At 40.3% G+C, this 72,089-nt stretch overlaps 2 protein-coding genes across 2 annotated transcripts in view; both read left to right on the top strand.

The window, feature by feature from the left end:
- DDX47 (DEAD-box helicase 47) overlaps positions 1-6,525 on the top strand; it is an 18,498-nt gene extending 11,973 nt beyond the window's left edge. The window contains exons 6-12 of the mRNA XM_075286340.1: positions 233-304; positions 1,300-1,416; positions 2,701-2,847; positions 3,267-3,404; positions 3,905-3,975; positions 5,039-5,168; positions 5,676-6,525. Of these exons, the coding sequence (XP_075142441.1) occupies positions 233-304; positions 1,300-1,416; positions 2,701-2,847; positions 3,267-3,404; positions 3,905-3,975; positions 5,039-5,168; positions 5,676-5,798 (798 nt within the window). The 3' untranslated portion in view covers positions 5,799-6,525. The remainder of the gene's footprint in view (positions 1-232; positions 305-1,299; positions 1,417-2,700; positions 2,848-3,266; positions 3,405-3,904; positions 3,976-5,038; positions 5,169-5,675) is intronic.
- A 28,660-nt stretch (positions 6,526-35,185) lies between these two features.
- On the top strand, positions 35,186-56,774 carry GPRC5D (G protein-coupled receptor class C group 5 member D). The gene is made up of 4 exons (XM_075287819.1): positions 35,186-35,238; positions 40,602-41,541; positions 51,054-51,118; positions 56,628-56,774. Exons 2-4 carry the CDS (start codon positions 40,635-40,637, stop codon positions 56,721-56,723), a joined length of 1,068 nt encoding a protein of 355 aa, XP_075143920.1. The 5' UTR covers positions 35,186-35,238; positions 40,602-40,634; the 3' UTR covers positions 56,724-56,774.
- The last annotated feature ends 15,315 nt before the right edge of the window (positions 56,775-72,089 follow it).

The raw sequence follows: 72,089 nt of genomic DNA, 5'->3' as shown, positions 1-72,089 counted from the left end.
TATACAGCTCCATAGAATAAAAATCTTATGGGCAGCAATGGAAATAATTTTGTTTTTAAACAGAAAAATAAGTTTGATATGCTGTAATTTTTCTGACCTGCAAAATATAGTTTAGTCTAAATCTAATGTCTCATATTAACCCGTTTTTAATTGTGCATTTTATTACTATAAGTCTTAAATATTAGCTCACCAAGAAAAATGTTTTTCTTTTTTTTTTTTTTTTTTCTCTTAGGTTGATAAAATCCTCAAAGTTATTCCTCGTGATCGTAAAACCTTTCTTTTCTCAGCCACGATGACAAAAAAGGTGAGTGATTATTATTTAGGTTATTGGGCTTTATGTACATTGTATTTGGGCCTCCATTTAACATGTTAGGTTTGTCGGACAAGAGCGTGTAATGTATATTGTAACTTATCCTAAAGTCTGGACCTTTTAAATAAAAATATATTGGAATATTTCAATTTTTGCATCTCAGAATATTTTTATGGGGTTGTCTGGGTTTTTCACAAATCTGGGCAAGAGTAAACTATGATATAAAATAAACTACCTACAGTTTACGAACCTGCTCAATCTCATTTTTGAGATCAATTTTACATTACATTCACACACAGTTACTTTCAACTCCAGCATTACTTTTTCTTTTCCGTGTGTATAACAAAAGCAATTTTCGCTTTCTTACTTTGGATGCCAATATCTGAAGTAAAGAGGGTTGAATAGGGGATTTATTCCAATTGCCGTTTTTCGAAGTCGAGAGAGAATTTTATGCCATCTCTGAATCAGTGCTGTAGGGTCATAGTTTTGAATTTTGGCAGCACAATGGCTCAGTGGATAGCACTACAGCCAGGGCAGCACGGTGGCTCAGTGGTTAGTACTGCAAGCCTTGTTGCGCTGGAGTGCTGTGTTTGAATCCTGCCAAGGACAATATCTGCAAGGAGTTTGTATGTTCTCCCTGTGTTTGCATGGATTTCCTCCCATACTCCAAAGACATACTGAATTGGGGGAAAAAGGGGAGGAAAAAAAAAGTTTGGGACTTAGTGGACATGTATTTTTTTTCCAACTTTTCTTAATTATGTACTTCTATTGGAAGACTGATATATGCTGTGCATAGCCATACAGCAGCATATGGCAGTCAAGGTCACTTTTGGCCTCCAATAGGGCGAGCGATGTATTGTGGTCTTATGCAGCAGGAGCGGGTTTACCTGAGCATTATCTCACAGTGCAAATCCGGTTGCAAACTTATTTTGTATTGTCCTTTTATTTGAAGACTGACTTTTACAAATTGTTTCTTCTTGTTTACTTAGGTGCAAAAACTGCAGCGTGCTGCTTTGAGAGACCCAGTGAAATGTGCAGTGTCCTCTAAGTATCAAACAGTAGAAAAACTGCAACAATATTATGTCTTTATCCCTTCCAAGTTCAAGGTATTGATTTATTAACCTTCATGAAGAAATTGCATACAGTGGTGTCTCAGATTAAAGGGGTATTCCCATAACTCTTGTTCTGCAGCCTGAAGGCTCTGTACTCTCTTCACTTCCTGGATTTCTCACACATTGGTGGGCGGGGTTTCACTTGCTGTGCTATCTGCTATGATCCACAGTATGAAGCTGATGTGGAAACTGATGTAGCAGAGCTAGATTTGAGTCAGCTTGCATTACATATAGAGGTAACGGACTCCTTACCTCAGCCCTTATCAGCCAAATTCAATTAAAACGGCTGATAAGTGGAAAAGCTGAAGATAGACAGTACAGTAATCCTGGAGCTCTCACCTCCCCCTCCCCTATATGAGGAGCTCCGTTGCTTGTCAGCCCCTCCCTCCCCCCTGAGAGCACTTGACAAATGAGCAGATAATCCCAAGGGCTAGTGTCATCAATGAAGTAAATAAATTAAGATAGTGGCCAAACAAAGCAGTTTTGATAAAGCAATGTATTTAGGAAAAGTCTTATATCCACATAAACTAGCAGTATAGATAGGATCCTTGTTGTGGGACAACCCCTTTAACAACTCTCAAAACTGCATTTGAAAATCACACATGGTTTTACTGCCACGTCACAGATGTGCAATGTGGTTTTTGCTCATTTGTGTTTTAGTTTTGTTTTACAGATGAAAAAATGTTCACTTGTAAAGCCTAAATGTACACACTAATTATTAATAATTAGTAATAATTAATAATTATTAATAATTCTTCTAAATAGCATCCATATATGGAAGTAAAGCTTGGAAAAAGTAAACGTCATTTAAAGGGATTCGAATATTGATTTCCAGCCTTACAATAGGCCATCAACATTAGATTTGAGGGGTCTGACACACAGGACCCCTGCACCTGAAGCCTGTCTGATTATTGGCCGAGCCAACTGTGGCACTGCCATGCTATCCCATATACTTCAATTACTGAGAACCACACTGTCTCAGTAGAAGTGATCTGCAGGGGGTCCTGGGTGTCAGACCCCAGCAGATCTAGTATTGATGGCCTATCCTTAGGAGCACAAATAAGGCTGTATTAAAAGCCTCATTGAAGATTTGGGCAACAACCACATGCCAAATAGCTAAGCAAGTAGCGCTCTTTTTTTAGTCCAGACACCATAACAAAAACCTGACTGGCCTGCCTTTTTAGTTAGTAGTCTTGTTCATGTTAGACATCACTTTATGGCTGTATTGTGATTCTATAACCATTGTTCTTTTTGTGATTTTTTTTTTTCTTTCTCTAGGATAGCTATCTTGTGTATATCTTGAATGAGTTAGCAGGGAATTCATTCATGATCTTCTGCAGCACATGTAACAATACACAACGTGTTGCTCTTTTACTGCGAAATCTTGGATTCACTGCTATTCCCCTCCATGGCCAAATGAGTCAGGTAAGATTTGAGATTATGAATTATCTTCCACATTACAAGAGTTTTTTTTATTTCTAGAGCTATGAGCTATGAGATATCTAGCAGTATCCTACTAGTCAAATGAAATCATATTGACGTTACATATATTCCCTCCCCCGGGGTATTCTGCTGCACTGTGACAGTGGGACAGTATTTGCTCTGCTGTAGGAAATCCTGGCATCCCTGACATCTGCATTTCCTTCAGCAGAGCGCAGCAGTGGTTTTCCCCTTGTCCAGTGGGTCCAGAGCTTGTCAATTGGTGTTGATACCACTCCTGGGGAAAACTGCTTTAAATCAAATCGAAGTAAAATTTTCTGTCACAATTGTCCAAGAGATTTCTTGTCCAAGAGTTGTGAAACCTAGCAGATGTAGAGTTTTTAATATTTTCTATTTACCTGCAGAATAAAAGGCTTGGTTCCCTTAATAAGTTTAAGGCAAAATCCCGCTCAATTCTCTTGGCCACTGATGTTGCAAGTCGAGGGCTTGACATTCCACATGTGGATGTTGTTATAAATTTCGACATTCCAACTCATTCTAAGGTGAGTATTTAATCAGTACATTAATGCAATATGAATGTGCTCTGATGCCTTTACCAATGGTTTATCTTAAGGGTATGTTCACATGGCGGAAAAGCTTTCCGCCGTATGACTTATCTGCATGGCTAGCCACAATGGGATGCCCGATGATTAGGCCCGAATGCTCTGTTATACAGTCTTGATCACTTTTCCCATGACATGACTGCTGAGACCAATCAGTGGCCTCTGATGTCTCTGACTGACACATGTAAGTGATGTCTCCAGTGAATACTAAAGCTAGTTATTAGTCTTTGCTGTCATGAGCTTCTCTGCTTCTGGCCTGTTAGGGAAAAGAGACAGGACTATGCACCAAAGATTAGATGGGTATGACTCCTACTTTACACCCACCCTTGCGTTTGCTATAATTTATAGGCAACCCCTTTTAGAAGTACAGTTATTGGTTTGGTAATTTAGGAGGTGTAGTGGAAATGCTTTTTATTTAGTTTCTATGTTCTCTCTTATAGGATTACATACATCGAGTGGGGAGAACAGCTCGTGCTGGAAGATCTGGAAAGGCAATTACTTTTGTAACACAGTAGGTTATGTTAAAACTGTATGGTTGCATGATTTGGGCACAGTTCTCTGTACACTAGCTCTTCTTTTTTTGCATGCTTTTCTTATTTATTTGCAATTGGGACTGGGGACTAGTTTAATTTTTTTTTTTCTGCCTTAAATATTAGTGTCTATGATGTCACTTAATTTGTTGCCTTTCCTGGACCTCTTTTGGTAGGTGCTAAGTATTGCATACCAGGAACACCCCACACTATTTTAGAGCTGACTGTACAATTGCTTCCTAGTCTATCCAACCTCTTGAATAGATGCTCTCGTAAAGTAATAATCAATGTTAATCACGTTACTGTTATTGGCTTTAATGCTGTTATTAACAAAAGTTGATCCTCTGTTTCTTTAACGTCACCTGTTTTGGACTGTACAGGGCAAAATTAGACTGTGTTTTAACTGTAGTAAACCCTTTTTATTGACTGCAAAGTAGCTTCTAGACATACATTTTACCTGTAGCCTGTTGTACCCTTGTAAAGCATGAGCACATAATGTCCACAAGGACCTCTCTATGTCCTGGTAGGAAATATGTACAGTAGTTGTCAACTTTAAAGTATGTTACCATAGCCTAATTTGGCAACACTTCAAAATCTGCACCTAATTCCATCCTGAATCATCCTCTCGTTATTTTCAATGGAATACAGATATTGAAGCACGAGACTAATAACATAAGCATCCTGCTCAGTCTGGCCGTGGATACGGCAGTAGCGGCATTGAGACGCTCTGCTGATCGGGCCCATTCATCTGAGCCTAATGGGTGAGGGAAAGCTATGGCAGAAATCTGAAGGGACGGATAGTGGAGAGGAATTTGAGGCAGAAGTCCACCTCAAATTCCTTATTCACTTTCTGCTGTAGAGAACTCCACTACTGTAAATTTTATGTTCTAAATGAAAGTTTATAATCACTTATTATTTGTGGATACTTGTGCAGCAAGTTAATCATCATACACTAGGAATACTCTTGGTAATTTGATTAACAAAGTTACTAATCAAGTATAACATGGTCATGTAAAGGTAATGTTTTGTGTCTGTGTTTTTAAGGTATGATGTGGAGCTATTTCAAAGAATAGAGCACCTGATTGGTAAAAAGCTTCCAGCCTTCCCAACACAAGAAGAGGAAGTCATGATGTTAAATGAGAGAGTAGCCGAGGCTCAGAGATTTGCTCGTATCGTAAGTTCTCTAATAAAATGTCTTCTATTCTGTCACTTTGGTTCTGAATGTATTGGTATTGGAAACTTTCTCATTAATGCAGGATTTGAGACTCGCTGAAATTAACATTTTAGGATGAGTTGTGAGGCAAAGTATGTAATTCTGGAGTTTTGCTTGGGATATGTTCCTATTTTCGTTTTTGAGCCTACACACTATAGTGATCGAAACCAGATGGATTTCATTAGATAGGGAGTCCCATTAATGCATTAACTGACATGACCGTTGTGTTTCACTGTGGAGTCACATTTGTTTAATTAATTTCATAGGTCGTTGTTAATAAACATTAAGTTTTAGGTGTCTTTTCATATGTATTTGTGGCTCTCAGCAGTCAGACTCCCATTGATCAGCTATTTCTGCTTTGTGGCTTTATCCCTTTAATGAATCTGCCCTATTATTCCTAAAATTACTTATAAAATCCGAACGCTAAGAAGGTCTCTGGGAAATAAATGAACTTTTTATCCTTTACAGGAGCTAAGAGAACACGGAGAAAAGAAAAAGCGACCTCGGGATGAGGAAACAGATGATGCTGAAGGTTCCTTAGGAGTGAGGAAAAAAGTTGCAGGGGGAAAGTTCAAGAAAAAAGTCCATTGAAATAAAACAAACAAGGCTTAAAGTTTTACATTAAGGAAATGTATTTTTTCTTTCTGGATGTAAATTGTTCAAACAGTTCCAGTATTTGACATTTGCTTAATATCAACCATGTGTTCTGATCTGTATAGATCACTCCCAGGACCAAACTCTAGTGAAACTGATTTACTATGTTTCATGACAAATTATTCAGGTCTGGGTGTTTTCTATTACGGAGTTCCACCTTGTTCTAGTTTACTACAGTAATCTGAATTATAATGAAAGTTTATTCATATTTATAACAACATTGCAGTGGTCTCATTTATTGCATATTATTTGAAGCCGGGTAGTAATAGGAGGTTATATTCTATTTTGATATTTAAAGCCATTTTACGATGTCGAAATAAGCTTCAAATGTGTGTGTAAATATCACCTCAAGAAGTTTTTAAAACCTAGAAAAAAAGTAATGTACAGTTTGCTTGTTTCTTTAACTGGTTAAGAACCAGGTCTAATAACAGCCTTATGGATCAGGCCTCATTTTTCAACAGACATATGTCACTTTATATGGCCATAACTTTGAGACGCTATAACTTACACAAGTGATTTTGAGATTTTTTTTTTTTCATGACACCTTGTAACTTGTTAGTGGTAAACATTGATCAAAATTTTTGTATTTATTTATTAAAAAAATTGGAAATTTGATGGGAATTCGGGGGGGAAAAAAAAATAGCAATTTTCAAAATGTGACATGCTCTGATTTTCAGGCAGATGGTCATACCACCCAAATACATTAATAAATATTATCTAACATATCTCTGCTTTATATTGGCATCATCTTTTAATTGTCCTTAAATTTATTTTGGATGTTAGAAGGCTTTGAAGTATAACAGTGATTTTCCAGCTTTATAAGAAAATTTCCAAAACTCATTTTTTAGGGACCACTTCAGTTTTGAAGAGGATTAGAAAGGCCCTATATATTAGAAATCCCCATAAATTACCACATTTTTAAAACTGCACCCCTCAAATAATTCAAAACCATATTTGGGAAGTTTAACCCTTTAAGCATTTCACAGTAATTAAAACAATATGGAGGTGAAGTTTAGATATTTTATTTTTATCCAGTAATGCATTAATTTATCCCTAAAATTAACACCTTCACAAAGGGTTAAAGGAGAAAATGCATCTCACAGTTTCCTATTTCTCCCGAGCACAGAAATACCCCATATGTGGGTGTAAACTGATTTTCGGGTACACGGAAGAGAAGGAATGACACTTGGCATTTGAAAAGCAGATTTTGCTGGAATAGTTTTCAGGCGCCATGTCTCATTTACAGAGCGCCTAGAGTACCAAAACAATGGAAACCCCCAAAAAGTGACCCCATTTTGGAAACTACACCCGTCACAGACTTTATCAAGGGGTATAGTGAGCATTTTAACCTCATAATGTGATTTAATCTAAAACTTCCTGGTTGACAAACATCACTTCACCAACACAGGAGCCTACTGACTGGAGTGGCACTAAGGGAATATTGTGAAGTTTATTTTGCGAGCCTGTAAGGTAGCCTAAAGAATAATTTGTAGCTTCATGGATCCAGACGTGGAATGTTCCCACCGGTTGCTAAAACCATAGAGCTGGAGGCAACCTATAAACATGAGATCAGACATCACTAGTTGCAATGCTTTCATGGGACTTTCTCTTTAAGTGTGTCACTCCTCAACTGTGACTATAAAAACCTGCTAAGATTTAGCCATAGTAATTATGATTGGGAAAACCTTTGTAAGCACTCGTAGCGATACTCCCATATTAAAGTGACCTATTGCTTGGTTATACCTTAACATTCTTGGAACACTGCTAATACTGAGAAGGAAGTTCCTTTTGTTTTTCACATCCGCCCAAAATGCAGGGAGCTGCAATACAACTCCATTAATATTAATGGTTGTTGGGAGGATTTCTGCGCAGGTAAAAAAAAACAAAACGCTGTTTGTATATTCTCATTTGGTCTTCTGTAGCCAAACACATATCCCATTTTCCAGTGAAGGCCAAATGGAGAAATTTGATTCCCTCCCATTCCAAGGAGCACTGGAGCAGGGATTTCATATATTGGTGTTACATACTGCAACCAACAAATTGATTCAACTCTTTGTTATACACCAATGTTATGTCACCTTGTACACCTCTTCAATATGGGTAGGAGTGTGAATTCAAATTGCCTTAGATCCTCAGCTGGTTGTGTTGTCTTCTTGGTATCCTTAATTCTGGGATGGTTAGTATCTCTTACTCTGGAAGTTTGTTCTTGAGACAGCATCTGGACACACCATGAGCACATTCTCATCTGGGATATCCTATTTCTTGCTGTCAAGATGATTGCTATTTATTAGTTGACAGTACAGGCCACCCTCAATTTCTCAATAAAACTGACTTGTGATTGATATCCTATGCTTCTAATACATTGTATATAAAAAAAAGGGTTGGCCATAGAACTTCCTAATGGTATGGGGGATCTGGTGTAATTCTACCTTGATACATTCTTTGAGATGCCTTGACTAGTTTAGTATTGTCTTCTTGAAGCATGTTTTATTGACTTAGCACTGATTATAAAACGCTGCAGTATTTTCCGTCGTGGGCAAATCGCTGCATTTACGCCATGTGGCGCCCCGGCCTTACGCTATTTTTCATCAGGCTGGAATTTTGAACAAAAGCTATGGGTGGATATGTAAAAGGAAACAAGTGTAAAGACTGTTCCTTCTCTTGTTTGGATCCAGTGCTTAGTATGACCATAAAGACTACATGTGTGATTTCAGAAGGGGGGGGGGGGGTCTCTTGACAGGTTTGGAAACCCCTGTTTTCCACATAGGTGCAGGTTTTCGAGGCGGGACACTTCAGATTATTATGACATATTCTATGGGTAAGCCATAAATGTTTTTTTGGGAATATCTATTTAAAAATGAGATAAGTAAGTAAACCAGTAAACCTAGCATTACTAGTTAGCAGTGCAAGTGTATATTATATTTTACTAGTTAATAACTGGTTGTGAAACATGCTGTATAAGTTTGTTATAATATATACATAGATTTATAATATTACCATATATTTATATAGCGCCAGCATATTCTGCAGCACTTTTTAAATCGGAGGGTACAGCAACAGACAATATCTGATATTACAAATAATAACACACACTTACACGTGTGTGTGTCCGTGTCCTTTGGTCACTGATGAATTGAAACTTGTCTCCTGCCTCACAGCACACTCTTAAATGTCATTAAGTATATTGCAACTTTCTTAAATAAACAGAACCAACAATTACTATGGATATGTTTGCTGAGCTTGTAACTCTTGCCTGGCAACTCACTAACCCCACCCTTATACTACAAGCAGAACAGGTATCTGTTTATGTTTCTGCTGTAAGACCTTATTGTCTTGAGAGAGATTTCTTTTAATTGGGTTCATTTTGCTGTCTAGAAATTCATGTACATAGTACGTAGTAACACTGTTACCAGGTTGTAGATCACTGAAACACCATCATGTCCTGAAATTTAGGGTACTACCGTATATACTCCAGTATAAGCCAAATTTTTCAGCACAGTTTTTGTGCTCAAAAAGCCCCCCTCGGCTTAAACTCAAGTCAAGCAAAAAATAAAAAAAAATTGGGGGGGGGGGGGGAGGTGGTCTATGACCAGCTGCAATAGTAATGTATAGAATCCCCCATAAAATAGTGAAAAAAAAGCTATGAAAAAAATAAAGTAAATAAAAGTTCTAAATCACTCCTTTCCATAGAATACATATAAAAGTAGAAAATGACTATGAAACACATACACATTAGGTATCCCTGTGTCTGAATGTGCCTGGTCTACTGAATATAGGGGATCTGCAGTGCTCCTGTTCCGTCAGGAAGAGGTTAATAGGAGCACTGCAGATACCCTATATTCAGCCAGACTGAATTCCAAGTGGGGGGAAAAAAAACAGTCCTCAAGCTCAGGGAAGGGGCAGACAGACAACCAAATCACCCCCTCCCCAGCATCCAGCAACTACTGCACCCAAAAACTCCGACCATTTTAATTTTGGAAATTTTCCTGTATCTGCTGCATTTCCCTCCCTACGCTTATACTCGAGTCAATAAGTTCCCTTTTTTTGTGGTAATATTAGGGGCCTCGGCTTATATTCGGGTCGGCTTCTACTCGAGTATATACGGTAAATCTTGCAATGTCCATCTCGCCCCTTTAAGGTTTAATAATAATTAAAATATCATAGATGACACTTAGACTCGCTTCCAATGGCTCTAGGTACAAGCACTTTTCATCATTGAAGCTCAGAACTGTACGCTGCTACTCATTATGCATACAGAATGAAGTGAGGTGTTCTGTCCTTGGCTACTAAGGCACAATGTGGATGTACTTAGAGCTGTTGGAGATAATTTGTGTACTCATCGCTCCTCAAGTTTAAAGGGGTTTTCCCATCTTTATCTCTTAACTTGCTTGCCCGCTATAAATTTGTTTCACTTACTGTATTCTTCAAGAAGTTGGTGGGTGGGTTTGACTTTTTGATGAACATCACACTATGAAGTACCTCAGTAGATATAGACATTGGTTTTACCATGAAATATTATTTAACAATTACTAGAAATCTAGTATACATGTAGATCCTACTAATATTATAAATGTGAAAGTTTGTGTGTTTGGATGTTTGTTCCGCAACGGGCAAACGGATTTCCCACATACCTAGAATGCCACCAGGAATAGTATATAGGTGCCTCACCATCCACATTTATTGTCCGGTTGGCCGAACGCAAGCACCAAATTCACGGTCGGTGTAGGCTCAAGGACCTGCGATGACGTCACAATGTCAGGCGTGGCACTCTCATTGGACCAGGCAACAGCGGGGGCGGAGCTATGCAGCCACAAGCCAGCCGCACAGCCACGGCAAAAAAAATGGCGTCATGCAAGCTGACAGCCGAGAGCTGCACCCCACACAAAGGCTCCGCCATTGCTGGAGCCTGGTACGCGGCGTAGACCGGTGAGTTGGTTGGGGGCCCTGGGGGTGCGAGGAGGTAGGGGCACTGTGCCAAAATCCCGCAGACTGCTAACAACTAATAGCAGAAGAGACTAGCCGGCGCGGTGTGACGTCACTGCTTGCCAGGTAACGCTCTGTGCACATTGCCGGGCGCTAGAGGAAACTTCACAAGAGTTAGACAGGAGTGAAGTTATTGGCACTACCGACGCCAAGAGGAGCGAGGACCCGGCGCCCCAATACCAGGGCAGATTCATAGACCGATCCCCTCATGTCCGCTCTGTGAGTACAGCACCACCTTGAGGTGGTGCAATGCTCTGTTGTACTGGGGTAGTCTCATATCCTATAGCTGCAATGTACAGGACATTACTACTTATACTGCCATAGAGGGATTGTAATCTGGAATGTATAATGTTCAATCATAGGGGCGTTACAAGTAACATGGGGCCCCATAAAAAGTGCAATGTCTCAGTATATCACAGGAATAAAGTACAATGATGTCAGTATAGTGGGGTAATGTGTAGGACAGATTACAGCTCAGGTTTAATAATATGTATAATGCACACAGTGATGTCACAGTACATGTATAATGCACACGGTGATGTCACAGTACATGTATAATGCACACGGTGATGTCACAGTACAGGGATAATGCACACAGTGATGTCATGATACATGTATTATGAAAACAGTGATGTCACAATCCTACTAATATTATAAATGTGACAGTTTGTGTGTTTGGATTTTTGTGGATTTGTATGTTTGGATGATTGTTCCTCAATCACGCCAAAAGGGGCGAACGGATTTACCTGAAATTTCACACATACATACCTTGGGTCCCGGATTGAAAGTTAGGCTACTTGGTATCCCCGTAGACAACCGAGATTCACATCCGCGAACAGTGATTGTCACTTCAGCATTCGCTGAAGGACCTGAGATGATGTCATCCCAGACCCTTCAGCTGTTCACACCGTTGGCTGGCGCTTCTCTGTGTGGGCGGAGCTATCGGGCGCCCAGCAAGCAGACCAACATGACGTCGCTGTGCGCTCCGGAGTGGTCGGAACAAGCGCCTGCTATGTGGGGCAGCAAGACGTGCATCCGCAGCCCTGCCTGTGTTCGCCTGGCGTGGGATCAAAGTATTCTGCCGCGGCCACGGATAGGCTCGCCTGCGCCGCTGTCTAGAAAGCCTGCTGTCCCGCAGCACCTGCGGCCTACAGAGTCTGCAGGTCAGTCGGGGATATGCAGCCTATGTCTGCAGTCGCACACTGTCATTCGGCAGCAGGACAGTGCATGTGACAGCAGAGGAGTTAGGGTATTTGGTGGAGGGGGGCCTGCAAACCAGGGGGGGAGTTGAGGGTGCCCCACAGGTGGGGTCTGTAGAAAAACGGGGGGTGGGGAGGTTGACCCAGGGTGCCGCGGGGGAAGGGGGTCGGGGAGAGGATGGGGGCGCAAGGGGTGCCGCGGAGTCATGGGAGAGAGAAGGCGGGCAGGAGGGTGCATCAGCGTCGGAGACGAGGGAGCCTGCGGGGACAAGCGGGGAGCAAATGGGACAGGGGCGCACATGAGTGGACGTGACGGCACACGGCGGGTCATAATCAATGGTGAATGCCTAAATATCAGCAGCTCAGCGCCAATTCCAACCCGCAGATGAAGTCACGGGCAGATGCTAGTAATAATAATAAATGTATATTACATTTCACAAGATTGGAGATAACAATTATACATGCTACCAGGACTGACAATGGATTTGCAGTAAACTCAATATTATCTTTGTGTTTATAGAGAGATAGCAGACACTGTCCAAGCCATTATCGGCAAACTGCAATTGCCTGGACAGAAGAGCAGGAGATAAAAGCACTGAATACAAATGTAATTCAGAGAACTAAGCCCCCCTCTCATCCAGAGATCAGATAACACTACACAACAAAAAATAACTTTCCGCGGATATCTTGGTATACAATAATTGATTTTAGTCAATTTGAACATGCTGATTTCGAATATGCAAACCCTTTTTCTGTATCACCCTCCATGATATATAATATACATAATTGTATGATAAAAATTCAGTTTGAAGTCTAATATCTGTAAATTATGTGCAAAAATTTGTTAAACATGTTCATGGTTTAAATTTCTTGGCTGTGGTCTTCCGCTTATACTGATGAGTTGACAAATCACGCTAAAGCGTCCAACAGTAGTCTGCCAACATCGCTGCACTCCACCGACCCTGATAGCGGGACTCTATCAGCGAAATGTCCTGGTGGAAACACTTGCCATGTTCATCGCTGACTGCGCCTAGGTTTCCTGGGAAGAAGTCCAGATGTGAGTCGAGTAAATGAATTTTCAGACATATTGCAGTTAAGATGTTTGTACGCTCTAATGCATTTTAGTACAACATTCATGTAGTCAGCACTTTTCTTATTGACTGATTCCTCCTCCTCCCTGCTCTCATACACAGCACACAGCAGGGAGAGGAGAGCTGACTGACAACTTCCTGTGCACGGTGGAGCCTAATTAGCATATGCATAAAAATGGACTTATTCAAACACTACTGATGCGATTTACATACAGAAGGTAGGTGTGGAATAGTCTTTCTAAAGGCTATACAAGGATGTGATTAGTTAAAAATGACTTTTATCAAAATACAAAGATAAAATATGAAATGCATACTCATTACAGAGTCATCCTCTAACCAACTTGAGGTCAGAAGTGTCCATGAAGACAATCTTCATCACCAACATGTATCATATCCAACATTCCACCATGATTATCTTCATCTATCATTTCACCTACCAGGTCCTGTGGACATGTGCCTTCCTATAGGCTACTAATATGCCCTATAAAAATCCTCATTTCACGCTTCATGCTTATCTCATGGACCAATTATCCGTCTGTTTAAGCCCCTATACCCTCCCAGAGACAAACAGCGGTGACCCCTTAATGCCATTCATCCCTCCACCCCGAAACGGTGTATCCCAATCCTCCCTAACATCTAAATACAACAGATTTATCCTGATGGTATTCATAATGGACTCTGCCCTCATGCTGGAATTCAGCAGAAACTTCCTCCAACTTTCTGTGCATAATGGCAACTTCGCTATTCCTCTCGATGTCACCCCTGCGCGAGTAAGCCATTCCAGCAACCATGTCTGTTTCCATTTGGCTCTAGCCACTACAAGGACAAAACAATCAAAATGTTAAAATCTCACTTTAAATTTAACAGATCCACTTCAATGTTCCTGATAATGTCCCTGGATGTCAAAATGCCCAAATCATTGGCCCCTGTGACAAACTGCTGCTCCTGCTCACGGCCGCCGTCTCTCCCTTCTACAGAGGCTGTGTGCAGGACCTGGGATCGGTAAGTGAGGCCGCGAGCCCCACAATCACTATTATACTCTGGAAGGGGGGTCTTTTCACAAGCCCCGGCTCTAGTGACATCCCATACGTCATTGAAGATTGCCAACATCTGCAGGGACTGCACTGGAGCCAGGGAGAGGTAAGTGTTTTTTACGTTTGTATCCTCCCCTGGGTCTCCGATTATTATACTCTGGGGTCTGAAAACAGTCAAGATTTCATCAGGGGACCTCACCATTCCTAGTTACGCCACTGTCCAGGCACACATAAAAATGCACCCCCCTGCCCTACACTGGAGGAGGGCCTCCCCTCCCTCTGGGTCTGACCTTATTGGACGTATTAAAGATATTCGTAGCTTGGAGAGTATGATGGCTTCGTTAAGTCATTCCCTTGATGCATTCCAAGCGATTTGGCCATCTTGGGATGCTTATTGTGCCCTCAACGGTCTCTGACTCCTTTCCCTAATATTCCCCCTCCCCTCCCTTGTCTCCCTCTTTTTTCCCATTGTACTGCTATTATGTATGCCATTTTTCTTTTTGATGATGTGGTTTGTTTGTTTGTTTTTTTTCTCTCCCTTTCGTATTTTTCTTTACTGCATTCCAGATTTTGTCTGGCTTTTGTATTATGTAAAACCAAAACTTTCAATAAAAATTACAGTTTAAAAAAAAAATGCACCCTCTACACAGTGGCCCAAGTACTCCATCCCAACTGACCTGCAACCCCAACCAATCAGATGTTCTCAGCAGCTGATACACAGAGAGTGGAACAGGACAGCGCTAATCTCTGTGTAGTGGCTGAACCAAGTCACTACAGTTTAGTGCTTAGTGAAGTAAATTGGTGCTAATCTGCATTACCCTTGTCTGGCCACTACACCGAGTACAGGCTGACTGCTTCCTTGTCCATCCTCTGTGTATCAGCAGCTGAGAAAAGCTGATTCATTGGTATAACAAGTGCTGAACCCTCAGCAATCTGATAATGACCTTTCCTAGTTGTGTACTACACAATATAAAGACTGTATAATCTCAGCAATAAATGACACATTGAGGATTAATAGAGAACGTTGCATGATGTCAATGTAGGACAAAAGAAAACATTCTTTTTCTGAGTAAAATACATTTCAATCAAATTAGAACATATTTTCTTCAACATCCTAATTAGTTTTGCGAGATACATCCACAGTAGGTCTGCTGCACCATTGCAACAACCTAAGTGCATTATATATGCTCAGTTTTTTTTTTTAACAGTATGGTCTCCCCTGCTGTATGTAAGAGCTGTGCTATCTACTGTACTGTCCTATACAGTAGCCTATCACTGCTCCTAAACCAGGGAACAATTGTGGTGGCCCCACCCAGGAGATCACTGCTTAGTCATTGAGCAATAGCAGAAGCTGATGATGTCACTGTGATATTCCTTACAATTTCTCACCCACCACTTCCTTCTTGAGCCTTGCAGCATGTCAATCATGCCTAAGGAAACATTGGCGGTTTCCCTATAGGTATAATGGAATTCATTCTCTTGCTTTCCTCTATGGACTTTATTTGAAAAGCGCTGCGGGAAAAATCGTGATGGTTTTTCCCGCAGCGCTTTTTCGCTGCGAGACGCTACATGGGGCCTTAGCTTAAAACAGGTTTTTTGTGTTAGAAAGAATTTAGTCACAAACAAAATAATCCTGAAGAAAAACTTTATCAAAAAAGGGGTTCTCTTTTTTGCCCAACTGACAAAATATAGTTCAATCTTCTTACAGATTTAGGCTAAGGCCCCGCATTGTGGAAATGCACCCATTTTTGTTGCAAATTTTCAGGAGCGGTTTGAAAAGGAAGGGCAAAAATAAAATGAGCATTTGGACATTTCCCTACTGTTAAATCCACTACTGTGTTTGGCTCAAAAAAAAAACAACAGAAAAATCTGCAACGAAAAACCACTACGTTGGCAGTGGCGTAACTAGGAATTGCGGGGCCCCATGCCGAACTTTTGACATGGGGCCCCCCTGACCGATGCCGAAGACCCTGACTGACCAACCGACCGATAGACCCCCTCTCTAGACGTCTCGATAGACACAGGCCCAGTCATGTGACGTCAGGGACATCACACAAGTAGGCCCGAAGCCTTTCTGGAGCCCGGAGCGGTAAGTAACAGTCTTTTTTTATGTTCTCTCACATCTCCTGGACCTCCGATCATTATACTCGGGGGCTGAAAAGACTCCCAAGAATAATTGTAGTGTTTGTGGGGCCCGCGGCATCACTTATCGATCCCAGCCCCTGCCAGGATTGGTTAACAAATAGGGCCTGTTACCGTCTGGAGTAACAATTAAAAAAAAACAAAAAAAAAAACAACGGTAGTGGCTGTCCCGGGCCCTGTGGCAGCTGCTACCACTGCTACCCCAGTAGTTATGCCACTGTACGAGGGGCCTCTCAGCCTTAAACTGATTCAATAGGAAACTGATGCTAGCCATTTTTCCATTACCAAAGGTACATTAGGGGAAATTAGCTCAGTGATAAGAGATTCAATGCATAAATACTAATGTAGTTACTTCATATGGAAGACTCATCACTTATAACTTAATTTATTATTACCACCTTGAAACCTAAATCAATTTTTAATCTAGGGCAACACAATGGAATTTCCTACCATTAACTTGAGCTGAAAATGCTCTTAAATCTCACAATCCAAACATTATAACTAAGAGCATTTACAAGGGTGGGGGTATTGGGGTTAGGTCTAAATCAGAAAATAGAAATTATACTGTGACTACTAGATATTATTAGCCCCTATCATATGTCTCATCCCACAGTATGTGCCATGTTTCATGGAACTAATCCAAGAATCCTAACTTCCCACTTTCCATGTTCTACCATTCACCCAGGATCAATAAAAATCAGAAGAAGCAAACAGGCTGGCCCATCATCTTGAGCATTAACATCATACTCGGAGCAGTGGCGTAACTAGGAATGGCGGTGGCCCCGTGGCGAACTATTGACATGGGCCCTCCCCCTTCCTGACCGACACCGAAGGCCTCGACCGACCGACCGACCCGCCGCATTCCTGCACGCTCTATTATGCCCCACAGTGGCCCTTCACACAGTATTATGCCCCACAGTGGCCCCTGCACATACTATTATGCCCATTGTGGCCCCTGCACACAGTATTATGCCCCATAATGAACACCCATGAACAATTATTATACTCTGGGGTCTTTTCAGACCACAGAGTATAATAATTGGAGACCCGGGGGAATACAGATATAAAAAAAAACACTGTTACTTACCTATCTCCGCCTCCGCTGCAGTCTTCGGTGGTGTCGGCCATCTTTAATGGCGTACTGACGTCACATGACCCCGGACGCAGGCCTGTTATATTGCAACTATGGTTTTGTTGCTCTAATATGTGTTTTACCCCCCCATTTTCGGCTCTGGCGGTAATCATTACCCTGGATTGTTTGTTTATTGTTTATTTGAAAGTTTCAATAAAAATTACAGTTTAAAAAAAAAAAAAAAGAATTATGGCTCTTGGAAGGTGAGGAGTAAAAAGTGAGAATTGAAAATTGACTGTGGTGGGAAGGGTTAATAAAGCTGTTGAAGTTCACAGTGGCAAGCAATTGTGCGTTGGGTTTTGCTTTGGTTATTTTATAGTTTGGGGCTACAACTGATTCTGAAGCATCCGGTGGTGTCCTGTGATGACCTCCCAAACCCCTGCAGCTACAAGTAACCATATGTGAATTATCTGATCAGCACTTACATGCTGTTACTAAACACCATAAGATGAGAATCTAATTGGATTAGTCATTTCTATATATTAGTATTGTGATGCTATCAAGCTATATGGCGCCTGGTGCTACGTTATCTGTCTTTAGTTGTACAAATCACCCAAGGAGAGGGATACTTGTAAATACACAAAGAGTAAAGTAGTTATAATAACCTGTTACCGCCATTAATTCTATGTATGTGTGCTGAACCAGGCCATTTATGCCATGTAACCCTACCGAATGCCGGGGTCACATGACCAACACCATCTTTAGTACTATTAATTTTGCCTGGACTTTTGCAGGACTGATCTATAGACTCTACAATTCAAGAGTGGAGATACGGGTCAACTGCACTGGTATAAGAATGTGTTGTGTCTAATCCAGCTAATGACAACATCTGCATGGAGTTTGTATGTTCTCTCCATATTTGTGGGGGTTTCCTCCTATACTCCAAAGCCATACTGATAGGGAGTTTACATTATGCTCCCTGCTTGGGACAGTGTTGACAATCATGATTAGTTTCTATATCAGTCAATCTCTGTAAAGCACTGCGAAATATGATGGCAATATATAAATACATAATAAGGTATATGAACAAACTTTTAAAACATGTATATTGGAAAATTGCCTGATTTCCTATTCTACAAACAAATTAAAAACATGGAAAACCTTTTTAGCACCATATTGAAAGGCTAAAAAACTGAATTTTTGATATATTTTTATGTTTTTGAAAGTTAATAATAATAATAATAATAATAATTTTTATTTATATAAAGTTCTGTCAAAAGCGTTTTTTTGCAGCAGGATGCCACATGGGACCTTAGTCTTGATTCTCCTGGAGAAAAGCAACATCAGTGCGAAGGGAGCACAACTCTTGCAAAACCATTCGTTGCTTGATGTTGGAGCCTAGACCCTTCACATTAATAGTAACACATCTAAGCATTGGTAAGGGCAAAAACGACTAATTGCAAATAGGAAACAGGCTCACCCACAGTCGCACCAACCCAAGAAGCACAGACTTGGGACCTAGGCAGATACCATCGTCCAGAGTGGAAGTTCTCCTTATAAGATGGCCGGTTGTGGCCACTGCAATGTTTAACTTTGCTAAACACTACTATCTGGTGGCATATTCTGCTGTTAAAGTGCATTGCAAAAATCCAGCATTTCTATTGCAGACTACATAAAGTAGCCTGCAATAGAAAGTACTGAGTGACAGCCTGGAGAGCCTTCACAAGGCTGTCATAGAAACAGGACGCAGACCCCAGAGCTTGCTTCAGGTGCCTGAAAAATCACCAGAAAAATGGCGGCGCACAGGCGCCGCTGGTAAGATGGTGCCTCAGTCAGCTTTGACCAAGGTGCCAGAGGGGTTAATGCCCATGATCGGTTCGGGCACCAACTGCGAGCATTAGCGCATGGTGTCTGCTGTATAAAACAGCAGACACTGGGCAGCTATGGTGGCAGCCATAGTTATACACCCGGCATACGTGGATGTATGGGAAGGGGTTAAAGTGCATGTACATTAATTCTAGGAGCCTCAACAACAAAATTGAAGAATTAGAAGCAACAATGTTGGAAGAGGAATGTGACATATTGGGGCTAAGGGCTCGTTCACATTTGCGCCCGGGAGTCCGTTCTGCAGGGTTCTGTTTTCTGCACAAAACAGAGCAGGAGACGGAAAGCTGCAGAAAGGTTTCCGGCCGTGAGCGCCGGTGAATGTTTTATGCTCTCCGCGGCAAAACTTTTTTTTTTTTTTTTTTTTTAAACAGACACAGAGTTGGACATGCAGTACTCTGTGTCCGGTTTAAAAAAAAAATGGTTTCGCCACGGAGAGCATAAAACGCTCACCGGCGCTCACGGCCGGACTCGGCATGACAGGTTTCCGTCTTCTGCATGGACTGCCGAATACTGGTGTGAACCCAGCGTAAACAAGATATGGCTTTATGATGGAGGAGATTGGGCTGTTAATATAGGATACACTGTTTTTCAGAAAAGTTTGGATAAATAAGATAGGGATAGAGATATGTTTATATGCCTAAAGCCCATACTTTCATGTACCACATAAACGGTTGGTATACAAAATGAGAATGTTGGGACTGGGGGAAAACATATGCATTTGGGTACACAACTGGCTCACTGATAGGAAACAGAGGGTGGGCCATAGTCACCAGTGGGGTGCTACAGGGGTCAGTATTGGGTCCTCTCCTGTTTAATATCTTTAATAATGACCTGGTAGAGGGTTTACAAAGCAGGGTGTCTATATTTGCAGATGATACTAAACTTTGTAGGGTAATCAATAATGAGAAGGATAGTAGAATATTACAAGTGGATCTAAGGAAGCATGGGCGGAGACTTGGCAAATGAAGTTTAATGTTGACAAATATAAGGTTATCCATTTTGGTCAAAGAAATAAAATGTATGATTATGTACTTAATAGTACTGGGTAAGACTGCCAATGAGAAAGACTTAGGGATTTTGGTGGTCTGCAAGCTTACCTTTAGTGACCAGTGCCAGGCAGCTGCTGCCAAGGCAAATAAAATTATGGGATGCATCAAAAGAGGTCTAGATTCTCATGAGAAGAACATAGTTATGCCTTTATACAAATCACTGGTACAGCCACACAGACTATTGTGCACAGCTTTGGGCCTCAGTGTATAAGAAGGACATAACTAAACTAGAGACAATGCAGAAAAGGACGAACTAGAACATTAGGGGAATGGGTGGATTGAAATACAGAAGCAAATTATCAAAATTGAGATTATTCCATTTAGAAAAAAGACGTCAATGGGGGTGATCTAATAACAATGTACAAATACAGTACATGAAGGGACAAGACAAGAACTTTCTAATGATCTTTTTATTCCTATACAGTGACAAGGGGACGTCCTCTACATCTGGAGGAGAGAACATTTCACCAGCGACATAGAAGGGGATTGTTTACAGTAAGAACAGCGAAGGCTTTGGGACTCTCTTCCTCAGGAAGTGGTAATGGTAGAGTCGCTGTACAAGTTTAAAAAACACCTAGATGCCTTTCTTGAACAGAAAATTATTACAGATTTTCATTTCTAGATTTTTGTACAGATAAATTGATCCAGAGTTTGATACTGCTTGCTGGATTTGAAGTCAGGAGTTTTTGACCCTGGCAATTGGCATCAGCCTTTGTTTTTTTTTGTTTTTTTTTGCCTTCCTCTGGATTTACACTGTAGTGTTATGGGTTGGACTTGATGGACCTGTGTCTTCCAACCTCATCTACTATGTTGCTATGTACGTTTACTATTTTGGTTATGTCCTCAGAAATACCACATAAGACTAAAGCTCTACGTGGCAGAAATGCAGCAGTTTTCCATATGGAAATACTGCAGCAAAAACTGGGGTATTTTACAGTCCCTGCAAAATGGATGGGATTGTAGTGAATCACATTCAAAAAAAGCAGAAAAATAATGTTGCATTTTTGGAAATCACATCATGTCAATTATACCTACAGAAATACTGGCAGTTTCTGTATTTGTATAATGGAAGCACAAGAAGAAAAAAAGTTACCTGGCGCCCGTATGTAGAAAACCCTAGAAGGGGGCTGAAAATAAACAGTTGCAGCTCTTACCCGGACACCAACCAGTGAGGTGGTGAACAAGAAAGATAAAAAATAATAATCTATAAATAATCTAAAAAATAATCTATAGAGCGCTACTGTGTGACAATAAAATAGAAGCCAATTGCATGCAAAAATAAAACCAAATTATTGAGTCTTTATTGATTCCAATTGACAGTAGAAAAATAGGCAAAAATATAGGCTACGCGTTTCAACGCCGAACGGGCGTCTTCCTCAGGCCACTAAAACAATAGTAGTAGAAAATACACAAATCAGCAGATTGCCAAAATTAAAAAATATTACAAATATAGAAACAGTCTATGGTATGTTCAAAGCAAGAAACAAGTTGTAATGTCACAAACATGTTATATACAAAGTTAAAAGCTGAGACAGTAGTCTTAGCTTACATTCAGTCAATCAAAAGTTCACATGTAGGGTAAATCTGTAATAAGTTATATCAGAGGATGTTACTCACAGATGTCCTGAACTGTCAGAGCATGGGAATCAGCTAACCTGCGCTCCAGACAGCCAGACCTAAATAGACTATCTGGCAAGGCCTAGGCGTAGCCTGCTATGTGGGGCTTTAGCTTAAGTGTAATTTTATTTTTCAAAGTAAAATGAAATTTTATGGTAAAATAGTTCTATTTTTGTCACTGTAAATATTTTATTAAAGCTTTATTTCACCTTCTGTCATTGTTTTATTATTCTCACTAAGGGACTGTTTGATTGATGATATGATGCTTTGGTATATTAGCTACTGCTGTTGTGGGATGGCTTACAACTAGATTTTCGAATATATCTTTGGGATTTTGTGAGAAGTTATGTGGAGATTGGTTGACTGCTATCAGATATGTTTTGTTGTCTTAACTGATAAAGATTGCATTCTATGACAGTGTTACATTGAGCAACCACTGCTTACGTTGTCTACCAGGGTTGTCTGTATTTTGATTATATTACTTTGAGCTCTGGGTGTGACTCATATGGAAAGCCACTAATTAGAATGGGTGGCCACATGCTTCTGCGTATGTAGTGTATGAGAACATGTGACAAGTAAGCTATAACTGTAAAATATTAGGTGTGTGCTTGGATACTTGATAAAAATAGTGTAAAATGTGGAAACACCGTAACAAACAAACAACAAAGAAATAAATACAACCAAAGAAGGTAGTCACTCCTGAGGTCAGAAGTAATGTACAGGAAATGTAAGGATTAAGAAAATTCCTCTCCTCTCACACAGCCTCTAACCACTTCCAGAATACAATCTACAAGCAGTTAGATCAATTTTAATAAATCATTGTGTTTCCCTGGACCAATTCGTCATTGTATCAATTTCATCTCACAAAAAAAACACAGCTCAACACTAGTGGCATATCTGCCAACCGTCCCAGATTCCAGGTCCTGTCCCGCTGTGTCGGTCAGCAGGAGGTATGTTCCGGCTGCAACTCATCTTTGTCTGGAGGACGCAGATAAGTTGAATACAATGGTGAATAAAGCAGGAGCCATCCTCGTGCTTCGGCCCAGGGAGCTGTAGGCGCGATGTGATGACATCACTCATATTGTGCCTAAAGCTCTTTGAAACAGAGACTTCTACAGAGCTGCAGATGAGTGAGGAGAGGTGAGAATCAGTTGGTTTTTTTTATGTTAAACTTTAGGGGAAGGTAGATCAGGGACATTAAACTGGGGGGGGCACATGAAGAGAGACATTAAAATTGGGGGAGAATATGAGAAGGAACATTAAACTGAGGGGGAAGGAGAGCATTAAACTTTGGGGGCTGATGGAGAGGACATTAGACTGGGGAGGCAGATGAAGAGGAACATTAACCTGAGGGGGCAGACAAAGAAGGACATTAAACAGGGGACAGATGGAGGGGGCATTTAACTTTGGAGGCAGATGAAGAGGGACATTAAACTGGAGGGCAGATGGAGGAGCACATTATAATGTGTTGCCATATAATATTAGGGTGACTGTAGGAGCATTATACTGTGTGGCGGCAGAAAAAGATATGGATTGGAATGAGCGGAGTCAACATAGGAGTGAGTGGAGCTAAAATTTCTGCACCATGCTACATGCACTGCACATTCTGTCTCTCTTTCAGTCCATAGAAAGTTGGGAGGTATGGCATAACTATAGCATCACAGCAGAGACACTTGGGGGAGTCACTATTACCTATGTGGGAGGTCTAATAGGGAACTATTACCTATATGGATGGCTATTACATGAGGGGCACTAATAGTGTACTATTACCCATGTGGGGGTATTGCCTATATATGGAGAGCACAAAGGGGCACTGTTTCCTTGCTGTGAGCACAAGGGTTGGACTGTTACTTTGCCAGGGGCAGAATTACTTTGCTGTGGTCACTGTTACCTTGCAGGAGCCACAAAGGGCAGTATTAATTCTAATGACACAATTAACTTTCAGGGTGCTAAACGAGGGCCCCTCACTTTTTTTTCAAACTTTATTTATTGATTGATTTTTTTAATAAAAGGACTTGCAAAAATGACAAAGTGGTGTGGCAGAGATACATATAGGCATACATATAGGAACTGTTGTGAAACTAAATACCACATCAACCAGTTACATAAACATGATATTAACTTTTAATACTTCATCAGTAGGTCACTGAAAGATCCCAGAAAAGCACCTAAAAGTCAGACAGGGACGGCAGCCATGAAAGAAATTGAACTGTCACACCAGGGCCCCAGAGCCTTTAGCTAGGCCACTGCATAACACCTTTAAGTGAAGACACACAATTATCATTCATAAAATAAAGGCTATTCCAGCTGTTCAGTAATATGCCCACATAATATAGAATGCTGACTTCCCAAAACCATGAAGGGTTGTCTGTCCATATCTGTTTTACCCCTAACAAAAAAAAAATACAAATGTACTACCACGTTATTCTATATCCTTGTACACATGAGACATACATGGAGGACTAGCCTTCAAGGGGTTGGCCACTTTCAAACCAATATTGACAAACAAATGTACAATAAAAAGTTATACAATTTTCCAATATACTTTCTGTATCAATTCCTCACGGTTTTCTAGATTTTGGCTTGCTGTCATTCATTCTGTTACTTCTAGAGGATAAAACTCTGACCATGGTCATGTGATTTACGGTCCATGGTCATGTGATGAGGACACAGGTGCTGCTTGTTACAGTCACAGCACAGTAATCAGACATCTGCCTGGTAATCAGCTGTGCACCTGTGTACTAATCACATGACCATGGACTGTAAATCACATGACCATGGTCAGAGTTTTATCCTCTAGAAGTAACAGAATGAAGGACAGCAAGCTGAAATCTAGAAAACCGTGAGGAATTGATACAGAAAGTATATTGGAAAATTGTATAACTTTTTATTGTACATTTGTTTGTCAATATTGGTCTGAAAGTGGCCAACCCCTTTAAGGATACATGCACATGGGTCATGTCTGATGTCACATTGAGGAAAATCAGCAGTGAATATTACCATAGAAAAGAATGACACAAATGCTGCAGAATTGCCGGGGAAATCACTCAGGGTTGGCCACAGCTGTCACTCTGCATTAAAGCAGAGGTGTAATTGCTTATACATTATACAATTTTTTCCAATTTATGTCCATTTTTCCTTATATAATGAAGACAAACCAACGAGATATGAGTTTCATTTTGATGCAATAATGGTCTTTGTGTCCTCCAAAAACTTAAGCTGGTCTTAGACGGCTGTAATGTAAATCCACAAATGGTCTGCAATTAAAGGTTTTCAATTGCGGACCATTTCCGGACACATTATATTTAGTGCGGCCTCTTACACCACTGGATATTTTATCTGTGGTGTGCCAGGCCGCAACCGAGGTCCGCAATTTATAGAGCAGGTCCGCAAAGGCCATAAATTGCGGCACTGCACGGACTCGCCCCTAGAACTCTATGGGCCAGTGCGGCAGGACACGGACGTCTGTGGTGTCTATGTTGCCGATCAGCAACTTGCAGATCGTACAATCAATATGGTCATGTAAAACCAGCCTAAATCTGTGGAATACAAAACAAATGAATGACCCTTGGTCCTGAAAGAGCCAGTTACTAGGGTACATGCATCCTCTCGTCTGGGATTGTAACCAAAAAAGGCAGACCCCTTTCTATCATCTTACACATGCTTTTCAATTGTTTCTAAATGCCACGCATACCTACTATCATATGTAATGGAATGTTATCTGTATGTATGCTTAGTCATAAGTCATAGCAGATTTATCACTTAAAGGTCTGTGCCTATCACATAATGTCCTGAGATACAGATGGAGTACACTACAGGACATGTACACTTGGGGGCACACTATAAGGCCAGGGCCCCACAGGTCTTGTGAATCTCATACCCACTTTGCGATAAAAACTGAGGTACAGATACGCCGCGATTTCCAAAACAGGCGCGGTTTTGGAAACTGCAGCATGTCAATTATATCTACAGAAATGCCGGTGGTTTCCTCATAGATATAATTGTATCAGAAAGTCCACGGAGGAAAACTCCGCAAACTTTTAGTTTAAAGCGCTGCGGGAAGAACCGCGATGCTTTGGGTTTTTCCCGCAGCACTTTATAGCAGTGGGATGTCCCGTTGGGCCTTAGCCTAAATTGGTTTTCACTGAGGTTTTGCTCTCTCTATATTCTTTTTTTTTTCTAAATGATGTATTACTCCTGGATGCAATCTCTTACGTCTGCGTCCAGGAATACAATATCATTAAAAAAAAGACATAATTTGATTATATCTGAAATGCAACTCTTTAATCCTTTTTCTTAATTTTCTTAGGAACCTTCAATAAGCTATTGATCCCATATCCTAAATTTTTACATATATTATCCCATTGCTCTCAAATTTCTATCTTGTTATTCATGTAGTTAATATGAAACTCTCGGCTCTCTGCTGTACCAGTGAGGCTGGATTCCTGAAGGATTTCTCACTTATGTACACATTCTGACTCGGGTGTGAAGGAAAAGAACAACCACATTCCCATCTAGCTCACTGAAGAATATTTCATAATTGACCTCTTTACACCCTTCACAGTTATGCAAAAGTGCATGTGCATGCATGTGATCCATAATTCAATCAGCATACAATAAAAGCAACAAATTACTAAACAATGTAGTAGTTGTGATAAGGGATTATCTTGTTTTTTTCTTTTTCACAACTCTAGTACATATTTGGAATACCCATCCAAAAATAGATAAAATCCAGCATCACTCAAAAGAATAAATAAAACGCAGTGTTTTATACTCACTGCAAGGTGGATGGGACTCTAGCAAATCCCATCCCCACCTTGTGGAAAAATACGTGCAGCGTTGCGGAGTGTTACAGTTTTGGAAATCTCAGCATGTCAATTATACCTATAGAAATGCTGGCGGGTTTCGTATAGCTATATTTGAAGCAGAAACCTCTGCAGACTTACTCTGAAAAGCGCTGCATGAAAAACTGATCCTAAGGCTCTCTAGTCCAACGCACCCGGAATACCCTGGTTTGATGTCGACATATCATCTGAAATATAAAAAAACAAAAAAACTTTGCAAGTCTTCAGTAGGTGATACCTTTTTTAATGGCTAACTCATAATGATGACAGAATATGACGTTTCGAAGCTTCCTCTGAGCTCCTTCTTCAGATATAGCTAAAAACACTTTCTAGAGGCTGCATATTTATAACTGGACACAGGGGTAGGATTACAGGAGGGAGGGGGGAAGAGGCTTATTACTATATACTTATAAAAACAAACAATCAATTGCCAGATCCCAGGTTATCTTAATGGCTGTCTTAAGACTGCCCGCTTGACAGTACAGAGCTTAAAATGAAAATAACAGAACTGATTGCTGGGGAACAGTGAGGAGCTAGAGAAAAAAAATTCCAAATGGGCTGGAATCAGTGAAGCAACACTTTTTGAGTTGGAGGATTTAGTGAAACGTCCTCATTTGACTAAGGCCCCATGTGGCATCCCACAGTAAAAAAGCGCTGCGGGAAAAACTGCGGCGGCAAAGCATTGCAGTTTTTCCTGCAGCGCTTTAGAAAGAAAGTTCACAAAAGAAAAAATAAAATAAAGTAACGTAGGTGGTCCTATCAACAACTAAAGCCCTCTATGTATGACATTACATACAGACATAGCTGAGTATCACTGACAGGACCTCCACCACAACAAGTTATGAGATAGGATTTATTCATATGTCTGTTTTTAACAGATTTTTTCAGTCCATGTTCACCACAGACGGTGAACACTATCTTTCTGATGGGGACGGGGCATTTTTTAAAATTTTTTATTAATTTTTTTATTTTGAATTTACAAAACACCTAGATTTTTCAATACTTGGGATCTGTGAAAAGCAGACAGCAAATGGGTGCCTATCCTGGAAATGTTCTGGATTGGCTTAAACTGCAATGTAAAAAAACATGTAGATTTGGTTGGAAATTTTGATGGGGATTTTCAGTGCAGAGATGTTGAAAGTAATTGGTTAAATCTCAAGTTTTCTATCCCTGAGGTACTCCTACAAAGTCTTTGATGCTCTACAAATATTGCCAATATTGACTTTCCTCTCGAAACCCTTTCATATCACTTATGGATGATCTCTAAGGAAATTCTTTAGAAACCACTTAAGAACAGAATGAAAAGCTCACCAAGTCATAGTAATACATTAATAACCACACAAAGCAGTAATATTAGCTAAATAAATTAGGGGAATATAAAGCAATAATAACTTAGGGCCACCTATAAGTCACCTATGCTCACAATTTGTACATTTCTAAAATGGATTTTGAGAAATGGTGCAATGAAAACTGTAGGATTTGCTGACCAGTCAGATCACTGCACTGACTTATCTCATAAAAATGTAAGGTGTAATCTACTTGGTTTCTATGGGTAAATCAATTGACCGCAAGAACAAAAGTCTCCTTGTGAATGAAGTGCCAATACACTTTAGTGACCTGCATTGGTTTCACTGCTACAGAGGTGCTGGTGCTGCTATCTCCAGCAGCCCCATAGAAGTGACTGAGAAGCCAGTCACACCAGTGCACAGGGAAGATGAAGGGAGACTTCCAGTCCCCCATTCTTTTGATCACTGGGGGACCTAGTGGTTGGAACCCCAACGGTGTGACACTTATCCCCTATTCTGTGGATAAGGGATAAGTGTGTGTAATGGGACAATCCATTTAACATCATAATACAGGGCTACATTAAAGGGATATTATAATGTGGAGGGCGCAGGTAATGGGTTCTATTTATTTACCAATCCCCTCAGCCTTCCAGGGGGCCACCTGCATCCCATATCATGTCACTGCACATGAATCTGAGTGTCAGGGCATCACAGACAGGGATGTGATATGGAGGGTTGAAGGCTAAGTGGAGGTGGCAGTGGCAGTGGGCAGGAGAGAGGACCAGTAAGTAAGGCCATAGGCCTGCGGCAAGAGTATATGTTGAGCGAACCTTGCAAGGTTCACCTGGTGGTTTCACTTGCACTGAATACGTCCGAACTGAAATGGCTATTATTATACTCAGGGGTCTCTTCAGACCACAGAATATAATGATTGAAAGGCCAGGGAGGTGATCAAACATGAAAAACAATGCTACTCACCCCTCCTGAGCTCCGAAGCAACTCCCTGCTTTCTTTGGACCTCTTCAATGATGTCACAGACATAATGATGCCAGTCTAACCCACGTCTGTGACATTATTGAAGAGGGCCAAAGACAGCAGGAAAGGTAAGTAACATTATATTTTAAGTTTTCCACCTCCCCTAGACCTCTGATCATTATATTCTTGGGTCTGAAGAAACCATGGGCTGTGAACCCCAAAAAACTTAGTTTCTGCCAAACCTGAAATTTTTTCAATATTTGCAACAAACTCTGTAGGAGTCAATGTGAGACATTATACTGTGTGGAGGGGCCACTGTGGGACATTATATTTGGTGAAGGGGCCCAAGACAAAAGTTTGGTATAGGGCTCAGTCTTTACTAGTTATGCCACTGTATATGCATATGTTATAGGAAAATATCTCGGTAAGAGCACTGTGGACCCAAACAGTCAGAAACCTGAAAACAAGTATCTGGTGAAAATAGGTTTATTTGAAAAAAAATAGCAAAATCAATAAATATCTGCAAGGAATTTATATGTTCTCTCCGTGTTTGTGTGGGTTTCCTCCAGGTACTCCAGTTTCCTCCCCCGCCCCAATGACATACTGATAGGGAATACAGATTTATATAGGACAGTGACTGACAATATCTGTAAAGCACTGTGGAATATGATGGCACTATACAAGTAAGAAAATAAATAATAAATATATAAACAAACCTTCACTTCAGATGCAGAAAACGTAAAACAAAAACCTGCTAGTCCGAGTGCTAACAAAACAGCACATAACTATACATCTGGCTTGCTGCAGCCACACGAAAAACAAAAATAGGACCAACTGACAGTTGTATCGAACCAAAATTCCACTTCTTTAGACAGACCAAGGCACCACCTCTTTCTCCTAGGATCCGCCTACATCTGCAAACTTTGCATTTTTTTTAAAGGCCCAATGATGAGCCCAGTCCCCTTCACCTTGTAATTGAGAAAAGAGGGTTCCTAGTACAATTAATAAATGACTGATTGTGATAAAATGTAAGTAATGACAAATTAACAATTAATACATTGTTAGTGTACTGTGTGAATATGTGTATCACTGAAGGGAAAATGAGGATGGCCGCGGTGCCAGTGTGCATTGGGTGAGAGAGAGAGAGAGTGAAAGTAATGGGAGAGGTAAATCTCTTAAGAAATCTCAATGATAGTACAGTACTTCTGAAGAAAAATGGCTCAGTATCCCTGTACTGTTGCAGATATTTTCATGTTGACTACCATGTTATCTATTCGCAGTTTTTTGGGGTATTTGTAAGCCTGTATCTTAGTATGAATATATTATTATGTACACATATTACATGTTTGTATAGCCTTATCTATTTTGCATACAGTTCCAGCCTGTTTATAGTTGCAGGTTGATGCCTAATGGACATTTCCAGCATATTAGGTAGAATCTATTTTCTTTGTTGATATATCCTTGAAGTCCTACAGTGGCTTGCAGGGGCGGATCCAGGGCCGGGCGAGCCGGGCAACCGCCCGGGGCCCCGCGCTTAGCTGGGACCCGCGGCGCGGCCGGGACCTAACAAAATGGTCCCGGGCAATCGGCATGTCCCGCTTCCAACTGAGCTCAGCGTTAAACCAGGAGCTGACAGCGGTAGGACGCCAATGAGCTGAATGCATAGGCGTTTTAAGCAGGAGCTGTCACAGCTCAGCTCCTGCTTTAACGCTGAGCTCCGGCATTTGTAGCCGTGATGTGATAACGTCATCACATCGCGGCTACAATATGTGTATGAGGGAGAGAGCTGCGGGGGAACGAGGAATGGTGAGTGTGAGAACGGCATGACACTGGGGAAGATGGAGGGGGGAGAATGGCATGACACTGGGGCAAATGAGGGGGGGGAGAATGGCATGACACTGGGGCAGATGAAGGGGGGGAGAATGGCATGACACTGGGGCAGATGAAGGGGGGGAGAATGGCATGACACTGGGGCAGATGAAGGGGGGGAGAATGGCATGACACTGGGGCAGATGAAGGGGGGGAGAACGGCATGACATTGGGGCAGAGACGGGGGGGAAATGAAACTGTGGGCAGATAAAGAGGGAGAATGCCATGAAACTGGGGACAGAGATAGAGGGGGAGAAATGAAACTAGGGGTAGATGAAGGGTGTATATGAAAATGGGGGGAGATATAATTTACGGGTGACTGTTGGAGGATTATACTGTGTGGAATCACATGAAAATTGAATGAGAATGGGTGAAGTCAACATAAAAGTGGGCGGGGCCTAATTTGCTACGGCGCGCTGCGCGCGCCGCACATTTTGTTCCCTCTTTCTGGTCTTCAACAGTTGGGAAGTACAGGTTAGAAGTGCTAGACCCCCCAGTAAGTAGGGCCCCGCCAAAGTCAATTGCCCAGGGCCCCGCAAAACCTGGATCCGCCACTGGTGGCTTGTAAAAGTATTCATAACCTTTCATTTTACATTTTGTCACTTTACAACCACAAACTTAAATATATTTATTTTCTTGAGATTTTAAGGACAACTATAAGCCATGCACGCCACAAATCTGGCCTATAGAAGAGTGGCAAGAACAAAACCATTGTTGAAAGCCATATAGAGGACACAGCAAACATGTGGAAGAAGGCGCTCTGGCGCTTATGTATTCTGAAGCCAAACTTTTTGGCCTAAACGCAAAGCGCTATGTGTGGTGGAAAAGTAACACTGCTCATCACCCTGAACACACCATCCCCACTGTGACACATGTTGGTGGCAGCATCATGTTGGGAGGAAGTTTTACTTCAGCAGGGACAGGGAAACTGGTCAGAGTTGATGGGAACATGGATGGAGCTAAATAAAGGGCAATCCTGGAAGGAAAAACTGCTGGAGGCTGCAGAAGACTTGAGACTGGGAAGGAGATTCACCTTCCAGCAAGACAATGATCCTAAACATACAACCAGAGCTACAGTGGGATGGTTTAGATCAAATAATACTTATGTGTTAGAACGCCCCAGTCACAGTTCAGACCTAAATCCTATTGAGTATCTGTGGCAAGACATGGAAATTGCAGTTCACAGACACTCTCCATCCAACCTGGCTGTGCTTGAGCTATTTTGCAAATAAGAATGGACAAAAATCTCAGTCTCTAAATGCGCAAAGCTGGTAGAGACAGACCTCAAATGACATGCAGGTGTAATTGCAGTGAAAGATGGCTCTACAGAGTATTGATATAGGAGGTATGAATACTTTTGCAAGGCACTGTCCCTCTGGGTACTTTTGAAGTACTACTATTGAAAATTTCTCAGGACATTTACCTTCCATATTACTTTCTGATTTTCCATATACATAAGCGTTTTTAGTGTCTCGTGCAGTTTTGCCTTCTGATTATACTACTGATTTATTATTATTTATTTATTATGCTTACTTGTATAGCGTCATCATATTCCGCAGAGCTTTACAGACATTGGCAGTCACTGTCCCATATAGGGCTCATAATCTACAGTCCCTATCAGTATGTCTTTGGCAAGTGGGAGAAAATTGGAGTACCCGGAGGAAACCCACGCAAACACGGGGATAACATACAAACTCCTTGCAGATGTTGTCCTTGGCAGGATTCGAACCTGCAAGGCTGCAGTGCTAACCACTGAGCCACCGTGCTGCCCTCATTATGTATTCTGTATTGTACTATTATATCTTCGTATGTCACTATATACATGTTTTTACAGTAGATGATGAAAGTCTTTTGGCTGAGACATCACTCTGGATAGATTTCTATTAATAGATACTTCATCAAACAACAATTTCTCTGTTATTGTTCACTAATTTTTTCTAATGTATGTCAATTATCGGGTTTTAACCCTACTCCAGCACTCTGGAGTCTAGCACACGGAGTGCCACAAGCACCCTTTTTCCAAAATGATACAGAAGGCACACAAGGGATAATAGCAAAAGAATAAGGCCATATACGTAAATTTTGGCTTGCTTTACAGCATAATAATGAATTAGCCAGGTCACCAAGTAGGTCACTTCAACTTGTGGAGTCTGGTGCTTAGGTCTATAGGTGACTTTGTATCGTCTGTTAGGGTGACATATTGGTTGGTGATACATGAGAAATGTTAAAAGTTATAGTCTGGGGCTGAATTTCAAAAGAAATTGGGGATTTGGTAAGGATAAATTCTGTCCTCAGTGCTGAGATACAGGCAGATAACTAATCCATCATACAAAATCATCAGCGAGGTGTCTGACTGGCTATGAATTTATTTTGTAGCAAGACAACAATCCCCAACAAAGAGCCAAAGTCATTAAGAACTAGCTGCAGCATAAAAATAGAACAAGGAGTCCTGGAAGAGATGATATGGCCCCCACAGAACCCATATCTCAGCCTCATCGATTCATTCTGGGATTACATAAAGAGACAGAAGTATATGAGCAAACCTACATCCTCAGAAGAACTGTGCTTAGTTCTCCAAGATGTTTGGAACAACCACCCTGCTGAGTTTCTTCTAAAAGTCTGTATAAGGCTGTGGTCATACTAGAAATGGGTCACTGATCAGGACTATGAAGACCAATGGATGATAAGGACACTGTGCTACTCCCAGAACGTTGAATCAACATGCACTTTATTGAGGTTTCTTATACACGACGCAAATGGACAGCGTTTCGGACTATACCCCTTTTTCAAGTGTACAACCAATATACACACGTATCCTTTCTGATCATGATGGGAATGATCTTGATTGTAGTGATGATTATAGTATATGGGGTATCGGGTTTCTACAGGTAACCGTTTTTTAAGCAGACAGGGTTTCCGTTTTACGGGTCCCCTAGTGTGAACCTAGCAGAAGTGTACCTAGAAGAACTGCTGTTGTTTTGATGTCAAAGGATTGTCACACCAAATATTGATGAGAATTCGATTTCTCTTCTGTTTATTCACTTTGTGCAGGGCTGTAGCTAGGTTTTCCCCCATCGGGGGTAAAGTTTGGGCTCACTAGAATTGCCCCAAGTACAAGTTACCTGTCTGTACACATTAGATTAATATTGGCTGAATCCACTGGATGTGGCATATACTGTAATGTATGTTTGTAAGGCCTCCCGATTCTGCCACTGGGGGTGAGAAGGATCAAGCTGTTGAATTTCAACAAGTTGCTTCCTTTTGTTTTTGAGATGAAATGAAACACCACCAAGGTGTCAGCAATTTTCTCTCCTCTCTAGTCAGAATGCATGCTTTCTTGGCAGAGCTGAGATTTGGGAGAGAAGCCTGGGGAGACCCAATAGATATTTGATAGCCATAGTCAAAGTCGTCTGCCATATACATTAGTGCCTGAAATTCTACCTCCAGACATATTCACAAGCACATATACAGATTCAGAATCTGTCTTAGCAGTTTATTGATTTTATCTCCTGTATAATGAGATCTGATACCAACAAAACAAATTACTAAATTGAAATCAGATTATTTCTTTTCACTGTGAATCATTATTACTTCCAAATAACGTATTGACTTAACTTTCTTCTAGGAAACTGTTCATTATTAGAGATGAGCGAACACTGTTCGGATCAGCCGTTCCGAACAGCACGCTCCCATAGAAATGAATGGAAGCACGTACACTTTGCCGGCGGCCGGTCGCCGTGCCAGGTGCTTCCATTCATTTCTATGGGAGCGTGCTGTTCAGAACGGCTGATCCGAACAGTGTTCGCTCATCTCTATTCATTATACTTTACTCGAGTTTTCTGTATAGTTAGTTACCATTGTAATACACTATTTCAGGCACACTATGATTATAGTCTCTTATAGTGAGTAATATGTTCCTTGCCCATTTCACATTTATATTAAGTATCCCAATGTAGATTTGTGTAGAATATATCACTGGTTTACCAGGAAAGATATTTGCCAACATTTTACTTTAACCAAACAACAATTGCTAGGAAATATTTACAGCACATCCATTATCTATACATAACATTGCTATTCTTTATTGTCTATTGTGACGTATAAGCAGATTCCTGATGTCGGTTTCAAGCCTCCTTTCTGATAGCCGCCGTTGAACCTTCTTACTGCACATTTCTCAATACCGTATGGAGCTGTCAGACAGGTCCAGGTGTGTCTCTTCCTTGCTTTTCTTTCCAATTTTAACACACCCAGTTTTGTGACAGAAACTCCTTGAGGGTTTATAGATTGCTAGAAGACACTAGTTTAGCAGAACGCAGGAGCGCTAGCAAGGTATGTGATAGCATCACTGGCATAGATAAGAACTAGAAGAAGGTAAGATACAGGACTTTGTCTATTAGATGGAATGCCCAAAGCCATGTATTCTGTTTGTGGTTTTTTTTTTTCATATGTTTTATTCGTTGTATCCTTAAATGCACGAGCATTACCATTTTATAGAACTATGGAAATAACTGCACAGACTATTACATATATATACATATATAACTATTCTAGTCCCCAATACAGAAGTTAAATACAACTATTTGGGGGTTTTCTGTATGTCACCAAAACAAAGCGAGTGACTTTTCTTTCTTTTAGTATGATTCATTCTTAAATTCCCCAGTAAATACATTTTTATAAAGCAATTTAATGAGAAGGCACAATGGCGTGGCGAATATGAAAAACTAATATTCACAAATACTGCAGAGTAATTCACACTATAGTGTACTTATATTAAACATGTATTTGTGTATGAACAATATGAAGGCAAAATGGGATATATATATATATATATATATATATATATATATGTGTGTGTTTTTGTTCTAAAGGTTCTGCCCTTCTATTTTATTTGGCTACAAACAATATATTGTTGGATCACATAGATCATGTGTGAATGAAGGTTGTGTCGGTTATCAATGTTTCGACACAAGTTGATTGTTTATTATCAATGGTTTGCTGTTGGGACACAAATACTGTTTAGATTTAAGCAAAGCTGTTTAGATATAAGCAAAGCTTATATGTATTTCAGGACAAGTCCCTTTTTATTTTTTCTGCATCAGAGAAGAGAAAGATAAATTGCCGCAGATTTTAAGATCCACACCATAGATCAATTTCTGAGCGGAAAAAAATTGTATCTTGTGCATGAGAAATATAATTTCTCATTACCTTCAATGTTAATGGATTAAAATCCTTGAGGAAAATCTGCATATAATCCGGATTGGGCACATGGACCCTTAAGCACTTCTATGTAAAATTAATATCATGGTAATATATGTGATCAAAATCTAAAGACTTTCTAAGCAGTTTTTAGTGCCATAGTTTTGTGGTGTGTCCCTAAAGAACGGATCAATTTGTGACACATTTTGTTATCAGCATTCTTGGAAAATATCACAATGGAATTTTGGGCGACTACTGGAAATAACTTAACTATATCTGAAAACAGCTTACAAGTCATCACAAGGATTTATTCTGGAATTTCTATGAGTTTTATTCTTACAAAATAATCAGAACTGTTAGTTCTTGCTTGTCAAAGTAGTGATGAGGGCATTAACGTTGATCAGATATGTCATTAGGATGTCATAATAGATTTTTTTAAATCTACAATTGTAGTAATGCTATCTACTCCGGGATGTAAGGCATATACACTAGCATATATAATATAATACAATATAATATATTCTTTGTGTAAATCAAAATTCTCAAGCATCTCTCTCGTTATACATATATATATATATATATATATATATATATATATATATATATATACAGAATTTCTGTATATTTTCTTTTTTTTTTTTTTAACACAGTTTACTGTCAGATGGGCGGTCCTGGGCTAGAGCAGAAAGACATAGACCTCCCATCTGACAGCAGAGAGTATAATTGTGCTGAAATTGACTGCAATGATTTGCTTGGGAACAGTCAGAGCTAAAGAAAAATCCAATTGTGCCAGAATTAGTGAGCAGCACATTACGTTTTTCAATGGATGCTGCCTAATCGATTTCCTCATAGATGTCATATTTTTTCTGAAGAGGGGTAGCTTAGGGCTGGTGTCGTACAGTCGTCTTTTCTGTGACAAATGTTGCTGCAGTTTTCATACCAAAGCCAGAAGCGGATCCAGCAAGTACTTTTCTATTATTCCCCCTACCTTTTTAATCCAATTCTGGTTTTGGCTCAGAAAGTAAAAAATTGCCACAAAAAGGCTATGTGTGACATCAGCCTAGGACAGGTTTCACTAACAGCATTTAGGTGTGTTTTGTGTATCATTCTTTTATGCTTTCTTCTTGGGGGGCTACATTGTCTACATAGGCTTACCATTGTAAACTAAAAAAATACTTGAAAAAAAAAGCCATGTACAAAAAGATGACAAAGGGCAAAACACATTTTTTAACTAAAGCCACGTTGGAATAGCCTTTATAATGGCTATTCTACTCATACTTTTCTTTCTATTCAGCTTTCCGCAGTTCCTATGAAAAAATTCCAAGTTGCAGATCTGATTAAAAACACATATGATCACCATATGAATTCTTTCAAGCACATATGAACTGCATATCAATACATTAGGAGTACATTTCTATATTTCACATTAGACTTTACTGGGAGTCTCCATACTCCAGTCACTCTGCCATTCACTCCCTTTCAAACCACCCAATCATCTAATGTACATGGCGGCCACACAACGTTTCTGCTGCCAGATGATGTCAGGGGAAAGAAAACTTCATTGCCCAACAATTTGTTAGGAATACCTATTGAATAAACTAGCTAGAATTCACTATATAAAATACTGTATTGCCAGAGGGAAATTGTTATATTACATAATCTATAAAGCAATCATCTCTAACCCTTTGTAGCTTGTTATACCTATACGGAAATAAAAAGTCATTGCTCACTTGCCCAACAGCACCATTGAACAAAATATAGTAAATATGTGGAAATGGAGCACATTTCATTCTTCAGATTTACAATAATAATTGAATCTGCCTATAGTCTCCATATTAATGCCTTTTGTATTACAGACAGGACAAAGCCTGTAAAATGGGGTGGGGGCAATAACAGAAAACTGCTAATTTATTGTTCTGCAGATAAACACACTATGCTGTATTCCTCCACAGCATATATAGTATTGTGGATTTTTTCATAAGGCCACTTTCAATCTAATTCTCCTTCTCACAGAGGGGTGCACTCACAGTTTGGGGGCACTTGCAGTGTGATGTCTTGGCACTTGAATGTTCTTCTGCAGTCACTGTGCTCTATAGTTGTGCCTCTGTGTAATGTCCTCCTGCAGCATTGTCTATAAAGCAGATTCTTACTTGCAGCAGCTATGCTACTGTGCTCCTTCTTGATGGTTCTACGATTCATAAGGTCATCAGTTGATCCATACTAAGTAATATTTAATACCCTTAGGCGGCGTTCACACTACCATTGATAATGTCCATTGCTCTCTTCCGTCATGGGATGACAGCAACAGAAATTAAACTGTTGCAGAGAACTGTCACAGACTGATTCTGTGTCTGTTTCCATTGACACTATTGTAAACAACATGATGGAAGCTAACTTCAGTTATGTTTATTTACTATTGTAATGCAAGATAAAGTCCTGCATGCACAGAATCAGTCTGTGACCATTCTCTGCAACAGTTTAATGTCCGTTGCTGTCATCCTATGACAGAAGACAGCAACAGACATTAGCAACGGTAATATGAGAGCCCCCTTAATCCTAACCTGTGCCTCTAGACATAGCAGCCACTCACCTTCCTGCCAATACCTACTCTCTCCCGCTCCTAGTTCCAGTCAATTAGAGATGCGCAAAAATCTCTGACTACTCAGTAAAGTCCTAATGCCTAGCTGAAAGCTGATGAACTACAACACTATTAGTGGTAGCTCCTTACAAGCCCATATTCAATCTGTACACATTAAAAATGCAATTGTCAGGCAAGAATATCTTCCTCTAAGAAGGTTTAAAGTAAATTTTACCCTGAAAGAAAAATGAAAGAAACCGCTGTGTATGAGATTTATATTTACTATATTTGCTTTGCTTACTGAGATTACTTAGTTTGGATTGTGACTATCATGTATCTTAAAAATAAGATAATGAAAAGTTATATAGATTTGCAATATGATTTCTGTATACATTTCTCACAGATTACAAGAGTGCTCTTTGCATTCATTCAATAGAAAACTGTTTTTTTTATTCCAATTGATAAAATCTGTCTTGGTTATATGATGGACACACAGGTTATCAGCCCCTTACAAAACAACAGGTCCTCAGCTCATTACAACAGATCAGGTCCTCAGCTCATTATAACACAACAGGTCCTCAGCTCATTATAACACAACAGGTCCTCAGCTCAATACAAAACAACAGGTCCTCAGCTCATTATAACACAACAGGTCCTCAGCTCAATACAAGACAACAGGTCCTCAGCTCATTATAACACAACAGGTCCTCAGCTCATTACAAGACAACAGGTCCTCAGCTCATTACAAAACAACAGGTCCTCAGCTCATTATAACACAACAGGTCCTCAGCTCATTATAACACAACAGGTCCTCAGCTCATTACAAAACAACAGGTCCTTAGCTCATTATAACACAACAGGTCCTCAGCTCATTATAACACAACAGGTCCTTAGCTCATTATAACACAACAGGTCCTCAGCTCATTATAACACAACAGGTCCTCAGCTCATTACAAAACAACAGGTCCTCAGCTCATTATAACTCAACAGGTCCTCAGCTCATTATAACACAACAGGTCCTCAGCTCATTATAACTCAACAGGTCCTCAGCTCATTATAACACAACAGGTCCTCAGCTCATTATAACACAACAAGTCCTCAGCTCATTATAACACAACAGGTCCTCAGCTCATTACAAGAGACAACTGTAATAACCACTGTAATTGTGCGCATGTCATCTAAACAGGAAATGTGCTTCAATTGCAGTCTTCTAAACCCTAAGAAATAGTGATATATTCAGTTATAATATTATCTTCATAAGACTGAGGTCTCATGTTGTGGAAACAGTGGAAATATTTGCAGATTTTGCTGCAGTTTTTAATTAACATTTTTTATTTTTGAAACTTGAAATTTTACAAATGTAATTTATACATTACAAAGCGTGAGCAAAAATAAGATGAGAAAGGTTCTGTCGAGGACCAATACGTGGTGTACTGCTTTTTCCAATAATAGGACAATTTCCCATCCATATAAGTTGCTGGCAGACTGGATTGTTTTTCTAGATAGATAGATAGATAGATAGATAGATAATCAGATATATAGATGGATAGAGTAGATAGATAGAATAGATAATCAGATAGATAGATAGATAGATAGATAGGTAGATAGAGTAGATAGATAGAGTAGATAGATAGAGTAGATAGATAGAGTAGATATATAAATAGATAGATAAATCAGATAGATAGATAGATAGATAGATAGATAGATAGATAGATAGATTAGATAGATAGAGTAGATATATAAATAGATAGATAAATCAGATAGATAGATAGATAGATAGATAGATAGATAGATAAAGTAGATATATAAATAGATGAATTAGATGGATTATAATCTGAATGGTGATTATATATTATGTATGATTATATATTGGTTCTTACTTTACTAACTCTACCATTTTTATATTTTTTTTTAACAGAATCTGGCACACCTGGTACAGATGTAAAGCAAGATGTCTTGTAATGTTGCTGAAGACTACATATTCTTGTGCAGTGCTGAGGCTGCATGGGGCATCGTATTGGAAACATTGGCCTCAGCTGGGGTTGTGTTCAGCTTTGCTCTTATGATAGCACTTCTAGTTATAGTGCCACGTATTTGTGATGATGCCAAACGGTCTTTGGTTCCTATTCAATTTACCTTCCTTGTTGGCACACTTGGAATCTTTGGTCTTACATTTGCCTTCATCATCAGACTGAACAGACAAACATGCCCGACACGTTTCTTCCTATTTGGAGTTCTTTTTGCCATCTGTTTTTCTTGCCTTTTAGTTCATGCTAGTAAATTAGTGAGATTGATTCGGGGTGGAGTGGGTATGTCATGGTGGGCCATGCTTGTCACACTCATTGCCCTATCACTTGTGCAAATTATTATAGCCATTCTTTATGTAGCAATCTATTTGGGAAGAAATATGAACCAGTGCGAATGGAGGACAGCAAATCTTCAAGCACGTAATCTTGACTTTGTACTCATACTTATATATGTTTTGGCATTGATGGCTGTCACCTTTCTGATGTCAATGATTAGTATGTGTGGACCTTGTAAATACTGGCTGAGGCATGGTGTCCATATTTATATTACAATGTTTTTCTCAATAGCTATTTGGGTAACTTGGATTACTATGCTACTAAGAGGTAATGTAAGTCTGAATCATTTTCCGGAGTGGGATGACCCTGTGATTGCCATAGCTTTAGTATCCAATGGTTGGGTGTTCCTCATATTGTATATCATCCCAGAGCTTTGTTTGATGACAAGACGTCAACCAGATTGTGGCAAACAGATGAACCAGTCACAACCACATCTTATACGGCAAACAGTTGGAATAGACAATCGAGTGTTCTGTCAAGATGATTCATCCCAAGGTAAGTTTTCTTGTATTACAAATATCAATTATTTAATGTAATTCTGGAGAATCTTGTTTTTATGGTTTAAGTTACATTCATCCTGCAGGTACGGTGTCCGTTGGACTTTAAAGTGTCCCTTATTAACAAACAGTAGACTTTCCATTTGTATCCATCCTAATTTACTTTAATATCAAGGTGACACTCCAGTTTTTTTTTGCTTAGTTATGCAAGATAGTCAGCGAAGTAGATATGAAATATGCCATTGTCACCCATGTCTAGAAACTGTACCCATGCCTACCAGCTGTACCCATGTCTACTTTCTGATAAACACTGCAGAGCTCATACTATGAGGATGATATCACCACCGGTCCTGAAAGCTGCAAGTGCTAGTGATAACAATCTGATTTTGAGAGAGGAGGTGAACTATGCTACTGAGATATTAGAAAACAAGGGGCACAGGGGCCTTCAGCTGTCTGCGTATGCCCTGGTGACATGGCAATACTCAATAGTGTCTGCAGGGAACAGAGAGAGACCTCCGGTTTAAGAGGTTACATTGTGATCATGTGACTTACTGAAGAAGGTTAAAGCAGGATAAAGAAAGACAATGTAAGCAGATATCTATTACAACTAACAGAGGTCAATCTTTCAATCTATATCATGATTGAAAAAACAAAACAAAACACTAGCGCTTCTTCTGATGTGGAGCTGAATCGGAGACCTTCTTTTACTACGTATGGTCTTGTCCTAAGGTTTCTCCCTTTTGGTCTTTTGTGAGCTCCTTTTTGCTTAAGCATTTTGACTTTCCTCATGTATTTACACCTCAAATTTGCTTTCTAGGTATAAATTCGTAAAGCAGTCGAGGGGTACTATGATAAATAGTAAATATGTTCCCCCCCATACCAGTTGCAATATCTTAACATAAAGAATCTCCACAAATTTCAAATGATATGGGTGCATTGGCTGGAACTGACTGAGGCTATTCTTGATCGGATTCATTCTTGGGCCCCCCATTTTTATAACATACCATTAAAACCGATATGTAAATAAGCTACTCACACACATACAGTCATATACAACATATACACACACCTATCTACACATATACAGGACTCACACGGTATGTAAGACACATAATGTAAACACATATACACATATTTTACCCAAGAATATATACTTACCTTTGGCTGAATTGCTGGGTGCACAGGACATGGAGGAAACTCCTGTGCAGCCCTGTCTGGCAGTGGAGTAAGCTGTGACATTGCAAGAGACTTCTCCCCTCACACTCCGATGCTGAGGGGGAGGGGCAGCATAGCAAGATAATGTGTGCAGGGAAACTTTTACAAACAGCGATGGGCAGCCCCTGCAAATGGCAGTGATTTATCTGCTGCCAATGTAATCCTGATGGAAGAGAAAGTATGCGGCCCTTGAGGATGTTTCCCCCTCCCCTCCTAACACAGACCCTGGATAGATGCCGAGTTTCAAAAGTACCTTTGATGACATCATCACTGACATCATCAAAGGTCCTTTAACTTTAATACTGTTTAGGTAAAAAAAAAAAAAAGTCCTGTGGCTGCTGCCCCCTCCAAAAGAGCGTGCGGCCCTGCCTATGAAGGATGGACTCTTAGCAATGTATACTGATCTCCTAACCTGACCTCACATGTATGACATTGCTCTCAGTTATAATTTTGTTTTTGTTTTGAAACTGCAAAAATAACCTAAAACTTAAAAAACAAATAATTAAAACTTTCGAATTTCAAAGACAGGAAAAAAAAACTCTGCAGACTACGATATTTTTTTTCTATAAAAAAGGAAACCAGATGGAAGGGACCTTCCTTTTATATTTTAAGATGGAATTGAAGTGTGACGGATACAAATGGGTCACTTACATACAAGAGAAACTTAAAAAGGGTTTTTTCCACGGTCATAACCATATTTACATTCTAGCCAATTAAGTCAAAGTTAAACATTTTTACAAATATAAATAATCATTAGAGATGGAGGTTTATTAAGATGTTATCTAACCAAAGTAAGGACAGTTTTTGTCTTGATAGGCTGACCATGCATTTAAGCATGAATGTAGAAACTTTCTATAGATTGGGACTTATGAGGAACCCAGCCATGTTTTCTTTATTTCGGATAGATGGACACTATGTGTATGAGATGTTAAGCTGGCAATAATAATGAAATCATTACTTGGTTTCTGACATGTCCTAGACCCGAGTGCTAAAGGTGGTATTTAGAGCCCTCTTTGTGGGCACCTATCTGTGGCACAAATCATACTGTGTGGAGGCCATTATGTAGCAAATTGTACTGTCTGGTCCACTGTGGAGCAGATTGTACTGTGTGTGGTCCACTGTGAAGCAGATTGTATTGAGTGGGGGCCCTTCACTATTTACATCACACAATATTAGTTATATAGCAGACATGTGATATTAATATAGGTCATAATAACATGGCATGATCACTATAAAACAGATCTGTGCAATGTAAATAGTGAACATAGTTGTTCAAAATTATACCAAATGCGGTGCAAAATTGTTTCTATATGAAAGCTCTGTAAAGCCCCATTCACACGACTGTATTTTGTGGGTCCATAATTGTCTGCACTTGTGGATCGGCACAGTATTAAAGTTAAATTGACGTGTTGGCACTTTGCAATAATTTAGTGGGCTTTGGGTTGTAGTTTGGGCACTCAGTCTCTATAAGGTTTGCCATCACTGTCCTAGACCATAGTTCCTGCATTTGTGGTCGTATACACTTGCAACTGATCAAGACAGTTGTCACCACTAAAATGGTTAGGGAAAGTCTTTAGAAATTGTAATATCTTATATTTGCAAAAAAAGTTTAACATTTAATTGTCTTTAAATTTAAATATGGTAATGTCGATGGGAAAACCCACTTAATGTCCTTTTTACTGATCACTTCCCAGATCAGAACAATAGACATTCTGCTAGTAGTGTAAATGTGTTAGAGAAATCAGAAAGGTCACATGTGAGTTATTTTTAACACAATTGCATTGTAAAGCTAATGCATTAGAAAGGGCGTATTAGCTCCTTGTAGAAAAAGTGTGAATGTCATCTTTGACTGAACCCAACAAATTTGGCAACCATCTAATGTCTATGAGGTACTATCGGCTCTCCCCGATGGCAGATAAGATTCGAGCAGTGGGATTTCATTAACCCAACCTTTTCGTTGTCAGAGATATGCCTGGAAGCAGCTTCCTCCCCTCCCCCATTCAGGGCACATGGACGAGCGTTCAGCCAGATGACTTATGTGTAAGGCCAAGCATTAGGCATTGTGAAATGCAGGCAAAATGATCTTCTGATATGATAAGGACTTTGCCTAAGTTAATGCATCAATATTTCTTATAAGAAACTTCAAATTTTGTCTGCGTATTGAAACAATTAAAACCTAATCTTATGTCAAGCACTTACAAGAAAAATGTCAATAGGAAAATTTCCTATTCTTTAAATCACATTGTTGTATTAACATTTTTAAAAAAAATTTTTTAGTGATGTTATTTTTAATTTTCCAAGTTGTTATCTATTTTTAAAAAGTCCTAAAAATCTTGCAATTCCAACTCTTGCCACTAAATAGTTAATGTCTCTTGGATATGGAACATGAGCCACAGACACAATGGTCTGGAGTGAACCCTATTTGAATTCTTTGACGTTCATAGCAATGGTTTAAATGTTTGTGATGAAATGCCTCAATTAGGAATATGTTAATATTTTTGAATATATTTTACTGCTCCATTGCATTTCTTACTTGATTTCTCACTGTAAGAGATAATGGGTAGTGTGTTTCGTAAAGGAGGGGCCAGGGACGGCGACACCAACCGGAAATACCTATGTGCGTGTAAGATGGAGAAGTGAACTTTTCGATCTTTGTTACAAGCAAAGGAATGTTGAGTGGGGAAATACTTAATACCTGGTGAAATGCAGATTAAGTTTTGATCGCTAATGAAAAGATCAAATTTTTCATGACTCACATCTACTTTGGACACACCCATGACAGAATAACTTGTTTTTGAAGATAGATATATATTTAAAAGACAGGTGTCACAATAAGAGTGCACGGGTGTGTTCACCTATGAGGTATGTGGTATAAATAGCTATTTATAGCTGTCTCTGATCTCATCTATCAGACATTTCCCATTTGGAAATACCCAATATTGGCTGGAACTGAGGAATTACAGATTGAGTAACTGAACTGCTTTTGGGTAGAGTTCAGTAGGTTAGTGATAGGCATCCTTTGTAAAATTGTCAGGTTGAAAAGTCTTGATTCCTAAGTTGTCCTACATTGTTATTGTAAGAAAGCCAAACTGATCCAGAGGAGACAACAACTTGTCTCTAATAAAAGACCCACTCGCCATAATGGCAAAAGACTTTGTTCCTGACAATGAACTGATCCTTGGATCTACATTAAAGGGAACTTGTCACAATAATATATAAAATTCAAGTGTTCAATGTTGTCTTTTAGTTCCCAAGGAGTTTTCCCATTTTGCTGAAACTCAACTTCAAACATTGCTTGCATCATATGCAAAGCTGTTAAAGTCAAGGAGATCGATCAAACAAGTCATGATCACCATGCCCAAACCCCCAAACAATATTGAATTAAATCCTTGAAGACCATTGTGCTGTCAGATTCAAGTTTAACCAATGTTGATGATGTTTTGTCCACTGTCTCTATTCTCTTTCCTGTGAAACACTATACAGTGTTGGCCAAAAGTATTGGCACCCCTGCAATTCTGTCAGATAATACTCAGTTTCTTCCAGAAAATGATTGCAAGCACAAACTCTTTGGTATTAATATCTTCATTTATTTTGCTTGCAATGAAAAAACACAAAAGAGAATGAAAAAAAGTCAAATCATTGATCATTTTACACAAAACTCCAAAAATCAGCCGGACAAAAGTATTGGCCCCCTCAGCCTAATACTTGGTAGCACAACCTTTAGACAAAATAACTGCGAACAACCGCTTCCAGTAACCATCAATGAGTTTCTTACAATGCTCTGCTGGAATTTTAGACCATTCTTCTATGGCAAACTGCTCCAGATCCCTGAGATGTGAAGGGGGCCTTCTCCAAACTGCCATCAAGAGATCTCTCCACAGGTGTTCTATGGGATTCAGGTCTGGACTCATTGCTGGCCACTTTACAAGTCTCCAGTGCTTTCTCTCAAACCATTTTCTAGTGATTTTTGAAGTGTGTTTTGGGTCATTGTCCTGCTGGAAGACCCATGACCTCTGAGGGAGACCCAGCTTTCTCACACTGGGCCCTACATTATGCTGCAAAATTTGTTGGTCGTCTTCAGACTTCATAATGCCATGTACACGGTCAAGTAGTCCAGTGCCAGAGGCAGCAAAGCAACCGCAAAACATCAGGGAACCTCTGCCATGTTTGACTGTAGGAATTGTGTTCTTTTCTTTGAAGGCCTCTTTTTTTTCCTGTAAACTCTATGTTGATGCCTTTTCCCAAAAAGCTCTACTTTTGTCTCATCTGACCAGAGAACATTCTTCCAAAACGTTTTTGGCTTTCCCAGGTAAGTTTTGGCAAACTCCAGCCTGGCTTTTTTATGTCTTTGGGTAAGAAGTGGGGTCTTCCTGGGTCTCCTACCATACAGTCCCTTTTCATTCAGATGCCGACGGATAGTACGGGGTGACACTGTGGTACCCTCGGACTGCAGGGCAGCTTGAACTTTTTTTTTTTTTTTTGATGTTAGTCGAGGTTCTTTATCCATCATCCGCACAATCTTGCGTTGAAATCTCTCATCAATTTTTCTTTTCCGTCCACATCGAGGGAGGTTAGCCACAGTGCCATGGGCTTTAAACTTCTTGATGACACTGCGCACGGTAGACACAGGAACATTCAGGTCTTTGGAGATGGACTTGTAGCCTTGAGATTGCTCATGCTTCCTCATAATTTTGATTCTCAAGTCCTCAGACAGTTCTTTGGTCTTGTTTCTTTTCTCCATGCTCAATGTGGTACACACACGGACACAGGACAGAGGTTGAGTCAACTTTAATCAATTTCAACTGGCTGCAAGTGTGATTTAGTTATTGCCACCACCTGTTAGGTGCCTCAGGTAAGTAACAGGTGCTAATAATTATACAAATTAGAGAAGCATCACATCATTTTTCAAATAGTACCAATACTTTTGTCCACCCCCTTTTTATGTTTGCTGTGAAATTATATCCATTTTGGCTTTTTTACAGTTCTTTTCATGGTTTTCCATTGAAGTCAAATTAAATGAAGATAATAATGACAAAGAATTTGTGCTTGCAATCATTTTCTGGAAGAAAATGAATATTATCCGACAGAATTGCAGGGGTGGCCAACACTATATATATATATATATATATATATATATATATATATATATATATATATAGTGAATGTAATAAGTATTTGATCCCTTGCTGATTTTGTAAGTTTGCCCACTAACAGTCTATAATTTTAGGGGTAGGATAATTTTAACAGTGAGAGATAGAATATCAAAAATAAAGTCCAGAAAATCACATTGTATACATTTTATAAATTTATTTGCATTTTGCAGAGAGAAATAAGTATTTGATTCATCTGGCAAACAAGACTTATTACTTGGTGGCAAATCCCTTGCTGGCGCACACAGCAGTCAGACGTTTTTTGTAGTTGATGAGGTTTGTGCACGTGAGGAGGAATTTTGGTTCACTCCTCTTTGTAGATCATCTCTAAATCATTAAGATTTTGTGGCTGTCGCTTGGCAACTCGGAGCTTCAGCTCCCTCCATAAGTTTTCAATGGTATTAAAGTCTGGAGACTTGCTAAGTCACTCCATGACCTTAATGTGATTCTTTTTGAGCTGCTTCTTTGTTGCCTTTTCTGTATGTTTTGGGTCATTGTCCTGCTGGAAGACCCAGCCACGACCCATTTTTAATGTCCTGGTGGAGGGAAGGAGGTTGTCAGTCAGGATTTTACGGTACATGGCTCAATCCATTCTCCCATTGATGCAGTAAAGTAGTCCTGGGCCCTTAGCAGAAACATCTCCAAAACATTATGTTTCCACCTCCATGTTTGGCAGTGGGGCCGTGTTCTTTGGGTCATAGTCAGCATTTCCCTTCCTCCAAATACAGCGAGTTGAGTTAATGCCAAAGAGCTCAATTTTCGTCTCATCTGACCAATCTGGATGATTTGGGAGTAATTGGGAGAAGGTGCTATGGTTAGCATTAGCAGGGCTGCCTTAAAATTCCTTGGGATATTTGATACAATGTGATATAATGTTACAGTCACTGCAAACCTTCCTTTGCCCATTTTGTAGGCCAGAAGTTGGACACAACTAGAATACATGTCTGACTGCAACAACTTACTTTTACCCCAATGATGTGAGTCATTCATGGGAATCAGCAATAAATGTAGGGTACATCTACCACTTAATTTCATTGTAATTGCTATCATAATGGAAGATATGACAGATGTACAGCAAATAATAAGACAGTACTAAAGAAGTCCTTGATAATTATATAGATTTTGTACGTGGTATTGTTCAATAAGTTAAGAACACACCTATTAAAAATGACTTATTGGAAAACTGGGAGAGGTATCATGAATAAAAAGCTCCTGTTCTCAGGGTGACTACTTCCTAACCTTTAGGTGTAATTGTAATTATAATGTTATTAAATCTGTAGAATGTTAATAGTAACCAATCCCAATGTAGGCTTTACAAGCTGCTGTCATAAATCTACAGTAACAGGCAATGATGATAGAGTATACCTACCTACAGTATATGAGGCTACAAATTATCAGGAAGGAGCTGTCAAGACAGGACAATTTCATTTATATATCAAGTCTGTGCTCCTGCGAGTCTGTTCATCCACTATGGATGGTGGCAGGAGCTCTGAAGCAAACGCATTATAAAACTAAAATAAAATGTGGTCTATTTGGATAGAGACTGCTAGACATTCCAGCTGTCTGAGTCTCCTGCCCAACACCAGTATCTGTGGTAAAAGCAGGAGATCACGTGTCAGGGAGGAAAGAACACTTTAACCCATGGTGTTGTTGCACCAAGAACTAAAGCTAAACTATAGTATGATGAAATCAGAAGACACAGCTATACAAGATGTTCCCTTTCCTGTCTTGTCATTCAAATGAACAATAGAGAATACAATTTAGCAATAAAAATATGGATACAGGGATACTGGTGAGGCTATCAATGACTTGAGACAGCAGTGATTTATATTGAAGGAGCTCTTACACACTTCAGTAGAGTAACATTGTAAGCTCCATCGAATATGATGAATGGATGATAGGAATTCTTTACTAGCCAGTATGACTAACAACTTCTCTGCCCTATGCAGATATAAAAAAAAGGTTATCTGTATTCCTGCAACCTGCTGCAAAGATTTGTTTTTGGGATGTCGACATCTATCATTCTTGGGTGTAAGATGAGGTTCTTAGAACTAAATAAGGAAAGCTTGTTTTGCTGTAGATGTTCATAATCTGTTAACATATTAAGTGATGGAATCTACATTATTAGTAATTAATGGAAATAGTCTCACATTTACTACACGTCAGACTGTTAGGTTGCGTTCACACTGTGCTTTATTTTAAATGAAGAAGTACATGGTTTTGTTGACACAGCTATGTCAGGCCTTTTTATTTGGGGGGGGGGGTTGGTACCAATTTTTGGAATGTAGAACTTTTTGATCACTTTTTATTACTATTTTTGGAGGAAGCGAGGTGACAAAATACATAAATGTTGTGCATTGCTGTATTTTTTTACGGCATTCCCTGTATGGGAGAGATAATATTATTTGTGGATAGTGTTGACTTATATAGACATGAGGATACCTAACATGTTTGTTTAAGCTATTTCATCTACATTACAGTACATTGTAGGCTCCCTACATGCAACAGGGATGGGCAGCCCCAGGAAATCCATATACCTGGACCACCCAGATACAGTGACTTTTATTGAGTATTTTCTGACTCTAGTGGCTAATCTGGGGTTCCAGCTGAATAAAACAGCTGAGAACCAGAAATCACGCTGCAGGCACAGCTCCTGTGCCATACTATATATGATATACAATGGGGAAGACTTATAAATTTCTCTATGCCAGGTTGCTGGATGATATTGTGGCACACATTTGGTGCAAGGCTCTTTTACCCCCCTCCCAGAAAATCTCCATTGTGTTACCGTTACCCAATATAGAAATGAGGCATGAGCATTAATTGTATACAGCTTGCCTTTCTTTCAGTGAAGGGTCAGGTATAAATACTGACATTTCAGCCGAGCAGTATTCTACTCTGGAAAGGACAGTAGTTGGCAATGTGTTCTGCAAGTCACCTATTGGGGTCCATAGGCTCTTCTTTTAAATCCTTCTTATGGGTTCACATGACGTCTGTAGCAAACATAATTCATTATTATTATTATTATTATCCCTAGTTCTTTGTGTGTAAATGAAAGCGACAGTTATATCTATGAACTGTACTTCTTAGATGGTGACATTTGATGTAGTGATTTTTTTACTTTTTTTTTTTTTTCTTGAAACAGCACAAGATTCTGGAAGGAGTTCACCATCTTCTATTCCACGGTTTGATGCAACACTCGCATTGAGGGTGAGTCTAAGATAATGGTTATAGCCAAACTTTATAGTGTAAGGCTACATTTACACGAACATTGTGATGGATACAAACCTCCAATTTAGCTGAATAACATCTGACATTCAAACAAACATCTAACAAAAAATAATGGAATCCTAGTTATAGAGAAAATATAATAATTTTACTATAGTGCCAATATTAAATAGAAAATCATATAAATACAAAACAGATAAAAAGAGAAGGGGCTAGATGGTATCATGTCACCACGTCAGACTTCATATACTACCTGTCTGACTTTATATACTACCTGTCAGACTTCATATACTACCTGTCAGACTTCATATACTACCTGTCAGACTTCATATACTACCTGTCAGACTTCATATACCACCTGTCAGACTTCATATACCGCCTGTCAGACTTCATATACCGCCTGTCAGACTTCATATACCGCCTGTCAGACTTCATATACCGCCTGTCAGACTTCATATACCGCCTGTCAGACTTCATATACTACCTGTCAGACTTCATATACTACCTGTCAGACTTCACATACTACCTGTCAGACTTCACATACTACCTGTCAGACTTCATATACTACCTGTCAGACTTCATATACTACATGTCAGACTTCTTATACCGCCTGTCAGACTTTATATACTACCTGTCAGACTTCATATACTGCCTGTCAGACTTCATATACTACCTGTCAGACTTCATATACTACCTGTCAGACTTCATATACTACATGTCAGACTTCTTATACCGCCTGTCAGACTTCATATACTACCTGTCAGACTTCATATACCACCTGTCAGACTTCTTATACCGCCTGTCAGACTTCTTATACCGCCTGTCAGACTTCATATACCGCCTGTCAGACTTCATATACTGCCTGTCAGACTTCATATACCGCCTGTCAGACTTCATATACCGCCTGTCAGACTTCATATACCACCTGTCAGACTTCATATACTACCTGTCAGACTTCATATACTACCTGTCAGACTTCATATACTACCTGTCAGACTTCATATACTACCTGTCAGACTTCATATACTACCTGTCAGACTTCATATACTACCTGTCAGACTTCATATACTACCTGTCAGACTTCATATACTGCCTGTCAGACTTCATATACCGCCTGTCAGACTTCATATACTACCTGTCAGACTTCATATACCGCCTGTCAGACTTCATATACCGCCTGTCAGACTTCATATACCGCCTGTCAGACTTCATATACCGCCTGTCAGACTTCATATACCGCCTGTCAGACTTCATATACTACCTGTCAGACTTCATATACCGCCTGTCAGACTTCATATACCGCCTGTCAGACTTCATATACCGCCTGTCAGACTTCATATACCGCCTGTCAGACTTCATATACCACCTGTCAGACTTCATATACTACCTGTCAGACTTCATATACTACCTGTCAGACTTCATATACTACCTGTCAGACTTCATATACTACCTGTCAGACTTCATATACTACCTGTCAGACTTCATATACTACCTGTCAGACTTCATATACTACCTGTCAGACTTCATATACTGCCTGTCAGACTTCATATACCGCCTGTCAGACTTCATATACTACCTGTCAGACTTCATATACCGCCTGTCAGACTTCATATACCGCCTGTCAGACTTCATATACCGCCTGTCAGACTTCATATACTACCTGTCAGACTTCATATACTACCTGTCAGACTTCATATACTACCTGTCACACTTCATATACTACATGTCAGACTTCTTATACCGCCTGTCAGACTTCATATACTACCTGTCAGACTTCATATACTACCTGTCAGACTTCATATACTACCTGTCAGACTTCTTATACCGCCTGTCTGGCTTCATATACCGCCTGTCAGACTTCATATACTACCTGTCAGACTTCATATACTACCTGTCAGACTTCATATACTACCTGTCAGACTTCATATACCACATGTCAGACTTCTTATACCGCCTGTCAGACTTCATATACTACCTGTCAGACTTCATATACTACCTGTCAGACTTCATATACTACCTGTCAGACTTCATATACTACCTGTCAGACTTCATATACCGCCTGTCACACTTCATATACCGCCTGTCAGACTTCATATACCGCCTGTCAGACTTCTTATACCGCCTGTCAGACTTCATATACCGCCTGTCAGACTTCATATACCGCCTGTCAGACTTCATATACTGCCTGTCAGACTTCATATACTACCTGTCAGACTTCATATACTACCTGTCAGACTTCATATACTACCTGTCAGACTTCATATACCGCCTGTCAGACTTCATATACTACCTGTCAGACTTCTTATACCGCCTGTCAGACTTCATATACCGCCTGTCAGACTTCATATACCGCCTGTCAGACTTCATATACCGCCTGTCAGACTTCATATACCGCCTGTCAGACTTCATATACTACCTGTCAGACTTCATATACTACCTGTCAGACTTCATATACCGCCTGTCAGACTTCTTATACTGCCTGTCAGACTTCATATACCGCCTGTCAGACTTCTTATACCGCCTGTCAGACTTCTTATACCACCAATACTGCAGCTCTAGCTATAATAAAAATAGAGAAATGCTGCTGCATATAAAAAATCACATTCCTGACTTCTTGACATAAACCAACCATAATGTACACATATACTAACCGCTGACAGGTGACAGTCATTTTCTCATCGTAGTATGTGTTTCCTCACCATTTACTATATCTTATATAATTTTATTATCTGATTAAATAAATATGTGAATGTTTAATATTGTGAGATGTGGATACATTTTGGGACTGTTAGTACTAACTTTTCTGGACACACAGATATATATGTTTTGTAACACAGCCCTTTTTGATATATACAGTTATAGGAGGTGTCAGACTAGACAGTATACCAATAATAATGACACAAGATATTCTGCCCCTTTATGTGATTCCAGTCGTATTACAGTTTGTAAGCTGAAGTCCCTTGTTAGACAGTCTGAAGTCTTCTGATAGACATGCAGGGTAACAGTAAGGCGCCACGCATTCAGACACGTATACACGTGTCAGAGTGTGAGCGCTCAAAACAGATCCCATTCACTTCAATGTGTGCCGACTTACGAGCGTTACACATTGAAATCAATGGGAGGCTTTTTAACTCATTGATTTCAATGTGTAGCGCGTGAGCCGGCACACGTTAAAGTGAATGGGATCTGTTTTGAGCACTCACACTCTGACACATATATACTTGTCTGAATGCGCGGTGCGTTACTCCGTGGGAACGGAGCCTAAGGAATCTCAGCAGAACCAATTTGGTATTTTGAGAATATTTTAATCATATTGTAAAGTTAAATGTACAAATGCTCATAGTAAATCACAATATTATTATCTATGAGATACAATATGATGGGATGGAGATAAAGCTGAATATATAAGCTTATTAGCTTGAGTAGCAGATGTTTAGCGTAGAACACAGTTTGCTGTGTATGTCATCCATGCATTACCCCAATTACATAGTTCCTCAGTTATCACGTCCTATTTGCGTTATTTTAGTGCCTGAATTTCTATAATGTATAGTTGGATCCACCTTTGCTAATAAATGTGTTGCAAGTTGCTGTACTCAGTAAATGGTGTGAAATAAAAAAACAGCGATGATTCAGGATTTCCCAACTATGCTATTAATATTTGCTCATATAAAATAGAAATAGAACAGTCACTGTGACGCTGGGTTCACATCTGCGATCAGGTTTCCATTTGGGGGAACCACTGGGTTTCTACTGATTCCAACAGAAAGGGGCAGAAAATGCGGAGAGAAAAGCATTGCTTCCAGGACTTTTCTCTCTGCATTATTAGGCCAGGGCCCCATGTGGCGTAAACGGTGCGATTTTACAGTCAAAGCAAAGTGGATGAGATTCTAGTGAATCCCATGGCCTCCTTGCGGTAAAAACTGTGCTGTGGACTCATGGCGATTTCCAACACCAGTGCAGCTTTGGAAATCGCAACATGTCAAATATACCAACGGAAACGCCAGCGGTTTCCCCAAAGGTATAATTGAAACAGAAAGTCCGCGGTGGAAACTTCTCTGAACTTTCTGTCTAAAGCACTGCAGGAAGAACCACGATGCATTGCCACTGCGGTTTTTCCTGCGGCGCTTTTTTGCTGCAGGATGCCACGTGGGGCCTTAGCCTTAAAGCAGAATGTGGAACGGAATCCCCAGGCGGAGACTAAGTGCAGGGAATCTACCAAGTTTTAATATTATTCCCTATTGATAGGATAAGAAATAAGTACATGATTGGTGGTGGTCCAACTGCTGGGACCTCCACCGATTGCAAGATAGGGGTTAACTTTAAATCTTGGTACAAGCTTTGTAAGTTATTTAGTAAAGTAATGAAAGTAATAAAATTAACAGCATATTATTTTCCCATCTTCCTCCATCCACCTGGAAAATATATATATAAAATATATTATACATAAAATATAATGGGCAGATTTAATGTCCCTATTCCAGTTTTTTTCTATAGAAAAGTTACATACCAGGGGCTTACAACCTTTTAAATGCCATTTATGCAATAATTTTGTGGCAATGGTGTTTTTACAAAGGCCTTGCCACTTTCCAAAATGTGTCTATGGTCCATGGTGGGGGTAGTGCCATTGCTCCAGCCAAATTTATTATCATGAGCTGGTGTAGATTTATGATGAAATGTTTCCCTTGTTATAAATTCAGTGGCGGGGAGGGGGTATGAAGACCACCTTAAGCTAAGGCCCCATGTTGCAGAACGCAGCTAAAAAAACGCAGCAGAGAAAAAAGAAGCAGCAGAATTGCATTGTTTTTTTCCACCGCATTTTTCAATGTGTTTTTTGCTGGATTTTTTTCCCTTATTACTTCTATAGGGAAAACGTTTTCGCGTCTGCAAGTAAAATTGACATGCTGTACTTTTCTTTACCGCAGCGTTTCTTTACCGCAATGTGTGTATGGGTTAGTCAAAACTCACATTAATTTTTCTTATACTGTAAAGTACAGCGCCTTAGCCTTAGTATATGGTGGTCTTAATAAATCCACCCATCGTTTACATGTAAAGAAAAATAATAGTTTATGGATAACCTATTAAATACCAATGTTACTGTAGACTAACCAAAAATCTGACGACAGAAAAGCTAAGTGCACACACTGTGGAGGAATTCATGAAGAACAACGCATTGGTCTTAATATTGTGAACGCTGGGAGCAAATGCACCAGAATTATTAAGAGGCTCCAGCTATTTAATAATTCTGGTGCACCAAGGGGTCCAAGTGGGGCTTTTTGGCACCTTGTTTGCACATATTGCTTTTCATATAGTGGTGATTTATGTCACATACAGCCCATACATAGGATGCCAATAAGGTTCAATATTGTTCTGTATCTATCATGAACATACTTCATGTTAAACATTGCAATTTACGACTTTATACACATTAGACATGAGCTCTGTACTCTGTTTACTGCTATATATGAAGTATTCTCTTTTTTTCCATTTACAGGATATGGAACCAGCAAAGGAGTTTTCTATACCTCGTCCTCAACAGCGTCCAAACTCATATCTGCATTATCGAACCCATGACTTGAGTGAAATGTAAACTAGATTTCCCTGGACTAGGCTGTGCCATCTGGACTCCATACGTTGTCATTTTCTAGGAGAATATAGAAAATCACTGTATCATTTTGCTGAGAGACTTTTTTTTTTAGTAATATGCCCTTGTATTAGATGTGTAATAAAGGAACAGCAAAGACCATAAGGTTAACTATACAGTTACCGTAAATCCCTATTGACAATATGTCTAAGATGTATTGAAGATCACGGTAAATATTTCTGGCAACTGTGCTAAAAACCTTCAATCTAATTTATGTGCCACATCTACTACAGCAATGTGTTCAGAAAAACCTTTAAAGGGGGTTGGTCAAGACAGATTAGAAAACTGGAAGCAGATTCTTCTATATGACGTATAGTGGCTCAAATAGTATAGTAGCTCAACTCAGATCTCTAGAATAGGAACTGAGCTGTGATAGTGCAGCTGGACCACTACACAGTGTACGGAGCAGCTTACTTCTGTCTATACACTATTACAGGGTACATAGCCTAATGCAGACAGCTCTAATCACTGTGCAATGGCCGCTCTATGCCAGCTCAGCTCCTCTGATTTACTTTTAACACCTAAGGCACCTAAGGCACTGGAGGATCTTATTACCGATCAAATGACACAGAAGAACACCATGATAAAGATAACTCACAAATAAAGCCCCCAGTAAGTAAATTAGGCTCAATAGGCCTGGTTCATATCTGCGTTGGGTATTCCATTTGGGAAGTCCGCTTGGGACCCCCAGAATGGAATACCAAACACATTAAAAAGTGGCCAGCAATGAAAGCACACAGACCCCATAGACTATAATGGGGTCCGTGTGTATTTTGTGCAGTGTCCATACGAGTCATGCAGAGAGGTAAATTTGGAATACCGAACACAGATGTGAACCAGGCCTTACTTACATCATTGGCCATTCTAATAGACAAGAGAGCAAAAATGTTTGCATTAAAGCTACTTAAGCACAACCAGCACCCGGTCCGCATGATCACCCCCCCCCCCCCCAGCTAAGCCCCTGAAAAAAAAAAATTCAGGACACAAGGATGATCTTGTGATAGGACCTCCGAATGACTTCCACTACATATCTCTGAAGTAGTTTATAGTTAGTCAAAGCACTGAACAGAGGAAACATGAAGTTTTATAGACGTCTAAATGACACTCATTTGTAAAAAGGGATTAGATGTATTATTGTTGTGTGACACTTTTTGTAGTTTTAGATGATCTTTTCTCATCTAATTTTTACACATTTTTATGTTTTACAAAGCTCTTCCTATGATTCCATGTAATAATATAATAGTGCATGTATGGAAGTTCCACATTTATGTAACATTATCTAAATAAGTAAAAATGTCCTTGTACCATGTTAGTCAGTGGATATGAAATGAAAATTTTTTTTGAGAGAAGTCCTCAGTAGTTGATATCTTTTTTAATGGCTAACTTAAAAAAATTTCTGATGACATATCGAGCTTTCGGGACTACTATAAAGGTCACTTCATCAGGATATATATATATATATATATATATATATATATATATACACACACACAGGAATGGAGTGTTAGATGTAAAATAGATGGAAAACGGAACATTTAAATAAACAGTTTAAAAAAACATATATATCAGTTCCCAGGAAAGCTCTCTGGGTTTATTGCTTCTTTTGATCAGTGACGTGGTGACGTGGTGTCTAGCTGTTGTAAAACGTCATAAGACGTTTTACAACAGCTAGACAACATGTCACTGATCAAAAGAGGCAATAAACCCAGAGAAATTTCCTGTGAACTGATATATATGTTTTTTTAAACTGTGTATTTACATGTTCTGTTTTCCATCTATTTTACATCTAACACTCCATTCCTGTGTGTGTGTGTGTGTGTGTGTATATATATATATACCTTCAGGAATTGTGTTATACCATCCTGATGAAGGGACCTCTATAGTAGTCCCGAAAGCTCGATATGTCATCAGAAATTTTTTTAAGTTAGCCATTAAAAAAGGTATCAATTACTGAGGACTTCTCTCAAAAACATTTTTCATTATCTAAATACTGTAGTTTGCAATCTTGAAATGACTGTTTTTCAGTCCATTCTATATAATACACCCTTACGCACAATGGCGTACCTCCTATGTAAGGCAGACCTCATGGCTGCTATGGAGCTCGTGCAGCATCCCACCAGAATGAGATTTCCAGCAGCCACCACTAGGGGCAGCTAAGTGCATAGAGATATGTACAGCTCCTAATGATTTCCATGAAAACTGTATAAATTCCTATGTGCTGAGCTTCCCCTAGTGGTGGTCACAGGCAAAGTAGGGAATATTTATTAGTGTACTTATACCAATTTTCTGACATACAGTATATACTTTGACAAATTTGGCCTTTAGGCTGAATTTCCCTATGAGGCCTCTGAATTCTGTGTGTGCCCCTGTCTGTGCAGTAAATTTACAGTATAGGGAAAGTTCTAAGGGCATTTATCCAAAAGATGACCCTTTAACAAGGTAAAATGTAAATTACGATACTATATACCCCCACCATTGTTCAAAAGTTTTCATGCGGCAGGTATAGTGAGGAACTCAATTGTACTCTTATATATCATGTGCAGGCACCATAAGCCTATATTCACGTGAGTATTCCTTTACTTGTCGGTGAATATGAGCTATTCACATGAACAAAATTTTGATGGTTCGTTATGACAGACCATCAAAATATGAGGTCATGCTCTATTTTCGTCCATTTTTACAGGTCTCTACATACATTGCAATGTATGTGGTATCCATGAAAACTGCCGATCTTCAATGCAAAACGCCCGTTTTTAAAAAAAAGGCGTTTTTCATTAGTATTGAGTCTGTGTGCCTGTGAAAATGGACAAATAAAGAGCATGTCAGTTTCTTTCAAGGCCATGAAAAATGAACAGATAAAAAAAAATGACATGTGAATAGACACATTGAATTCAATATGTTCCCAAAATGGATGTGTGATGGATGTTACAATGATGGCCATCTCATCCCTTTTTCACCGCCATGTGAATAAGCCTTAAATGTTTTGTATACAAACCTATAACAATGATGTTACAATCTGTAGCCACGAAATGCCTTTCAGCAGTTCTTGGTTGCAAAAAATATTTTATGCATGGCAGAGGTTAAAAAGTAAGAAAACAGCTGAAAGCTAAAAAAGATTATACAAAGAAGCTAGATTTTCCATGTGTAGGCTATACAGCCAATGTTATGTTGTCCACTACAACCCTGTCTTCTGTATTCTTAAGTATTAATTGTCTTATATGTGTCTGTAAATAGATAAGTCACAGATATGTAATATATACTAAATTATTTATCCTAAAACTGTAATAAAGGCATATTCAAGGATCTGCTGTGTAGTTTACCTCTCCGCCATAAGCAACATCTCAAAAGGGTGAGATATTGATGTGATGCATTTTAAGACTTAGGGCGGGTTCACACCAGCGCCTGATCTCCGTTATGCAGGTTTCCGTTTCCTGCCCGAGAAACTGGGCAGGAAACAAAAACCGGCAGGCAGTTTTCAAACCCTTTCATTTCTTTTGCTTTGAAAAGTTTCTGCCCCTGAGCGCCTGTGAGCGTCTTCTGCTCTCCGCGGTGAAACTGTTTTTTTTAACTGGACACAAAGTCGGACATGCAGGACTTTGTGTCCGGTTAAAAAAAAAACGGTTTCGCCACGGAGAGCAGAAGACGCTCACAGGCGCTCACCGGTGGACATTGAATGCAGGTTTCCGTCTTCTGCCGACAGAAAACAGAAACCTGCATAATGGAGAACGGGCGCTGGTGAATCGGCTCCACTATTGGAAATTTTCTTTTACTCTACCTCTCACTGTTCAGGCATACACACTCAAGTGTGGTCTAGTAATGCCTTTCTGTAATACAGTTAATAGCAACTTTAAATGTAACTCCCATTTCAATGACTTTTCTGCTTTTTTCACTACTGTATTAGGATGGGGGGGGGGTAATGAAAATTTTTGTAATATACTTTATTAACCTATCAACCTTATTTTTAATAGCAAACAGGCTGTAAAACTCTGATTAGCAATGTTCTAACTAATCACCAACAAGGAGGCGCTGTCCGTACACATGTACTCAATGTAGTATATAGAGCTCAAGCATTTATTTTATTTTAAATATGATTTTTATTGAAAAGAAGAAAACTTTTACAATATAATAAAAAAGCAATTACAAACATAAGAAGAATCGGCATAAGTCCAAGCAGTAGAATAGGAATTGTAAGCTGGAACTTCGGGCTGCAACCCAAATACATGGATGACACAAACATGACCAAACATACAAAGATCAAAGGACCAGATATACAAACGCTACAAAGACACCAATTCTACGAGAAGACAGGAAAGGAATGAAAAGGGGAACACAACCAGAAGGGAACAGGAAAGAAACAAGAAAAAGAGAAATAGGGGAGACGGAATAGGAACAGAAAAGAACGAGAAAACCAAACAGTGACATAAACAACATAACCACATACCTGAATACAATACCAAAGAAACACAAAATACATCCGAAAAATAAAATAAAATAAAGCCACCTGGGATAACAACAGAGCTCAAGCATTTACCAAGAGGGGATGGTCACTTCAGATAGCTGTATCTACTGTTTTATATCTCCTGGAAATGGTTCTGGTGTCAAAAGAAAGATGAGATTCTCACCTTTCATATGATGTAAGGATTCAATGACCAGCTATAACCTAATCTGAGATATCACTAGTTAAAGGGGCTCTATCATTGGGAAAAGTCATTTTTAGCTAAGCACATACTTGCATAGCCTTTAGAAAGGCTATTCCACACCTACCTTTTGTATATAAATCCCCTCAGTAGTTTTTGAATGAGTCTATTTTTATTCTTATGCTAATTAGATTCCAGCAAGCACTCCGGAAGTGTCTGTGAGCACCGTCTGCTATTCTCTGCTATGTGAGTGTGAGAGCAGGGGGATGAGTCATAATCATCAGCAGCAGCCTGAGTTGTAAACACACATAGGAGAGAATAGCAGACAGTGCTTGCTGAGACTTCCAGGGTGCACAGTGGAGGCTAATTAGCATATGAATAAAAACGGGATCATTCAAAAACTACTGAGATGATTTACATACAAAAGGTAGGTGTGGAATAGCCTTTCTAAAGGCTATGCAAGGATGTGCTTAGCTAAAAATTACTTTTCCCAATGATAAAGCCCCTTTAAAGACAGTCACAAATGTGATTTTACATGCGGCATGAACTGCTACATATTCAGTTGAAATTCCTGACTGTGTTTTTCACTAATGATATCTCAGATTATGTTAAAGCTAAGGCTAAGGTCCCACATTGCGGAAACACAGCTTTTTTGTTGCAGATTTTGTTGTGTTTTTTTTTTAATCAAAACCAAGAATGTCTACAAATGGAACTGGAAATATATAGAAAGTTCTTATACTTCTAACTTCTGCTCAATCTAGTCCTGGCTTTGGCTTAAGAAACCGCAACAAAATCTGCAACAAAAAAAAGATGTTCCGCAATATTCCGCAACATGGGGCCTCAGCCTTAATCTTATCTTTCTTGTGATATCACAACCATTTTTCTAAGTGGTATAAAACAGAAGTTACAGTGATAGAAGGGACCATCCCCCCTCTGGTAAATGTGTCAGCTCTGCATATTTATAACATAACGGTATGCAGACTTTCTGTAGTAACATCTCAGTTAGGAGGTTATTACATTTATACATTATATTTTCCATTCTCTTTGTAACCATTCTAGGCTTTACCTAAAAAAAACGCAACAAAATCTGCAACAATAAAGCTACATGCAACGTGGGGCCTCAGTCTAAAATAGTTTTTCCTCTCCATTATGGTAACTTTTATTTTGTATGGTGTCATTGGGGGTGGGGCTAGAACCTGTAATAAAGCCGTGTTATTGATATATTATTTATTTTTAAAATAATTTTACTTTAGTTTTTTTTTTTTTTTACTTTTCTATTCATTTTATTTATTTATTTATTTTTTACATTATGTCGCTTAAGGTCATTTTAGACCTTTGGGGGCATCTGACCACTATTTTTTTTTTAGATGGGGAGCTGATTTCCCCTGTAACTGGGGCTGATACATTTAGCCCTATTCGCAGGAGTAATACAGCCTCCTGCACTTAACGGGGTATTCCCACGAACATAACCATTGTTAAATTTGTAGATAATGAAAAGTTAAACATTTTTGCAAATGTAAATAATTAAACATTTTGCAGAAATGTAAACATTTTCTTTAAATATCTTGAAGTCACAATCTTGTTGTCTTGATCGGTTGCCAGTGGATACGACCATGAATGCAGGAACTTCCTAAGGTCAGAAAATCTGCCATGATTTCCTTATTGTGACCAGGATATCTTCTGATACCTGTAGTGTCACTACTAAGATGGTGATCTCATGAGCTACTATCAAACATTCCATGAGGCGGCTCAGGGTGGAAACTGACACCAGGGAGCCCCACTTTCTAAATATCAACATTATATACTAAAATTTTTATAAATATTATAAAATGTTAGACCATTTTTTAAATATTATATATAAAAATTTACTTCTAGGATGTCTGTAGAAATAAGAGTACACCCTGGCTGACACATAGCTTGCAATGCAGATTGTGGGAAATATGTGAAGAGCTGAAGTATATTGACTCAGAGGCCACATAATACACATATACATACAGCGCCTATATACTGGATGCCTTCTCATAAGCAGAGAGGAGGTGCTACAGGCACTGAGGATATGTAATACATCAGATGACTACCAAGTCCATCAGTATACTGCTATTGTTTGCATGGTTCCCTGGTGTTCATTGAAAGTTACACATCAGGAACATAGAATTACTCCAAATATCCTATTGGTAATATGTAGCTTTCGTGTTAGGCCACATAAAGTGACCAACCCCTTACATACAATGGTCATCTTTAAAGAGTTTGTCCATGATATTATAAAATTTTAGAGAAAGTGGAGAACAGTATAAAAAATGTATTACCCACCTACAATGCATTATGGCTAATGCTGTGTAATGTGCAGGAACTGATGGACACAGATAACTAGTTATGTTTAACAATTTTAGTGAGTGGAACTAAGGTGCAAGAGATATTCGGCAAATGAAAATGATAAGGAAATAAACACAAGTAGTCTATAGACTACTGCACCTTTTTCTGCTTATGTTGCAGGCCTCTCCAAACATATCTACCTACGTTGGCTCCATGGAAAGCTCTTCTACCACCCCCCTTTGTGTTCTGTATGCCAAGTGCCTTGTGTACCAACTACTGTACTCAATATACCTTTGGTCAACTCCACCTCCAGCGACCTTGCACACAGCTGGCAGCGGAGTTACATCCCTCTACCCTGAGTTAAGAGTTGTGTCCTGGCAAACCTCCAGGCTGACAATGAAATGTCTGTACCATGCATGTCTCCTTCTAAAGTTTGTACACTGTAAACAATGCAGAATTGGTGGGTCACTAGTTCTCTCTCTTGCTTTTGCCAGCCTCTATTGACCTGCTTCCTCCAACAGTGAACCAGTAATACTCTTCTTCATATACACTGATGAGCAAAAGGGTAACAATGTCTCAAACTTTTGACTTTCAGGCTCCATATCTCACCATAAGGCATTATACTTTGTGTGTTGTTAGTAAAGAAGGCATTATACTGTGTGCGGGGGGAGATCACTTAAGAGAATGTTATACCATGTGGGGCCTACTGAAAAAATTTCCTATGGGGTACCATATTTTCTATTTACGTCCCTCCTTATGGTATTCTTCCTAAGGAGAACAGTACTCCCTACAGATCCCCAAGGCCACTTAACCAGCCAAGGCCTCTGCTCTGCACTGAAACCACTGATAATATCTGATAAACACTGATAATATCTGCAGAATGTCATGAAATTTTCAGATGTTCTAGGAGGGCTGCCTTCCAGCAGGTGGTGCTAGAGGAATAATATAATAATTCTAATAATAAATATTATTTATAAATCACTAACAGATTCCTGAGCACTTTCCAAATCATAGGATTCATGTACAGAGACAAAATGAGACATTACACTGTAATAAATCAATTCACATGACCCTGCTTGCAAGAGCTTACAATCTATAAGGTAGCATATTGACACGAAATCCTCCTATTATTATAATATTATAAATGTGAAAGTTTGTGGGTTTGTGAGTTTGTGTGTTGGTTTGGATGTTCGGATGTTTGTTCCTCAATCACGCAAAACCCGCTCGACCGATTTGGCTGAAAGTTTCCACAAACGTAGTTAATACACCCGATTGCGCAATAGGCTACTTTTCGTCACAATAGCGCACATACGTTTGTGCCAGGACCCCCACAAAATCCAAACTCACACCACCATCTCTGCAATCTCACACACTTTGGACCATAGCAAGCCACAAAATTCATATTGCCCTCTACAGCCTCGCCTCTAACCCCACACAATCTTATATACATATACTTTACCACTTTGCCCCTCACCTTAACGATACTCCAGGAGGCGCTCTATAACGCTCCGGAGCAGCCATGTTTGCCGACCCCCACCGCTCTGACAATCCGCGACACCGCCCACCCATGTCAATACCCCTAGGCGCTCTAATAAATGCAAAAAAAAAGTTTAAAAAAAAGTAAAAAAAAAATAAAAACAAATAAAAAGGATTAAAAATTCAAATCACCCCCTTTCCCTAGAACACATATAAAAGTAGTTAAAACCTGTGAAACACATACATGTTAGGTATCCCCACGTCCGAAATCGCCCGCTCTACAAAGCTATACAAATATTTTTCCTGTTCGGTAAACGCCGTAGCGGGAAAAATGGTCAAAAGTGCCAAACCGCCGTTTTTTCACTCTTTTGATTCTGATAAAAATTTGAATAAAAAGTGATCAAAGCAATAACATTTCCCGAAAATGGTAGAACTACAAAGTACACCCGGTCCCGCAAAAAAAGACGCCCTATACATCCCCGGACATGGACGTATAAAAAAGTTACGGCTGTTGGAATATGGCGACTTTTCAAAAAAAAATTTTTTAACATAGTTTTGGATTTTTTAAAAGGGTCAAAATGTAAATAAAACCATATAAATTTGGTATCCCCGGAATCGTAACGAAACACAGAATACAGGGGACATGTCAATTTGGTTGCACAGTGAACGCCGTAAAACCAAAGCCCGTAAGAAAGTCGCAGAAATGCATTTTTTCTTCAAATCCACCCCATTCTGAATTTTTTCACTGCTTCCCAGTACATTATATAGAATAAATAATGGTGGCATCATGAAGAAAAATTTGTCCCAGAAAAATTAAGACCTCATATGGCTCTGGGAGCGGAGAAATAAAAAAGTTATGGGGTTTAGAAGGAGGGGAGTCAAAAACGAAAAACCAAAATCAAAAAATGCCATCGGCAGGAAGGGGTTAACTTCAAATACTTCTGTCCCAAAGTCACTATGTAAAGTTTCTCACAACACCGTATAGCAGCTCAAATACAAATTACCTTCAACATAAAAGTCTCACGTATTCTCTGAATTACAGAAAAACAAGATACAAAGTTACATTTCATATCCCAGACCTTATACACAGTACGAAAACCTTACCCACGCCTGTATATACCCACTTCTACAATCACCGCAGACGAAGTCGCGGGTACCAGCTAGTGTACTTATACAGTGGACAGCCATTTTTTATGACAAAGGTTACTACAATTCAGCCACCAGCCAGTGTTTGGATTGAATCAGGGCAACAACAATGGTTTTTCAGGTTACTATGGTAAGGAAAGAGTAGATTCTGAATCCTGGGGAACAAATGACATGAGCGTTCAAGTGATAGGGTATGGGGGGATGAGTCAAACATAACCTGCATGCTGCCTCGGTGTTATGGTAAGACAAAAGACTACAATGGAAATATCAGGGTTAAGTCAGTTAGTAAATGGAGGAAACAGCAGAAGTTCAGTCTTTGAAAGATTCAGTTTTAGACAGAGGGAAGACATTATATTAGAGAGACAGTCATTGGTGCTCTGTAGTAATGCAGGAGTGATGTCACAAGAGGAGGTATATAGTTGGGTGTCATTGGCATAAAGATGGTAGTGGAAGCTAAATCTGCTGATGGTTTGTCTAATAGGAGCTGTGTAGAGTGAGAATATAAGGAGGTCTAGGACTGCGCCCTGGGGAAACCTAACAGAAATGGGAATTGGAGAAGTGACAGCCCACAAATGATGCAGTTTCCTTTTTTGTGAAGCATTTTGCTTATCTCTAAACAGTCACTTGAGAGTATTTTGCTGCACTGAGCCATAGCACAACAAGGTATTCTCCACTGACATCATTGTCTGTACAGAAGATAGACTTTTCAATGTCTTTTCAGTCAGGGGTACAGCATACCTCCCAACCGTCCCGATTTCCGCGGGACAGTCACGATTTGGGTGACATGTCCCGCGGTCCCGGTTGGAGGGAGGTATGTCCCGATTTCAACTCAGATCTGCGTCCAGAGGACGCAGATCTGAGTTGAACACATATGCGGCTGAAGCAAGGAGCTGACACAGGTCAGCTCCTCGCTTTGCCGCTGCCCGCCTCTCTCCCTGACACATGCGGCTGAAGCTGCTCGCGTGCTCGCTTCGCCGCTACGTGTCTCTCTCGCTGACACATGCGGCTGAAGCGAGGAGCTGACCTGTGTCAGCTCCTCGCTTCGCTGCTGCCGCCGGCTCCTGGCTTGTACATCGCGTCTACAAGCCAGGAGCCGGCGGCAGCGGCGAATCGCGCTTCAGCCGCATGTGTCAGCGAGAGAGACGCGTAACGATGAAGCGAGCACGCGAGCAGCTTCAGCCGCATGTGTCAGGGAGAGAGGCGGGCGGGGCAGAGAGCGGCGAGGGAGCGGAGGAGAAGGTAAGTTTAATGTGGAGGTGGAACGTGAATCTGGGGGCAGATGAAGGAGAGGATGGCATGACACTGGGGGCAGTTGAAGGAGAGGACAGCATGACACTGGGGGCAGAGATGGAGGGGACGGCATGACACTGGGGGCAGATGAAGGAGGGGACGGCATGACACTGGGGGCAGAGGTGTGGGGACATGAATCTGGGGGCAGAGATGGAGAGGACATGAATCTTGGGGCAGAGATGGAGGGACATGAATCTGGGGGCAGAGATGGGGGACATGAATCTGGGGGCAGAGATGGGGGACATGAATCTGGGGGCAGAGATGTGGGGACATGAATCTGGGGGCAGATATGGAGGGACATGAATCTGGGGGCAGAGATGGAGTGGACATGAAACTGGGGGCAGAGATGTGGGAACATGAATCTGGGGGCAGAGATGGAGGGACATGAATCTGGGGGCAGAGATGGAGGGGACATGAATCTGGGGGAAGAGATGGGGGGACATGAAACTGGGGGCAGAGATGTGGGGACATGAATCTAGGGGCAGAGATGGGGGGACATGAATCTGGGGGCAGAGATGGGGGACATGAATCTGGGGGCAGAGGTGGAGGGACATGAATCTGGGGGCAGAGATGGAGGGACATGAATCTGGGGGCAGAGATGGGGGACATGAATCTGGGGGCAGAGATGTGGGGACATGAATCTGGGGGCAGATATGGAGGGACATGAATCTGGGGGCAGAGATGGAGTGGACATGAAACTGGGGGCAGAGATGTGGGAACATGAATCTGGGGGCAGAGATGGAGGGACATGAATCTGGGGGCAGAGATGGAGGGGACATGAATCTGGGGGAAGAGATGGGGGGACATGAAACTGGGGGCAGAGATGTGGGGACATGAATCTAGGGGCAGAGATGGGGGGACATGAATTTGGGGGCAGAGATGGGGGACATGAATCTGGGGGCAGAGGTGGAGGGACATGAATCTGGGGGCAGAGATGGAGGGACATGAATCTGGGGGCAGAGATGGGGGGACATGAATCTGGGGGCAGAGATGTGGGGACATGAATCTGGGGGCAGAGATGGAGGGGGGACATGAATCTGGGGGCAGAGATGGGGGGGACATGAATCTGGGGGCAGAGATGGAGAGGACATTAATCTGGGGGCAGAGATGGAGGGACATGAATCTGGGGGAAGAGATGGGGGGACATGAATCTGGGGGCAGAGATGGAGGAGACATGAATCTGGGGGCAGAGATGGAGGGGGGACATGAATCTGGGGGCAGAGATGTGGGGACATGAATCTGGGGGCAGATATGGAGTGGACATGAAACTGGGGGCAGAGATGTGGGAAAATGAATCTGGGAACAGAGATGGAGTGGACATGAAACTGGGGGCAGAGATGTGGGGACATGAATCTAGGGGCAGAGATGGGGGACATGAATCTGGGGGCAGAGATGTGGGGACATGAATCTGGGGGCAGAGATGGAGGGGACATGAATCTGGGGGCAGAGATGAAGGGGACATGAATCTGGGGGCAGAGATGGAGGGACATGAATCTGGGGGCAGAGATGGAAGAGGGACATGAAAATGGGGGCAGATGAAGGGTGTATATGAAACTGGGGGAGAGATAGAGGGGGGACATATAATTTACGGATGACTGTAGGAGGATTATACTGTGTGCGGGCAAATAAAAAAATCAACGAGTGGGCGGAGTCAACACAAAAGTGGGCGGGGCTAAATTTGCCACGGCGCGCTAAGCGCACCGCACATTTTGTCCCTCTTTCAGTTTTTCAAAAGTTGGGAGGTATGGTACAGTGCCTCATTTTAACCTCTAGTCATGTCTTTTAAATTGTCTTAATTCTATATTTCACCACTAGGGGGAAGTACATTACATAGTATTTCTCATGATTGCTTTCCTCTCCTCTTCCCTCTCTGGATCTGTTATTTTTCTATTGTATTCAAATTTTATATACTAAGGAAGGTAAAGGTGAAAATGTTGTTCCACGCTCCTTAGTGCCTACCATGAAGGAGATGAGGATATGGAAATGTTTTACTTCTAAAGTAAGCTTGTGCTATCCTGTCCCCTGGTTCATCATAGTAGCCAGCAGATAGTCTAATTGAATTATATCAGTAGCACCTCTGTTTCACTGTCCTGTATCATGTATGACCTGATGTGAAAACCAGGCTGACACCAGCGATTACCAACGTGGGGCAACAGCATGTAAAAAGCAAGCAGAGGTGTAACTTGAAGCTCTGGAGCCCCAATGCAAAATCTGTAATGTATCCCCTATCTGTCCCACCTAAATGACCCGTGTGTCATTAGTGGTATATTTTATGTGGCTACTCCCCTGGTCTCAGGTCAGTATCCTCCACCTCTAACAGCAGACGCCATTGACAGCTCCTAGTCTCTCGCATGTCTTCTGTTCTGTGCTCCACTGCCATCAATGCATTTCTTTAAATACTTGATATTGGCATTTTGCCTTTTTTAATAGGAAAGATGGGAGACAAAGCTGAAATCAATGGTCATAGGTGGCCGCCAGGCTCTCTGGGAGGAGGATACAGGACTTTAATTTATAAACTCTGTCAGTTGCACTGTCCATTGGATTCAACCAGGTCCCCAGTCTATCCAGGGCCATTACTTTGCACAAGGGTTAACGCAGTGGTTCTTAACCTTGTTTGAGGGACCGAACCCACCAGTTTTATATGCACATTCACCGAACCCTTCTTTAGTGATAAATCAAATATGTTTTTTTTCCAAATTCAAGACATAGGTATATGGTTTTTTACTGGTACACAAAATGAACCGTGCATATGGCCTAGGGTTCGATCGAATCCTGGTTAAGAACCACTGGGTTAAGGGTATGCTCTCATAAAGATGTAATCCAATGTATTTTAAAGAGGACTTTTCACCACCTCCAACAAGTCCAGTTCTTTATCTCATTTAATAGACGCCACTCCACTGATTCTGGTACAGTTGGAATTTTTTCTCTAGTCCCGACCGTCCCTGAGCAATCAGTGCTGATATTTATGGTGCCTGACATTCCATTTAGTCTCTGTTCTGTCAGACAGGAGCAGACAAGGGCTCTGACACTGGTTGCCTCTGGTTGGCGCTCTGAGTCATGGCCTCCTTGCCTGACTGCCTTTTGTACATTACAAAGTCTAAATAGCACATCAGGCATCATTTGTTTCTGGTTACAGTGGGGGCTAGGAAGTAAGTTCCAATTGCACTGAAACCAGCAGAGCATCAGCTATTAACAGATGCTAAGAACTGGAACTGGTGGAGGTGATGAAAGGTCCTCTTATTTACTTACTGATCCCCGTTCCGACTCATGACTGCCTCTGCTTCCACTTTTGCATTCCAGGGGATCCCAGCAACATGATATGGGATAAATGGGTTCCCCTGGAGGGCAGAAGGGAGGGTGGAGGCGGCCATGAGCCGGAGTGAGGATCAGTAAGTATGGCCACAGGCCGGCAACAAGAGTACTTGTTGGGCGAAGAGTATTTGCCTGGTGGTTCCATTCAGACTGACTATGTCCCAACTGAAACTGCTATTATTATACTCGTTAGTCTCTTCAGACCCCCGAGTATAATGATCGGAGGCCCAGGGGAGGTGACAAACAAAAAACAGTGTTGCTCACCTCTCCTTGTCTGTGGTGCAACTCTCTGCTGTCTTCTGGCCTCTTTAGTGACGTCACAAACATCAGGTGGGTCAGGCCCGAGTCATTACACGTTGTGACACCGGCCTAATCCACATCATTGAAGAGGGACAAAAAGAGCAGGAAGTTGTGCCAGAGCCCAGGAGAGGTAACTAACACTGGTTTGTATGTTTGTTACTACCCCTGTGCCCCCAATCATTATACTCTGGGGTCTGAAAAGACCCCAGAGTACAGTAATAGTTTATGTGTTTTAAACCCCAAAAAGGTTGGGTTCTGCCAAACACAATACTTTTGCAATTTTTGCAACAAACACCGTAGGGGCCACTCTGGGATATTATACTGTATGGAGGGGCCATTATTTGAGAATATATTGTGTAAAGGGGCCACTTTGGGACATTATACTGTGCTGAGGGGCCACTATAGGACATTATAGTGTGTGAGGCGAGGCCACTATGGGACATTATACTGTATGCAGGGACCACTATGTGACAGTATACTGTATGCAGGGGGCACTATTTGACAAAATATTGTGTAAAGGGGCTGCTATTGGACATTGTACTGTGTTGAGGGGCCACTATGGAACATTATATTGTGTGGAGGAGCCACTATGGGACATTATATTTTGTGGAGGGGCCACTATGGGACATTATATTGTGTGGAGGGGCCACTTTAGGACATTATACTGTGTGAGGAGGCTGTTATTGGATATTATACTGTGTGGAGGGGCCACTTTAGGACATTATACTGTGTGAGGAGGCCGCTATGGGACATTATACTGTGTGGAGGGGCCGCTATGGGATATTATACTGTGTGGAGGGGCCGCTATGGGATCTTATACTGTCTGGAGGCCACTCTG

Source organism: Leptodactylus fuscus, chromosome 9 (assembly GCF_031893055.1).
Source record: "Leptodactylus fuscus isolate aLepFus1 chromosome 9, aLepFus1.hap2, whole genome shotgun sequence".
In the NCBI taxonomy this organism is placed as follows: Eukaryota; Metazoa; Chordata; class Amphibia; order Anura; family Leptodactylidae; genus Leptodactylus; species Leptodactylus fuscus.
The sequence above is the reverse complement of the archived record's forward strand: the minus strand, read 5'-3'. Positions and strand labels throughout refer to the sequence as shown.

Coding starts and splice junctions, on each gene's coding strand:
- GPRC5D (XM_075287819.1), top strand. CDS start 40,635: ATGTCTTGTAATGTTGCTGAAGACTACATATTCTTGTGCAGTGCTGAG. Junction 41,542..51,053: donor TCAAGATGATTCATCCCAAG/GTAAGTTTTCTT, acceptor TTCTTGAAACAG/CACAAGATTCTGGAAGGAGT. Junction 51,119..56,627: donor ATGCAACACTCGCATTGAGG/GTGAGTCTAAGA, acceptor TTCCATTTACAG/GATATGGAACCAGCAAAGGA.